Genomic DNA, 60,948 nt, shown 5'->3' with positions numbered 1-60,948 from the left:
CCCTCAACCAGTCGCCGACCTATAGTCGGTCGGCTCCTCCAAACGCCGTACGATTGCTGGAGGCTACCAGTCTTGATACCGGCATGCGGCACAGCCGCCCTGGGGCATTATCCCACCTAAGGCATGGGTCAACCCTAGTGATTTGACAGCCCCACGGTGATTTGACAACCTCACGGTGGCTCTGACAGTTCTCGACGATTTGACAATTCTTTCATTGTCTGCGCCATTAATGACGGCGCCATACCGCGCTCCACTATATATATCGGGGAAGGCAACAGTGCTGGGAGGTCCCTTCGAACCCCTTGAATCCCTCCTCCTCTCTCTCTCTCTCACCCTCTCTCGTTGAGTTTCATAATTCTAATCTACTGTTGCCTAGTCTCCTCTCTGACTTGACCGTCGGAGGGTCCTCGTCGGAGTCACCTCCGGTCAGTGCGGACTTTTTTTGCAGACGCTCATTCCCGACGATCAGACGACGAGGGGATTGGCCGCAACATAACCAATGTTTGAGACTCATGTCATCAGGTGCTGGTTATGAATATTGGCTAGACATGGTCAGAATTAGCTTGCCACCAAGAGGACTGAATTTGCCATTCTATTACCAAGGTCTCATGTAAGAAATCATATTTTTCTATCAAAAAAAAAAAAATCATCATATTACCAGGATCTCCCTCGTGGACCTACTTATATTAAGTCATGGTTGCTCAAAAATCATATATTATAATAGGCAAAAGATATTAAAGGAGTGTTTGGTTGGGGAGAGTAGGAATCTGAAATTGAAATCGAAATAGATGACTCTCATTCTAACCATTTGATTGGAAAGAGTTCTATTCCGATTCCGTTTTCAGGATGGAATAGGAATGGCTCAGTCTATATAGAACTCAATCCCTACTCTCTTCTATGGATTCAAATTTTCATTCTAATTCTGATTTCGATTTCGATTTCGGTCACGAACCAAACGCCTCAAGAAATTTGATCATTCTAATTCTGATTTCTATTCCTATTCTGATTCCAATAGCAAACCAAACACCCCTTAAATAGCATGCCATCATGCATCATACATCATGTGTATTATATATGTGTCATTAGAGCAGTTGTTGCATTTAACAAACATTAAAGATTAAATAAAAAAAAATATTGTATTCGAATAATTCTCATAGATTATGCACGTTAGTGCCACTGCTCCATATTTCACTTGTTATCAACTTAGCGCACGCATCTTATCACTTTCGTATCGCGTTTTATGCAGAGATGTTGGAGTATATGAATGGTAGATTAGAAATTGCGAGATAGTTTGGTAATTTCACATCTTTTAGCTCACCTATATTAATCAAGTACCTTCTTAAAAAAAAGAAAAAACCATAACACATATAGCAACCAAAGTCAGATCCCGTTGCATGGATGGAACATAATGACCAATATTACTAACATATAGATAAAACTAAACATACACTATATTTATTAAATATAATAAAAGTAATATCAATTAAATACTATTGTCAATAATTATCTATACACAATGTAACCCTTTCCAGCGTTAGCAATCACAATTAGATTCCATTAATCAAGTTACATATATTCTAAGAAAAAATTGATCATGACATCATGACCATCCACCTTATTTCTTGCTTGCACTGCACATATTCCAGAATACCAACAGAAAAAATAAACTTAATATATTTATTAAACGTGATACAAGTAATTCTGGTTGTTGGGATCGTAACAATCCATCAATTACTGCACAGGGTTCATATGCAAAGCAGAATGATTTATTATCAAAAATAAATTCCAGGTTTTAAAGAAAAAGAGAACACGTTTAATTCTTAAATAACAAGAACACGCCCACCGTGGGGCTCGAACCCACGACCACAAGGTTAAGAGCCTTGCGCTCTACCGACTGAGCTAGACGGGCAACGATAGACTTTCTTGCTCTTGAGAATCCTGACACTAAAATTCTAGATCTCCGGGTATACCGGAATCGCTGCCCTGGTTTGTTGCTCCTTGATCGTTAATGATAGATGAGGCAAGCAGTTGTCAGCGGAGTTGGTCTCCGAGTCCAATATTGTGGCGAGTCATCAAGTTGTTAAGTTACTCTAGGATCTCAACAGTGGTTGATCCTCTAATTATAGATTCCCATTACTTGTCTTCCGTACGGCGTAGTCTCTCATGTATATAGGGAAACCAATCAGGTGGCTGATTGGCTTTGAAAAGAGTTTCTTTTTACTCAGAAAATGTTCTTGGATACATATTTTTCTAGGCCTATGACTGATCTGGTTCAGATAGACACTAGTTCAGCTTCATATTATCCTCTTTTTGGCCTTCTCACAATGAAAGAATACAATTAAGTGTTACCGGAAAAAAAAAAAAGAATAACTATACAAGAATATGAGGCAGAGATGCTTTCATTCAATAAAGAATTGCTAATTCTTACATGCTAGGTGGCTTGCTGGGTATTATATTGTTTTCTTTAAAATCTGTTCTTTTGTGGATAAATATTATGAAAAAATTTATTAACTTTTTCATTGATCAACTTAATCATATTTTCATATTTTTCATGATGGGTAAGTTAATTTTCTATGGATAGCATTTATCTATAAAATGGAGAAAAATCTTACGCACCTAGGATGTGTCTAAATCATTTTTTCATCAATCAAAAAAATAACTTTTCTAATTCATTCTTAATATAACCTTAACCTTATAATATAATATAATATTTATATAATATAATATATTATTATAGTATAATATACTATATTATATTTTAATATAGTATATTATGAAATTTTTGAATGTAGTCAATCTGGGTCCAGCGTACTGTGTGACCGAGGGTTGGAAGCACCAGGCTACCACCTGACCCAAAGTTGGGCTCTGTGGGGCTAGAGTCTCTTGTACTGGCCACCGACGATCCAAATTCAGGGTTCAATCCTGGAAGTTCCTTGTGTTAGGTTTTTTCAGGCCAATGGGTTGCTCAGCAGGTGCTCAATGTTAGTCTGCCAAATAATCTACTTTAATTTGTATCACAACCAATGCCAATCCTATTGCTCCGGTTTTCTTCTTGTTTATGTACTTATTCAGCAGTGAAAAAACGGTGAGAGTTGAAGTTAACAGCTCCGGCCAAACTAGTTTGCATTTCCAATAAAAGAAAGCTTTGATAAGCCGCTAGAGAATTAAATGCCCCATCGATGCAATACATTTTTTTTGATGACCATATAACTTCATTCAGCAAGTAAGATCCATCATAGAGTACAAAATAATAAGTAACCAAAAACAGAGCCCAGGACATCAATAATAAAAACACATGAAGTGGAAGAGACACAGCTATGATATAATATACAACAGAACCTGCCAAAAATGCCATAGCTACAGTCTAATTTCTGGCAAAAGAGATGAGCATGCTCTCCAGGAGAGTCACAAAGGTTCGAAGGAAGGACTGTCTGTGATGTATGTGTTGTGTACACCAAAATCCATAATGAGGCTGCACATATAACAGAAGATGGAATGGATTGTAAACAGGATAATGTGAACTATATTTTACAGTTTCAGAAAGATTATTCATGATCAGCCAATTCAGATTCCAACGCCCAGGAAAATATCCACCAAACGGCTGCACATATGAAACTTTCTGCATTGGGCACCAGCAACGATCAGGTGAGAGATGATTCACAGAGCTTCAGAATGAAAATGCATCATCAGCCTGCTCAACCAACCTGGATCCCAACAGAGGCATCCATACAAATCCTGCACCCGCGGTCCTTTCTGCATGGAAATATAGAAATGATATCCAACCTTAGGCTCAAATGTACATGGGTCAAGAACTGACATTTCAGCTACTAAAATTACCAAAGTTTTAACATCTTGCAATAGGTAATATATAGGTGAAAGGTAATATAGAAGCTTTATCTTGCAAAAAGAGAGAGAGAACAACCTCCAGAACGGGCTGGTTAGAAGTATTTTAAATTTGGAGACAATGAGATATCACACGTGTTGGGATATACCGATCCCGACCGACTCCGACCGACCGACTCCGACGGACGACTCCGACTGGCCGACCGGCCGACCGACCGACTGGCCGACCGACCGACTGGCTGACCGACCGACTCCGACGGACGACTCCGACTGGCCGACCGACGACCGACTGGCCGATCGACCGACCGACCGACTGGCCGACCGACCGACTCCGACGGACGACTCCGACTGGCCGACCGACCGACCGGCCGACCGACCGACCGACCGACCTACCGACCGACCGACTGACCGACCGACCGACCGACCGACTGGCCGACCGACCAGGAAGTCGACTCTCGCAACATGCCCGGCTGACCATCGGAGGGGCCCGAATCTCCACCCGGCGCCACACAGCTGGCCACCGACCTAGGGTCGGTCGATTTCTCCGATCGCCGTACAGCCACCAGAGCTTGTCAGTTCTGACAGCCGCATGCGGCACTGCCGCCTAGGGGCATTATCTCACCTAGGGCATTGTCAACCCTAGCGATTGGACAGCCCCACGGCGACATGACACTTTCACGGCGACTCTGACAGTCTACAGTGAGTTGACAATTCCTCACTTGTCTGCGCCATTAATGACGGCGCCATACCGTGCTCCACTATATAAATCGGGGAAGGCAACAGTGCAAGGGATCCGCTCCCCCCCACTTCTCGACTCCTAAATCACAGGCTCGCTCCTCTCTCCCTCTCTCCCTCGATCGAGCTTTCTGTCTTCATTTCACTGTTGTCCAGTCACCTCTCTGACTTGACCGTCGGAGGGTCCCCGTCGGAGCCGCCTCCGGTCAGTGTGGACTTCTCATTTTTGTAGGTGCGTGTTCTCCGGCGATCGAACGACGAGGCGATTGGTCGCAACAGATTGGCGCGCCAGGAAGGGGGGACACGGCACCAAGCCTTCCCAAGCGGAAGATACTGATGACAAAGACAAGAGCCCAACGATCGAGGGTCACCGGGTCGGCGAGGCGCTCTTCCCGCCGGGAAGAGGCCTCCCCGCCACTCTCAACGGCGGAGCCCAGCTCTCCACACCCTGCGGTGACCACGGAGGCGCAGATCGCGACCATCGTACGGCAGATGACCATGCTGACGGATGCGGTCAAGAGCCTCCAGCAACAACCGGTGGCCCATCCGATGCCCTCAAGGAGCAGCCGCCAACGCCCGCGCCGATCCCCGTCACCTCCGCGCGAGCGTCCGCAACAGCGCTCCCGCGGAGAGGAGGAGGGGCGGCCACGGCGCGATGCCCGACAGTCCCAGCAGCTCTCTCCTTCCCTGCTGGAGCGGGCGAGGAAGGAGAAGCGACCGCGAACGCCATCCGCCTCTCTCTCGGACTCTTCTGGAGACTCCACTCCTGGGGTCTCCCAGCACCGACGGACAGACGACTACGAACGCAGGTTCGAGAAAATCGACCGTCGGCTCGCGCAGCTGCAGGTGGACGGGCAGAAGTCTTCAAACGACGTCGACTTCCATACCGCCCAACCTCTCTCCCGACTCATCCTCGACGAACCGATCCCCAGTCGGTTCAAGATGCCGCACGTGGAGTCTTACGACGGCTCCACCGACCCAATCGACCATCTGGAAAGCTACAAAGCTCTCATGACGATTCAAGGGGCAACCGACGCTCTCCTTTGCATCGGCTTCCCCGCCACGCTCCGCAAAGCTGCCAGGGCCTGGTACTCCGGTCTTCGATCGGGAAGTATCCACTCCTTCAGGCAGCTCGAGCATTCCTTCGTGGTCCATTTCAGCACCAGTCGGAAGCCGCCACGAACCTCGGACAGTCTTTTCTCCCTCAAGCAGAGAGAAAATGAGACTCTACGACACTTCGTGACGTGATTCAACGCGGCCACGCTTGAGGTCCGGGACTTCAATGGAGACATGGCCATCTCGGCCATGAAACGGGGGCTAAGGACATCCCGGTTCACCTACTCCCTGGACAAAACCCTCCCCCGAACATACGCCGAACTGCTGGAGCGTGCGTACAAGACATGCGCGCGGACGAAGGAGCTTCCGACCGGCGCCTGACTTAAGGCACGGGCCGAAAAGAAAAATGGAAGAAAGGTCGGGCCCATGCTGAACCCAGCAGGCCCTCCACCGATAGATGGGTCTTGCCCCGACAATGGAGTCCGAGACCGACGCATCGCATGTATGACTCCTACTCCCCTCTCCCCGCTCCTCGTGCGCAGATCCTGATAGAGATCGAAGGAGCGGAGAATCTACGACGGCCTCGGCCTCTGAAGGCAAAAGGCCCCGACCAACATGACTCGATCATCGATCGTCGAACCGACGGCCTCGGCCTCTGAAGGTAAAAGGCCCCGACCAACACGGCCGATCGTCGATCGCCGAATCAACGGCTCGATCACCGATCGCCGAACCGACGGCCTCGGCCTCTGAAGGCAAAAGGCCCCGACCAACATGACTCGATCATCGATCGTCGAACCGACGGTCTCGGCCTCTGAAGGCAAAAGGCCCCGACCAACATGACTCGATCATCGATCGTCGAACCGACGGCCTCGGCCTCTGAAGGCAAAAGGCCCCGACCAACATGGCTCGATTGCCGATCGCCGAATCAACGGCTCGATCATCGATCGCCGAATCAACGGCTCGATCACCGATCGCCGAAATCGACGGCCTCAGCCTTTGAAGGCAAAAGGCCCCGACCAACATGGCTCGATTGTCGATCGCCGAATCTATGACTCCGTCATCGGCCTGATCGACGAATCGCCGAACCAATTGCTCAATCTACGTCTCGATCGTCGAGGACATATCGGATTCTACGACGGAGATCGAAGGAGCGGAATATCTACGACGGCCCCCACCTCTGAAGGCAAAGGGCTTCGACTAATGCGGCTGGCTAACTTGCCGACTTAGCTTCGACTAAGAAAGGCAAAACGCCAAGACGACCGCAGTCGTATTCGCGACATACCGATCTGGTCACGACCGATCGAAGGATATTCGGCTTGCCACCGTTTATCATACATCCCGACGCATACGTCCGACCAAGGGCCGGACAATGGATATTCGACTTGCCATCGTTATCCTATCCGAATACGTCGGATGCTACTCGACTATCAGATTCTGCGGAATGATCGTGTCGACGAGCAACGTTCGGAGGTTGGCCGACCTCCGACCCGACGTGCATGCTCGACCTACAGTCGGGACGACCGATATTGGATCGTTCGTTGATGTGATCGCCAGAGTCGGGGCAAGAAAAGACGGAAAACCACTCCTTTCGTCCGAAGCCGTCGCCCACGTGTTCACGCGAGCCAACACGACATCGGGCTCAGGAGTGGGGGGGGGGGCAACTGTTGGGATATACCGACCCCGACCGACTCCGACCGACCGACTCCGACGGACGACTCCGACGGACGACTTCGATTGGCCGACCGACCGACCGACTGACTGGCCGACCGACCGACCGACTGGCCGACCGACCGACCGACCGACTGGCTGACCGACCGACTCCGACGGACGACTCCGACGGATGACTCCGACTGGCCGACCGACCGACCGACTGGCCGACCGACCGAACCGATCGACTGGCCGACCGACCGACTCCGACGGACGACTCCGACTAGCCGACCGACCGACCGACCGACCGACCGACTGACCGACCTACCGACCGACCGACCGACCGACTGACCGACCGACCAGGAAGTCTGATGGCCGACTCTCGCAACATGCCCGGCTGACCATCGGAGGGGCCCGAATCTCCACCCGGCGCCACACAGCTGGCCACCGACCTAGGGTCGGTCGACTCCTCCGATCGCTGTACAGCCACCAGAGCTTGTCAGTTCTGACAGCCGCATGCGGCATTGCCGCCTAGGGGCATTATCCCACCTAGGGCATTGTCAACCCTAGCGATTGGACAGCCCCACGGCGACATGACACTTTCACGGCGACTCTGACAGTCTACAGTGAGTTGACAATTCCTCACTTGTCTGCGCCATTAATGACGGCGCCGTACCGTGCTCCACTATATAAATCGGGGAAGGCAACAGTGCAAGGGATCCGCTCCCCCCCACTTCTCGACTCCTAAATCACAGGCTCGCTCCTCTCTCTCTCTCTCCCTCGATCGAGCTCTCTGTCTTCATTTCACTGTTGCCCAGTCACCTCTCTGACTTGACCGTCGGAGGGTCCTCGCCGGAGCTGCCTCCGGTCAGTATGGACTTCTCATTTTTGTAAGTGCGCATTTTCCGATGATCGGACGATGAGGCGATTGGCCGCAACAACACGAGACACAAAATTGGTCACCAAGCACAGCGTCTGCATGAAAGGATTCCTATAATTATTATCAAACTACAATCTGAAAATGATCATTTGGACGTCAAAAGCTTTATGACCAAAACAGTTCGAAGACTTGAGAACCCAATCTACCTGCAATGCGAAAGACGTGGCAGACCCAGAAAACAGAGTCGTAAGCAAAGACATCAGTTGAAGCAGCATCTGGATTTGTTGTCACTTGAATTAGAAGCATCGCCTACTAACTCTGTAACAGCGGATTTTTTTAAAAAATATATATTTTTTAAAATTTATTTTTCAATCTATCCCAAATCCACTTTATTTTTGTGTGGTGACGTAGCAGCGACGTGACGAAATGTCATGTTGAAGATGTGATTTTGGACTTAAAATCACATGTTGAGTATGCGATTTTAAGCTAAGCTGGCACCCCATAAGTAAAATAAAATAAAAAATAAAATTGCATGTGGGAGATGCGATTTCAGGTGAAATCGCATCTTCAACATGCGATTTCTCTTTGCTTTCTTTTTTCCGCTCCGCTCTACTGAAGAGTGTAAATGAAGGAGCACAGACGGTCGCCAATATTTGCGCGGAACCGTAAGGCTCGAGTTCGCTGGGGCCGGAGGAGGAAAGGGAAGAGGACAGTGGTGGCACAAGGCTGCAGATGGTGCGGGGTGCAGGAAGCGCTCCAGGCCGGAGATGGGAGGAAAGGAGATTTGGTGGTCATATGGCGGGGATGGTGGGTGCGGCGCGGATGACAGCGGGATGGGGTGGGGCAGGGCCACGACCTAGACCTCACGAGATGGCCGCGGATTGTCGGAGGCGCAGGAGGAGGGGTCGGCGGGAGGAAGGAAAAGAAGGGGAAAAAAAGAAAAAAATATATTTTAGAGATGAAAGAAAAAAGAAAAAAAATATATTATTATTTTATTATTAATAATAATTTGAATAATAATAAAATATTATTATTTTTGATTAATAGTAAAATATTATTGTTTAATTAATAATAAAATATTATTTTAGTAATAATATTAAAATATTATTATTTTATCAATAAAATATAATATTTTATTATTATTACTAAATAATATTTTATTATTAATCAAGAATAATAATATTTTTTATTAATAAAATAATAATAATTTATTATTATTCAAATTATTATTATTAATAAAATAATAATATTTTTTTCTTTCCCTTCGCCTCTCTCGACCCCAACAAATCCATGCCCTTCTGTCCTCCACCCGCGCCCCCTTCGTTCTCTATCTGTGCTTGTGTCAATTGTTAACACTCCCTCGCTCATTCGATTCCACTACCTGCTCTTTTGCTCACCCATGGTGCCCCCGCCACCATTCTTCGACCAAGGGAGATAGAAAAACCCATTAATTCTCTGCTTACACGTTATTTTTTTATATAATATTTTATTTTTAAAAAATAATATTTATTATTATTATTTTCATTTCTTCTCCCTACCCTATTTTTATTTTTTAAAGTATTATTTTTTCTATTTTTTTAAAATACTACTTTATTATTATTAAAATAATATTTTTATTATTATTTGAAAATAATATTTTTAAAATAATATTTTATTATTAATTTTTTGAAATAAACTTTTTAAAAATAATATGTTATTATACAAATAATATTTTTAAAATATTAATAAAAATATTATTTTCAAAAAAATATCTAAAAAAATCCAAGTTTCTTAAGCAAAAATAATCAAAAATAATAATAACATTTTATTATTACTTTATTAAAAATCAAAAAAATCAAAAATAATAATAACATTTTATTATTATTAATCAAAAATAATAATATTTTATTATTAATAAAATAATAATATTTTATTATTATTCAAATTATTAATAATAAAAAATAATAATATATTTTTTTCTTCATCAAAATATTTTTTTTTATATTTTTCTCTTCTTTTCCCTTCCTTTCTTTCTACCGCCCCTCATCCCCACCCCCCTTGTGCCCCAACGAATCGCGACCACCTCGTGAGGCTCAAACCACAGTCCTATCTCGTGAGGCTCAAACCACAACCCCACCCCACCATCATCCACGCCGCCTCCACCATATGACCACCAAACCTCCTCCCCCTACTTTGACGAACCCAAATCCCTCAGCTCCAACGCCACGAACTCTCCTCCCCGACCTTAGGCACTTCCCACACCCAACACAACCTCCCCCCACACCATTGTCGTCCCCCTCTCCCAACCCTAATGAACCCAAACCCCCACAGCTCCGCACAAACACCATCGACCACCAACGCCCCTCTATCCACACTCTTCGATGGAGCAAAAAAAAAAAAAAAAAAACATTGATGATACGATATAAAAAAAAAAAAAAAAAAAAAAACTACATATTGAAGATACAATTTCATCTAAAATTATATCTTCTACATATGATTTTATTTTTTCTTTTACTTCACCTATATGAAATACCATCTCTATTTGAAATGTTCAACATGTGATTTTAAATCTAAAATCGCACCATCAACATACGATTTCACTGTGCCATCACAACTATCATAGTTCAAAAAAAAAGTTAGATTCGTGGATGGATTGAAAAATAAGTTTAAAAAAATATATATTTTTTAAAAAAACCTGCCGGGGCAAATATTCGCATTAGAAAAGCTCCTACTCAACGCAGGTGGAGGAAGAGTGCATGATACAATTTGACTTCGTTAAATACTGCCAAGAGAAGGGAAAAAGTATAGACGGTGTGCTCTTGTAGGGATAGAACATAAGCCTAGAAAGTCATCCAAGCCTGCCATCTGAGGCTACCGTGCAACGCTGCAATCGAAGATCCAAATGACTTCTCAGAGTGCAGCATCATAGGTTTCAGCATTCTGAAAAGGGCCGTACCTGCCACAGAGAGAATGCATTCTGAAAACAGTCTGCAGAACTCAAATGCGGATGGGATTGTAAAATAATAATAATAATAATAATAACAATAATAATAATAATAATAATAAATCAAAGGCTTAGTTGAGACAAAACTGCAACCAGAGATTTTGACAATAAACTCAAAATCAAAAGCACCATTTGTTACACACACACATAACTGTATTCTCTGCCTGAAAGAAAGCAGGAATCTTAAAAAAAGAAAAAAGGGAAAGCAACGAGTTCGGCCTAAAATGTCTCCAGAAACAACACGCTTGCCTCTAGGCAAAACCAGTACTACAACCATAACCGCATGGTTAGATGTCTTGACTTCTGAGGCACCACAAGTGAAGCTTATCGACCAACAAAATGTCTTAGTGTAAGATCTTCCCACTTCCTGGGCTTAGTGATAGAGGATTGCGCAAAAGTTTAGACTGCTCTATTCATTTACAAGACTGATTTCACAAAACATAAAAGTGGAATATTTTCATTATGCTACATATAAACCAGTCTTTGGTCTCAAGAAAAATCAAACCAAGGGTAAAACACAAAAAAATACCTCGCAATTTCATATGCCACAAATCACATCTTGATATTGAAGTAGTCAGGGTCGAAGTGATGTAGCCTTACATAACCATCTTCACCACCACTCGCGAAACTATCAAGAATAATAGTGTAAAAGGGAATCAGCACAGAACCAGTGAGCAACTAAATGCATTGAACTTAGAGAATCTCTGGCACACTAACTACAGCAGACAAGCACAGCAAGCATAGCAAACATAGAAATCAAGCTAGTAAAGACAACAAATAATAAAGATTATCCATTAGAAAAGGCATCAAACAATTTTAAGTCCTTGTAAACACAAATATTATTTTATAACGCAACTGAGTGAGAAAATTATTAACTATCCTAAACAATAAGAATCGGAAATGTTTCAGAATTTTATGTTTGCATAGGTTCTAGGTCCTTAGTGGAACATCCATGAGTTGCATCTCTCATGACACGAAAACCTACCAATTTTTCACAAGGGAAAATGCAATCATTCCACATTTGCAAGATTTGGCACACTTGTCATTATCCTTCAGTTGAGAAAAGACAAGAGAACTAGTGTTTCTATATAGAATTCAATGGAGATAAAAGCAAACCCAGAACAGAAATATAGATAACTGGAGAAAACTGGTAATGCTGAATTCAGGATTCACAAGAAAATGGTCTGCACATCCTTCATCAGCATAAATTCTAATTAAGGGACAACTCATCCGATAAATCAGGGTGTCTAAGAGAAAGTAAAAGCAGTCGGAAGCTCTCATATATTCCAATGTCAGCCCTTCAGCTTTCTCAGAATAGCATATATTCCCAAAAAAAGTAACTGGCTGAAATCATGGAGCTGAAAGAACCGATGTAGGAAAGAAAATGGTTAGGGTCATAGAAACAAAAAACCAACGGAATAAATTATTTGGAAATCTGATCTGCTAGATCAACTATAAAATCCTCCATGCTATAATGATATACAGATAAAAGTAAAATGAGATCAGGGGGCCAATGAAAAAGCAGAATCAGCAGCTCTCATGTATTCCAATGTCAGCCCTTTAATTTCTCAGAATAGCGTATATTGCCAAAAATAATTGGCTGCGATCATCGAGCTGGATGAACCAACGATGGAAATGTACTCTGCTAGATCAACTATAAAAACTGCCATGACATTGTAACATGAAGACAAAACTAAAATGAGATCATGAAGTTATTTCAATGAAAAAGCAGAATCAGCAGCTCTCATATATTCCAATGTCAGCCCCTTAAACTTTCTCAGAATAGCGTATATTGCCAAAAGCAATTGGCTGCAATCATCGAGCTGAATAAATCGATGCAAGGAAGAAAATCATTAAAGATATAAAAAAAAGAAAAAGACAGAATAAATTGTATGGAAATCTAATCTGCTAGATCAACCGTAAAATCCTTCATGCCATAACAATAATGTCCGCCCTTTAATTTCCCAGAATAGCATATATTACCAAAAGTAGTTGGCTGTAATCACCAAGCGGGATGAACTGATGGTGGAAATCTAATCAGCTAGATCGACTAGAAAAACCCCCATGTCATTATATTATGAAGAAAAAAAACAAATGAGATCAGGAAGTTATTTCAATGAAAAAGAAGAATCAGCAGCTCTCCTATATTCCAATATCAGCCCTTTAACTTTCTCAGAATAGCGTTTTAATTTGCTGTAATCATTGAGCTGAATGAACCAATGTAAGAAAGAAAATGGTTAAAGTTATAAAACACAATAAATTGTATAGAGAAGCAGCAGGTCTCATACATTACAACATCTCTTTTCTCATAATAGCATATACTGCCAAAACAAATATTGGCTGTAATCATCAAGCTGAATGAAATGGCATAAGAAAGGAAAAGGCTAAGATTATCAAATAGAGGCAGAATAACTTGTATGAAAACCTGATCCACCATATCAACTAAAAGTATAAATATGAAACTAAAATGAGATCAGAAAATTGCATCAATGAGGAATTGAATGAAATGTGAAAATCATGTCAATGACAAAATCAAAGAGGAAAAGGAAGAAGAAGAACAGTAATGTTTGTAAGCCTCTCAGATGTCTTGATTTCAAAAACATTTGTTCCATGAAAACCAATAAAAAAACACTTAACCAGATTGAATTTCAAGCACGACTCTCCTGATATTTCCTGCAGCGAACCCTAAAAAATATTTACAAATTTTTCTCTGGCATCAGAAATTATTTAATCATAATATAAGAAAGCAAAAGCTGCACAAGAAGATCTCAGTATATTCCACTGTCAGCACTGAATGATATACTCTATCAGCATAATGTACACTGCCAAAATAACAATTGGCTGCTATAGCCAAGCAAACCAAAAAACAAAAAAGGAAGAAAGATAAAAAGGTAACCCCCCCAAAAAAAAAGCAAGATATAGAGTTCAGAGAGAATAAATTGCATGGATATCTGATCTGGTAGTTCAAATATGAAAGGCCACTTGCCATAACAAATAGGCAAAAGCAAGAAAACGGAGGAGGAGGTATAAGATCATAAAATTGTATCAAGGGGAAATTGAAAGATATCAGGTTTCTGACAAATAAGAAAACCATTGTGCATTTAGAAGCAGTAGAATTTTTTTTAAAAGAAAAAGAAAATATAATCTCCAATTCCTCACATATCTTGAGGTCAAAAAAACATTTCTATCTCATGACATAAATAAAAACACTTTCTAAGCATCTGGATCAAAACTTCACGCATATAATTCAACTGACCACTTTTATTTCCCAAAATACTAAATCTCAAAAATTTTCAAGACATATCAACCTAAACTGAACAAAAAGTAAAGAAATAAAGTGAAGAGAGCAAGTCAAAGCATCAGGCCATCAGCTCTAATGAACTCTGAAGACAGCACTTAATATGAACATTCTAGCATTAAGTGTACATTGCTCAAAAATAATTGGCCACTATCATTGAGCTAAAGGAACCCAGAAAAAAAGAATCAAAAGAGTGGAAAAATAATATGGAAACAAGACACGACCAGAATGCATTGCATAAAAATCTGATCTGCTAGATCAACTATAAGAATTGACAAGTCATAAGACAAACGGTAAATAGTATGAGATAAATCATGCAAAGGAGGAAACACAGTATATTCAGCAAGACATAAAAACCATCAATATAGTAGTCATACGAAAATAATAAAATAAAAAAATATGCATTTTAAACATCTCAATATCTTAATTTCAAGAGAGTTGTCCCATGAGAAAGAAAGAAAGCAAGCCCCTCTTAGTGATGGGATCAAAACTTTAAGAATAAATTTGACTACTATTATTTCCCAAAGCAAACTGATTGTTGTCGTAAGACACCCTTAATGGCCAACCAAAATTTTTAAGATGTGTCTAGAAACCACCTCTACAATATCACAAAATAGATGTGTAATGTTCAAAAAAAAAAAAATAGCAAAAGCAGTAGCAGCAGCTTTCATATACTCCAATATCCACACTGATAATTGAAATGGCTGCTATATCGAGCCACAGGAACCAGAAAAAGAATAGTAAAATTGAAAAGATAAGAAACGAGACAACGTAACAAGATATAAAAGTGAAGTTGCATGAAAATTCAATGCGCTAGACTAATTTCATGAGCTTCCATGTTTTAACAGCTAATTAATACAAAATTTGGATGAACAAGAAAAAAGAAAGAAAATTAGGCAGGAGATTAAACAAATAACCTACATAGGAAAAGGCAACCAAAAAACACTTAAAGTAGCCAAAATCGAACATAATTGACAAGATATGTTTTCTAGATTTATCCCAAATCTTAATTCTTATAAAAAAAAATTAATTTCCCAGACCCGTGTGTGAAAAGAGAAGCCACTCCATTTAACATACTATGCAAGGATAATAAGTCTAAAATGATCCTATGGCCATTTCCCACCATTTATAAACACTATCTCAAATCCCAGAATGCCTCATCAGAACCAGGATTAAAAAAAAGAGAAGAAAAAAAAGAGAGAATGAAAAGAAATAATTGAGCCACATTAATTGAAGAAAAAAGACAACAATTGAGGAGAGAGTGAAAAGTTATCTTAGCAAGTATTGGACAGAATAAAGTGCAAGGAAAACTATTTGGTGGACAGAAAATCATGCACGGCAAAAAAAAAAAAAAAAAAAGGAAGAAATTTAATCCAAACGAACAGGAAAAGATTCTCGCAAGAAGATAATCATATAGAACTGTTCAATGTGGAAAGCAAATATTATACTGCGTTTCTTCAATCTTCATAAATCAAAATATCATCAGAAACAAAGCTCTTTTAATGAATATATCTTCCTTGTTAACTTGGCAATACCAGCAAAAGGATGAAAACCTTGGGTAATTGCACCAATAGCTCCCAAATATAACTGGCTAGCCAGAAATTACCTTTTAGATTTGATTATGTCTCGCTCAAAAATTTTAACAAAATTTCAAATATGACTTCAGAAAAACTATTTGTCAAATAAGAGTGAAAAAAGTATGGAAACATATGATAAGAAAGTTGAATAAATAAGCCATAAAAAGCACTAGCAGCTCTCATATCATCCATTGTCAGCTCTCTAATTCTTTTTCTCAGAATAGCGTATATTGCCAACTCAATTGGCTGCAATCACAGAGCTGAACAACAATAGTGAAAAGCAAAACAAAAGAAAAAGGAAGAGTAAAAAACAACTTAACAAGATAAAAATAGTGAATTGGTTGAAAGTTTGATGTACTAAATCAATTCTGTGATTTTCTATGTTTAAAGAATGAGAAAATATAAAAAAAATGAACCTGTCCAGAAAAAGACAGATGGAACCAAAACCAAATATGAAGTACAGAAGCAGAACTGAAACAGATACCTAGAGTATGATTTGTTCTAAGTTTCCGGCATGCTGAAACAAAGTTTCTGGCAGGACTGGCATACATATGACCATGGAAAGCCCTAGTACCAAAATTTTCATAACAGCTAAGGATTCTAAAACATAAGTATCAGTCTATTGTCACTTCCTGCGAAAGTCTAATTACCCTGGGAACAAAAACCTTGATATTCATTACACCCAGCTCATCCTCTTCCCCAAACTTATCCGAAGTCATGAAACACAAACTCCATAGCACATCTATTTCCTTCTAACCAAATGCAGGCAACACGAAATCATGAAACTCCTTAAATTAATAAATGCTCGAATCTATTTTCTTGTTTCCACAGATATCAAATTAAGGAATAAATTCAAGTAGAGAACAGATCCATAATGTTATAAAGAAACAGATAATCAGAATTTATTTTATAGCCTTTAACTAGATCATGTCCTTCAAAAGAAAAAGGAGGAAAAAAGTTTTTGCCACTGACAAAAATATGGTCCATCCAATTTTCGCCAGTGCTTCAAGCATGACTAAGTCACTACACATGTAACAATTAAGCCTTGTCTCAATCATTTGGCATCAGCTTCACCATTCCTCATTCATCAGGCATTTTTCTTCAAATATTGAACTTAGATCCACTTAAAGTAACTTCACCCATCAGGGCAATTAATCCCACAAACTAAACCCTCAGTATCATTTCAACAGCACAACTGCACTCCTAAATGGCTTACATAATAGAGCTTGCTATACTTCCCAACAAACATCCTTACACAAAAACCCCTTCGAGTTTCAAAATACTATAAACATTCACTGGAAACCCTTAGATGAACTAATAACATCTCCCTCCTCATTTAATCAACCAATTTATCTACCTCACTTCTCAAGTTATAAACCTCTTCTCTTTTTAAACTTTCCGAGAACCTAGAGCCCATATATATATATATATATATATATATATATATATATATATATATATATATATATATATATAAACTCTAGTTCCAAAAATAGAACAAATTATCCAAAAGTGCATCTCTGGAGTCCAGTGACGACTATAATATCCAAAGTTCAGTACCACAACAAAGAAAGAAGCAATTTTAAAAAAAAAAAAATAAATTTCCCCAGAGATCCAATATCCTCTTTTCCGCAATGGTACCATCAGCAAAAAGATCCAGATGCAAAATCTAAATAGCTTAATCATATCACCCCAAAATTGCCACAGAAGGGAACTAGAAATAATAGAAAAAAATAAAACCCCAAATAATTCCATTACCAAAAAAAAAGGCATTAGTATATGATTAGGTGAACAAATCTTCAAGGGCTTCCAGGGGAAAACCAGTAAAAGATCACAAAAGAGTATAATATTCTGGGAAAAAAAAGATAATTCTTGACTCCATTAGTTTTCATGTCACACAAAATCCCTAGCCTTGCACATGCATATACGAATGTGCAGGCATACATGCAATACACAAAAGACATATATCAATGAAGACAAAATGAAAAATTAAGCAAGGACAAAATAAAAACCATCCAAAAGCAGCACATAATGAATAAGACACAAATTATGCAATCATGCGTGCAATGGCAAATGCAAAAGCATCGTAAATATGAAAATATATGCAAACACAAACAGTTGTATAATAAGCACATGAAGTCGATGTCATTCTCCTTGTTTTCAAAAATTATAGCTTCTAAAGGTAGTAAGAGAACCTTCTTCCATCAGGATTAAATGCTAGAGCATTTATTGGTCCAAAATGCCCTTTCACACCCCCAATCTCTTCTTGAAGAATCTGTTCAGGAAGTAGAAAATTTGAAGAATAAGCATATGAGTTATAATTTAAAATTCTATAGTTCTTATGGACATAAAATGACGAAGGGCCACCTTGTGAAAAAATTTAGCCTCAAACTTTCCAGCACGACGATCAGTTGTTGTGACGTGTGATGCTTCCTGGCCACCTCCCATCACCACCTATAGGAAAACAACACACATCTTAACTCAAAAAATAAGCTGAAACTCTGAGCCACCACATAAGCAAAAATCCAATAATAACCTTTTGTTAGTTCCACATGTACCTAGCACTAGCAGTAGGTACATACACATTGCATATCAAAAGACATGTTATGATATACAGCATCCCTCAATATTAAAATGCTATGACAAAAAACTCTCTAGTTCCTCTATTTCTTTCTCCCCCACAAAATCACAAGTTTTAATCTTGCACTCACATGCTTGAACTAATCCAAGGACCACTCCACATCACCAGCCCAACTGGGTCCAAACTTAAAAATCTTTAGAATACACTGTGTAACTAAGCAGAGATACTTCAAATATGGATGCCGTGTCTATATCTGACATTGTATCAGATACATTACTTGTTTGATACAGTAGGATATGTGCCAAATGCATATCCTTAAGGGTTAGGATATCCTATTATTTAAAATTAAAAGTGTTCCAAATGCTTCCTACCAACACCTCAGATACTTGGCTTCTTTAGCCAAAAGCAGCGGACATTTATTTGTCTTTTCTTTTTTTCCCGGAATGAATGTTGACTTTGATAGTTTAAAGTTTGTAATGTTGATGTTATTGCGAATGTGAATGATGACTAAATGATAGAATTTGTGGATGTCGAAGTTACTACATGAAGCATGAACTATAATATTGTGATAATCTACTATGTCTTATGTAAAAGATATATAATTATCTATTTTCGTATCTCCACCATATCATATCCTATTTTTTTCAAGATAATAATGTATTAGTGTATTGCATATCTGCATCTTACATCCATGTCCATGCTTTATAGCTGCGTAATTGTTGGGTAAAATGCAGTTCGTGTCTAATCTGCCACCAAACAAAGAGTATGTTAACTCAATGTTTAATAAGAACCCTCTGAAAATAGTCCAAAAAGAGTATGGATCACTTAACAAACTACTAAAAATGATACCAGACTTTTGTCCTTGCCAATACCATAAGCCCCCTAGTCCGACCATGACAATTCGACATTTTTTTGAATAAAGATTTGTGCATATATTTTGCCTGGAAGACCCTCAAGATGATGATGAAGATGATGAGTAGTTAGATATTTTGGTTGGAAGACTCTCAAGATAATAATAATGACAATATAGAATATAGCTATATCACAAAGCTCACAAGCACATGCAGATATGGATGAGTATTTAGATACATACATGGTCAAGAAGGGGGGATATCGCACAAGCATTGACGGGGCGTTCTGTCACGTATGTCTTGATAAGAGTCAATGTCCTTATGTCCCAGAGCTAAGCCAATATCATACAACAACGGGTTAAAGCACAATCATAATCCAACCAGACTCGGAATGTAAAGATAAAGCTTGTCACAAGCTATATGATCAAGACAGATTATCACCTTGGCAGACTTATCCAATGAACCTGTGAGGAAATGAGAACCATCTGCAGATTTTGATAGTGAAGTTATTGTTTTCTGATGACCAGTTTCTTTGTCTGACTCCTTCAGCAGCTGTCCAGTCTGCACATTTCAAAATAAAAGATCCAACACTGAACCAACAAGTAAACTGAGTCAAAAAATAAGGGTCACAAGGTACTGACCTATATGCATACCAGAAAATACTTTTCAGTTAGGAAAACTATATATCTTTTGCTTATTTCTTAATCTAGTCTCTTTTATGTTTATTTTGTATTACTGCAAAAGCATGCGATGCTCGAGTTTCCACCTTCCTCAGGACACCAAAATTTCCCTAGTAAAGACCTGATCAAGGGGAACAGATCACCTGGCAACTGAAGGTGTTTAAACAAAGAGAGTCGAAGGTAGTCAAAGACAAGATTCCATATAAGAAGCTATATTCACCTCTGTGGCACAAATTAATTCATGCAAATATTTTTGACCTAAATGATGGTTTTCATTAGCTAAAAGTCTATGCAAGCTAAAATTTTATCATTTTGAAGGAGAGACATGGATTTCTGCTTCCTATCATTTTATAGATTTATATTTCCTTGTGCATGGACTTGAATTTCGTGCCATTAGCATTCCATGCAATTCTAGGCATGACACCATATACATCAAGATAGTTAGATATTCTAAAATCATTGATTCTAAAATATGCAAGGTTAATAATCACTAAAATAGTAAACATGTAAATACATGTTCGTGCAACTCATGAGCCCCTAAAAACGGATGCACTTGGACAATGAAAACACATATGAGGATGCTAGTCCCACCTCAGCATCCCATATTCGGACTACTGCATCTTCACCACCACTTATTATAGTCTTGTTTAATGGTCCCCAAACAGCCCTATTGATTCTTCCTTGAGGCCCCTTGATTGTAAGCACTGATTCACTAGTCTCTGCAAGAAACAAGTTTCTGAATAAACAAACCTTACCACAATTTTGTAATTTATACAGTGCTATGATTTCAAATAATAAAATAGCCACACATAACTATGGATTCAAATCAATTTGGAGCAAATGTGGGTAAAAGTTCAGATTGATAATTGTATGTGTCAGCTAAATCTAATATTATCTATTGAACCTCAATGGAAGACCTTATTATTTCACCAACATAACAGAATATGATTAAAAAAGACACCGCGGTCACTCAGTGTAAGCCCATCCATTTGTTAATAGAGATCAAGAAATTGAACAATTAACAAAAGGTAGTTCATCTAAAAAACAAGAAAAGTGAAGATTCAATAAGTGCATGTGTATCAGTTACATCAGAAATGAACCAAAAATATGATAATCCATACGTTCACTAGGATCTCTGGCAATTCGTTTCACTTGAATAGTGGATGGAAGGCCCATAAATGGGTCAGTAGTGATTATAGCAAGCTTATCCCCAATAGAAAAATCCACTGCTTTCGCTGGAGAATCAAAGTTAAAAGAATAGAGTTGAGCTCCTGTTTGAACACTCCACAGCTTCACACTCTGGTCTGCACTGCCCGTAATGAGGAGTCCAGAATCACCTGCATCATTATTTTAAAAAATTGTTGCAGCATATTGAAAAAAATTATGGGCTAATCTAATGATGGCAAGTATAATATGGGATAAATTTACGTTTCAAGACTTGCCCTGTCAGACAGATTAGACATGATCATCTAGAAAATTTTAGATACTGCATCAAAAAGAAACACTAAAAAATTACATCAAAAAGTCAGAACATTAAGCAAAATACTTTTAATACATATTGGACAGGAAAAAGGGAGGGCCATAAATGATGTTCGCCCAATTGATGTTGTTCTCACTCTGCACAAGGGCTGCACCCCTCTGAGTGCCCTAGAGCTGAGTACGGGTCGGATTCAGTTGGATTGAGAGAAAAATTTCATCCGACCGAACTCAATCGAGTTGAAGAAAATTCAACCCGCTGCCGACCGTTTATCATGTATAAACCGTTTGAACGGTTTATAACGGATTTGGGTGGGTTGTGTTGGTTTGGGCTTCAATGTTGATCCAATGTTGATTTTCAGTCCAATATTAGCCCACTTAAGTTTATTTATTTTTTTTATTAATTTAATGCAAAAAAGGCCTAAACCTTATAAGTTACAAATTTTGAGCTTATTTTTGAATCTATACAAAATAAAATAGAAACAAAAAGATTTACTCATCTGAAACCAATTACATCTAAAAACTTTCACTTTAGAATTGTCTTAAATTGATGTGCTTCCATCAACAATTTAACATTAATATTCCCATGAATCCAAATAGATGATGGGATATTTTTTAGAATGAAGTATTGAAGTCTAAACGACGCCATCCCAAAAATGAAAGTGAGTTTATGAAATACTACATCAGTTAGATTCGATTTCATACAGGTTAAAAGTGTAGGAATCAAATCCGACCATAAATAACCGATTTTTTAAAATCCCAACTCGATTCCACCCAATTTATATCTTTCAACCGACCGAAAGCAATGTTTATTAGGTCGGATTGGGTGGGTTTCTTCAGGTTTCGGTTATTTTCTCAGCCCTAAAGTGTCCAAGCAACCCATTCTCACTCTTCTTCTAAACTGGGCTTCCCAAGCTTTCTTACACTACTCAGAGGTCACGTTTTTTTACGTAAATGAACCCCAATGTTTAAGCCGTTGCCTACGGGAAATTATGGTATCGGACAAATCAAATTAACCTTCTACATCACCACTAAATATACAGATTCTTCTCCAGAATCACATGAAATAACATTTGCTATGGGGCAGCTTCAAACACATATTTTTTAGTTACAGATGAAATAGTAAATAATGTTCTAAATCCTATTGGCAAATTGATGAAACTATGGATGAGATATAGAATCATCAAAGCAAAGTAGAGCATATGCACAGCGACCTATGTAGATAGAAGTGATAGAGATTAGTAATCTGAGATCTACTCAAACCAAAGACCAAACAAAAGCGAAAAAAAAAAAAAAAAACCGTCAGGAAAAAAAAAAAAAAAATCTTTAAAAACCGAGGGCCAAAAAAAACCGTACGAGTGAAACCAAACAGAGAGATAACATCGATATCGAAGAAATAAGAGAAAAATAACCCAAATAAATAGCTAAAAACAGAAAAACGATGCGTGAAAAATCGAAGAGACGTCGCAAACAATGATCAAAAAAGGGAATAGGTGATAAATTTACGGGAGACGTCGCAGCACCAGACAGCGCCGTTGTGGCCGCGGTAGGTGCCGAGGCGTTCGCCGTTGTCAGCGAACCAGACGGTGGGAGTATGGTCCTTGGCACACGAGAAGAGCAGGTCCCCCTCCCGGTTGTACTTCAAGAATGTCAGGGGCCGCTCGTGCCCCTTCATCAATATCGGCCGCATCTCCTGATTTTCCTACTGGCCCTTCTCGCTCGCTCTTCTTTCACCCAACAGAGAAGCGAAACCCTAGTTTTCTGGCCTAGGCTTTCCGTGATGATACATATATATTCAAAACATATATTCTTCCCTTCAATTTCGTCCGTTGGATTATACATATACTAGAGCCACCGACTTTAGTGCAGTTCGAGATCTTATGATGAGCACGTGCGATGCATGTGACTCATCCAATGGGTCGAGCATACTCTAGTGCGGTTCGAGATCTTAGGATGAGCACGTGCGATGCATTGACTTTAGTGCGGTTGGAGATCTTAGGATGAGCACGTGCGATGCATGTGACTCATCCAATGGGTCGAGCTTGACGAGTGACTTGGGTAAGATAACTGCTACCTGTCGCATGCGATGCAGATCGTGCGTACAGGGATTCCAGGGCGTACAGCGTATACGGATATGGCCGCAGCACAACACATGAAGAAATAGCAAATTTTTAAAATTAATTAATTAAATAATAAAATAAAAGATTATATTAAAATTGGTATAGATAAATTGTAAATGAAATATATTCGATAATATCACAAGCCCTTCTGTTACTACATGTATATTAAAATATACATGTAAATCCAAAAATATCATAAAGTTCGTAGAGGGATTGGGGGAAAAACAACAAGCCAATGACTAATTTAATGGATTTTGATAAAAAAAAGGGGAAAAAAAAGGCCCTCACACCAAACAGGGCATGATTGCGTTTGGTATTTCTATCATTATATCCCATATTTGGTTGAGCTCCAACCTAGATAATGTGAATAAAACTGTGGTATATGATGGTTGGAAGCATATCTTTGGGTGCTTATCTATGGATGCTCATGATGATTCCCTTGGCCAAAAGAATTTTTCAAGCAAGAATTAGGAGGAATAGAGGTTTTTTATGACAGCCGAAGAGGCCTTGGTTGGCTATGCTCTAAGACCATGAAAATTGATCAGATACTAGGCAAAGGAGGTTTGTTCAAATGTAAAATTTATATAACATATGTAAAAGAAGTTCAAAACTCCCCCATGTCAACATTCTAATCTATCAAGAAAGATGGGATTTTTTATGACGGTCCGACGGGCCCAAGTCAACTCTCCATCAGTCAAGGTTTAGCTTGGACCCCCTCCATTCCTGACCCTCTGATTAATACTACAATATTGAGAGCACAATATTGGAAGCTTGTCATATTTAACTTCTAAATATACATATTTCTCCTCATTACCTACCCAAAACCCTATCTTAATAAGTTGTTTGTTGTTAATTTCAACACAAATTCTGATATTTAATCACATCAATCTCCAATGGTGTTTCTATTCTTATAGGCTTGCCCATCATAGTTATAGCCAAAAACTCGAAGTTGCAGTGCTCCATTGGTTAGGTGCTTAGTTGGAGAGAATAGAGATTTGGAATGAGAATTGAAATGGATGACTCCCATTCCAACTGCTTGATTGGAGGGAGTTTCATTCCGATTTCGATTTTAGAGTGGAATGGAAATGGTCCAATCTATCTAAAATTCAATCTTCACTCTCTCCTATGGATTGAAATTTTATTCTGATTTTCATTCTGATTTCGATTTCGGTCATGAATCAAATACATTGAGGGATTTGACCATTTTGATTTCAATTCCAATCTATTTTGATTCTCATTCTGATTCTGACTCCGATCACGAATCAAGCATCTCTTGGAAGTAGCCGGATCCTGATTCAATCTGAATCTACCTTGAAAGCTTCTACTATTGGTTTAAATCATCCTACCGTCGAATTAAGTTGAGGACCTACCCATTAACTACATGCGGTCCCTCTATTAGCACCTTAACCATATCAGATTCTAAGCCAAATTTAAAAATATAAGAACCATCTTCTATATCCGAGGCCCTAAAATGACCCTCAAGGGATCAAAGCTTGCTAAGCTAAAGCCTAAGACAGTCAATTGATAGAGGCTAACCCAAAAATCTCCCAAATAGAGAGAATTGCCGCATGTTTGGACTGCTTTCGAGCACCTCTAGATTTGGGATGAAGCAATCAGTAGCATCTTCCTCCATAGGGCTTGGTTCCTTTGCTGTCAAGGCTTTCCCTTCACGATCATGAGTTCTGGCATGCTACTTACCCTCCTAATTCACCATCTTTGCTAGTGGTAAGTCAAACAAAAGATTCTTAATTTGGTATTTAACACTAAGGTCTAACACTATAGATAGAGCCATAGACTTTTGATAGGTCTTTTGGAGGAAAAAGGTTTCTTAATTATCTTTTAGTATCAAGAAAAAGGAGGTTTATTTGAATCGCGAATCCATGACAAGGAGTACAAATAAATTAAGGGGGTGTTTGATTCACAACTGGAATCAAAATGGGAATGAAAATTGAAATGGCTTGGAATCAAAATCGGAATAGCCAAATCCTCCAAAGTGTTTGGTTCGTGATCGAAATCGGAATCAAAATTAAAATTAGAATAAAAAATTAAATCCATAGAGGAGAGTAGGGATTGAGTTTCTATATAGATTGAGCTATTCCCATTCTATCTCGAAATCGAAATCGGAATGAGACTTCTCCCAACCAAATGGTCAGAATGGGAGTCATCCATTCCGATTCCGATTCCAGACCCCCACTTCCTCCAACCAAATATCCTCTAAAATTTATGATATATCATGTTCATTTGTTTTTAGAATTTTTTCTAATTTTAAAGGGGTAGAACTTTCTCTCTTCTATCTATTCAATAGATATAGAGATAGAGATGACTGATTTTGATTATATTTTTATGTAAATTTAAATTTTTTTTATGCAAATATGTCTTTTTGATTTTTTTATCAAAATTTAGTGAAAAGTATCAAACTACTCTGCTTTGACAAGTTTCTTCTATCACAAACTTCATTCCCTATTTCTCTCACTAATTTGCTCTTGCTGTCCTTCCTTATTTTACCTTCATTAGCTCCATTGCCACCCACGAACCCTAAGGATAATGATAGCATAGGGCAAGATAGTTCTTAGAAGAGATAGGGATACCATCGAGTAGAGTGCAAATGTTGTAAACCTTTTCGCTCAAGTTCTTCTTTCCATAAAGAAAAGGTTGGCTTAAATATTTGTTTGTACGGATCTTTATATACTCTTCTATTTTAAGTCCTAACATCTAAGAATTTAAATTCAATTCGTGGTTAATCCCAAAAAGACCAATACTACAGTATTCTCTAGTCTACGAGTCATGCACTAGATATACTCTGATACCACTTATAATGACCCAGACCCTCATCTAGGTTGGCTAAGAAGATATTGTTGGGATTTTTTTGGCTCTATATAAGTCATCAAGATTTTTTCGGTAAATAATTATTGTAAGACTAAATAGACACCTATATGGATCCTCAAATTTTTATGGACATTGTCTCCAAGGTTTCCCTTGACCATCATTTGTAACACTTTCCTCACCCACTTGCCACATCCCCTCTTTTGTCATTGAGCCAATGTTCTTTTGTCCATCTGATAGTACTGCCTACCTCGCCGACTTTAACTCCACCCTATGCACCTTTGCTACAAAGTTTAGCACCACAAAGTTGAGAGTCATCAATATCTTTCGTCCAATTCAACTTGGAGATTGTAGATAAGAATGTCCCATTTTTCAGATATATGTGATCGATGCCAACTTTAACCTCGATAAGCTACAATTTTTGAGCAGACAACAATATTATGGCTAGGAAAAGCCTAGAGTATATCTCGATATGAATATGAAGAGTCTGATCAAGGTGGAGAAGTAGAGAAGACCTAAAATTTTATTTAGCAAGTGTTTTGATGCATCCAGATGGCAGTTTCTTAGCGATGGCGATGACAGGGACGGGGAAGAGAATAGGGAGAGGCTGGAGCATCTATTGAACAGCACCATGGGAGACATCGATGCATGCTAAAATTTGAGCATAGTGGAGATGACAGCTAGCAGGGTAATGCTGACTGGAATCCCATCGCTACTAGTGTCGGAAGACAATTCTCGACCATTCAAGATTGCCTAAACAACAAGGGGTCGAGAGATATAAATAAAGATGGAGATAGAAAAAATTTAGGATGTTTGTAGGATTGTCTTGCTGCCATAAAGGGCCAAGTGGTGAAGGCTAGGAAACCAAGAGAATCAAGGATGAAGGGGCATCGGTTAATGGATTCATCGAGGAAAGGATAATGATTAGAGACAAAATTATCTAAAAGATATAAAATTAGCAATATTTTTGGTTTTACCTAGTTAAGTGAAACATATAAGCAATAAATCATAAAATTTCATCATTAAAATGTAAATAAGGAAAAGATAGAAACTAATATATAATTATAAAGATCCTGGGAACGAATCCATAGATAACCCTTCCATGAGCGAAGAAAGTTAAATTAAAAGATATAGACATAAAAGATGGGCTGCTTGTAGTTAAGCAAAATATAGATAGAGTTAGATCAAATTTAAGGATATCAATTAGCTAATATGGATATCTAAGTTCATATTGTTTAGAACAAATTATGTATTAAGATGGCTCAATTAAAAGTTGTGTATATGTTCTATCTAAATCAGGCTGATTGACACACCTATCCGTTCCTTTAATTTAAAAAGAGCGTGGTAGTTTTTCTCCCTCTCTTTTTGTTTGTTTAAAGTTTTTTTTGGATGGATAGGTGAAAGAATAGAGTGAAAAGAAGCATGGAGGCCCTACAGGATTGAAATGCTCTTTTGAAAATTTAGGCCACTTGTTTACAATCAAGGGTATGAAAAGGTCATCTTGCTTGTCAAATTTCATATTGTTATAGGCTGAGACATCATGTCAACATAAAGGTTATATTGATGTCTTGTCTAGATTGACTTATTGGCATCCCACTCATAACTTCTATTAGCTTATTTCTCTTGTGTCCTCGATATGGATACCAAATAAGAGGAGGGAGTATGTTTTTAAAAGGTTATAGTATGATCCTCCCCTGCTGCTCAAGGAGAATGCTGATGTAGGCTAAGTCCAAAAGAACCATGGATCTGGTTTGTTGAGCACAGATGGGCTCATGAAAATAAAAATGCAATGTTATTTGGATTGTGGAAGTATTAGGTCAATAATACTGATGAGTAGGAGAGCATAGGGTGCTTAATATTGCAGGATAAACACCACAAGATTTGAACAAAGCTTCTCCTCCCTTGGAAACTTTGGATTTGTAGAATTGTGTAAAACAAGAACAGAAGAGAGATACTTTTGATTTGTACAATTATTATTGAAGTAAGAAAATAAATAAGTTCAACTAGAAGGTTTGAATGCAAATTAAAATCAGAAAGCAAGAAATACTGAAAGAAGTTACGTTAAGCAAGGATAATTAGTTAGTTTCTTCCAAGCCGAAACTCTCGATTTGACCAAAACTGCATCAATCTTTGCTCTCACTTTCTATAAGTCCACCAACATTGCGTTAATTTTGTGTAGGCTCCTCTAGATTCATACCAGAAAAAGGGATCTTGAAATTTTATGAAGGATGCTATTGATTCATACTACAGTAAGATAGAGTTACACTGCCAATAATACTAATAAAAAAGTTTTGAAACTTTAATGAATTAACTATAATGCAAAATAGTTATTTGATAAGTATTACGAGAGAAATGAGAGAGATTAGAGAGAGATGTTTCAGGGATTCCGATGAGAGAGATTGCCCTCCGTTCATCTCCAACATTATTTCTCTCCCTACTCGCTTCTCTCGCCACCGTCTTGCAGCACATCGCCACCCCTCCTACCTTCACTCTCATTCGTATAGTGGAGGGTCGATTACCTGGTGTCGCGGGAGGGAAGAATCCGGTCATGGAGAAGATGGTTTTCCACATTCTTGATATACCTTCTGTGGGGCATCGTGTGGGAATATTGCTCCTTCTTAGATAATCTATGCACGCCATCCTAGGTTATCACAGCATCATCCTAAATAAGCATGGGAAGGACAAACCATAACTTCAAAGTCCAAGGAATCACCCTTCTGGCTGAGAAGGTTCGACGACGAGACCTTACAGTGGTGCGACAGGAGACGTGTGCCTGTACAGTATGAAGTGAAACGACTCCTAGTCCTCAACGAAATCGATCGTATCCAGCACCATTACTCTACCCTGACAGCGCCAATGCTGTCCCGCTAGGAAGTGGCTTTTCAGTCTGTGCTTACTTTATTAAACCCCCGCCTCCTACTTCGAACGGTCGCTAGACTACAGTCTTATCATGCAATTCATTATTTAGGAGATTTAAATCTATTAAATCTACTCCGAAGGTGTGCCACCCTCAGCACCGATCGTATACCGACGCCCTCTGATCTGCACCAACCGTCGCTTGCAGACCTACCCAACACCCCCTGAATATTAACTCCGTCGAACCACCTTTCATCTACTCTTTGAACATTAACTCCACCAAACCACCAGTACGTAAAACCCTCTTCCCCCAGTTTAAACCTGGAGTCTGCTTCCACTGTAGAGATCGGGGTCACTTCAAGTTGTCTTGCAGAAACTCCTTAAAATGCTTCCGCTGTCTATGTTTCGGACATGCCTATAAATCATGTAGAGCTCCCCTCCCAGCCTTCGTTCAGCCAAATATCCCAAAACCAATACCTAAGTCAAACTCTATGCCCTCCCAACCTTCTCGATCAGATTGCTAGATCGCCACACCAAACTCAGTAACCTCATTTTCCACCCTCTCCTAACCCATGGAGTCTGAGCCACCATGCCTCTGTGTTAGCAAGGCATTTCTTTCGATGACCTCGAAAATGATCGAGATTTTTAGCTATTTAGGAAGTGTAGCTTTCGTAGAGTTCTTGGGCAGGCAGGTCAAGGTGGATGACGTAGCCACTACCCTAGCGCATGCTACTAAGGTTGTTGGATCATGGACAATTAAACATTTAGCTGATACAAACCATTTCTTCATCTCCTGTCCTTCCAGAGAAGCCATCCAAAGTCTCATGGCTATGGGACACATCCGTGGGGAAGGTTTTACTCTTATCATCAACTACTAGGATCAGAGTAGAAATGCATCCCTCCATAACCTTCATTACAAGGAATGCACAAGTCTTTTAGATCCACTCTAATGTGTTGGAATGCAGATGCCATCGCCACCATTATCTCCTACTGTGGAATGCCGTTTCGAGCCAGTTGATCCAATCTTAGGTGGGATGATATCATGAGCTTCGACATCCAATTTTACTGTGAAGATCTTGCAGACATTTTAGAGATCATTCAAGTCATGATTGGGCCATGCACTCATGCAGTCCGACTGGTTGTTAAGTTCTCCTGGCTAGAACTCCCACCATTTGAAGACTCAGCCTCCAACGATGATGACCCTGACGATCTAGATGACAATGAATGCAATTTTTGGTTTGGCTCTCCTGCCAACAACCAATCCCCGAGTTCCTGAAAGCACCATCCTCATCAATCTAGCTCGACATTGTCTGAGAAAGGTGCTTCCAGCACTGACAACTGCCAGCGTCACAATAACCCTGACTCTCTCTCCCCTATCCTCAATGCAAACCTAGAACCACCTATTCTCCTAGACTCCTTGATGACTCTAAGTCATCTCCTGCAGACCTGCATCCTATTCACCCTAAACCCTAAGCTAGCCTTAGACAAACTTCACAACCCTCTTCTCTTGCCCAATGGTTACCTTAACGACCTCGAGCTGCCCTTATTTTCAAATTCAAATGTGCCGTTTCTGAGCAGCCTCGCCTACACTACTTCCTCCCTAGCTATAAATGAATCCTGTCTTCTAGACCTACCACTCAACTTGATTGAAGGACCTACCAACCCTACTGATCCTAAGGCAGCAGTCACCGTCAACCACCTAAACCCCATCTCCACTACCAAAGTTTTCTCATCTCTACTATCGGTGCTTAACAAGCCCATCTCAAAAGGTGCTCTCAGCTCTACCCCTTGCATCTCATGCAGTAAGAGAAGCCCGAGGCTAAGGGCCAAAAATCTCAAGGCACTAGGCTTGACGGACTCCAACCTAAACAATCAGGACATTCTTTTCATCAACTTGCTCACATTCGACGACATCATCCGGCTCACCAAGAAGTGTAGCATTAGTGTATCATCGGAAGGCACCATCCTCAAGCTCCAACAGATGAAAATTCTCAGATGCAGAAATCTTGCTGCCTGTCAGATCCCCTCGAATGTTGCCCAAACCCAGAAAATGATGCACCGACCTCTACCCCAGATGGTCATTCAGAAAGTAGTTGAACCTTTTTTGCTTATGGTGGCTGTCATGTATTTAGTTCCACTTGATCCCTGTGATATAAGCTTAAGGCCACCCTTTTGTAATTATTTTTGCCTTTGACTGTTTGAATCATCTAATAATAGAGACTATTATCTTCAGTTAAATTTTTATCATTCTGATACCATCTCTCCTCGCCTTCGACGGTTGTTATTGCCCAACCATTGCGAATGGCTATTCTTTTTTGGAATGTAAGGAGAATGGGTAGGGCTAAAAAGAGAGCTGACATCAGGAATTAATGTCGTTCGATGCTCCAACTGTAGAATCACATGCCTATAAGAAACAAAGCTAGAAAATATTTCTCTAAGCCATGTCAGGTTATTCTGCGGACAAGCATTCTCTACCTGGCATTGTAAAGAAGCTCAAGGTTCGTTGGATGGGCTCCTTACTTGTTGGGATCCATCCTTCATTACTGGTATTCCTACCAACACTGGTGTCTATTCAATCACAACCCACTTCTCTTCACAAGAATCCAACTTTCATTGGGCCCTAACAAATGTGTACGGACCTCACCTCCATCAAGATCATTCTCTTTTCTTTGATGAGCTTCTTCACATCAAGATGGCTCATGATCAGGACCTTGGGTGATTGTTAGAGACTACAATGTAACCCGATTCTTTTTCAAGAGAAGAGGAGCTTAAAGCAGTAGAGCTGCTTGCAGAGAATTTAATGCCTTTATTGGCCAACTTGGATTGATAGAAATCAGCACACTAAATAGAAAGTTCATCTGGATAAATTTCAGAGAAGATGCGAGTCTAGCGAAGCTTGACAGATGTTTCATATCGCTTGAATGGTACAATCACTACCCTCTGACATCGCTCTCTCCTCATGTGAGATCCACTTCTAATCACAATCCCTTACTACTTTCCTTTATTGCTAAATCCATAATAAAATCAAAGAGCTTCAAGCCTTTCCGGTTTGAAAATGCTTGGTATCCCTAGCAAGACTTTGAGAGCTTCTTAATCGGTGGTGGCAAAATGCTCCATCCTCCCCAGAAGTCGTCTCTAATCTTGTGCTGAAACTATATTTCATGCGCTCTCGCTTGGGAGCATGGAGCAAGACAAATGCAAGAAATTTACATCATCGAAAAATAAATTTATAATAAAAAATCTAAGTCCTAAACAGGTAGAAGAGAACAGAAGTCTATCGACTGAAGAGAGAAAGGCAAGAATCAATCACAAATCTCAGCTTCAGGTATTACTCCAACAGCAAAAAGTCTACTAAAGACAAAGATCCAAACAGCTATGGTTGACTAAGGGGGACAGGAATACCAAATATTTTTACATCAGTGCTTCCAACAGATATAGAAGGAAGCTTATCATTGAAGTTCACAAGGATGGCAACATATGCTGTAACCCATAAAAAATCCATGAGGCTTTTCACGACTTCTACTCTGAGCTCTTGGGTTCGACAGAGGATCCCTCATTGGAAGCGGACTGAGAGTCATTATTTTCTAGAAATAATTTAGATCTCAATCATCTCAAGAACCTTTTTACAGAAAAAGAAATCAAAGATGTAATGTTTAATCTCCCTGGAGATAAAGCATCGGGACCTGATGGATTATCAATTTCATTCTTTCAAAAATACTGGCAGCTGATTAAATTAGACATCATAGCTTTCTTTGACGCTCTCCGTAGATCGTCATTAGACTTATCAAAATTTAACCATACAAACATCATCCTAATCTCCAAGAAAAAAGAGTGCATCGACGTGAGGGACTACCGGCCCATCAGTCTGAAAAACAGCATAATAAAGATACTCTCGAAAGTCCTAGCTACAAAGCTTGAACATGTCATCGACTCTCTGATTTAGAATCTTTATCAACATTCATCAGCAACTGAATGATTCATGAAAGTTACATTACAGTGGCTGAGATCATTTCTTACTGTAAGAGGAATAAAGAAGAAGGAATTCTCTGTAAAATAGAGTTCGAAAAAGCATTCAATCGGGTCTCTTGACACTTTCTTAGTCAACTGCTAGAAAAATGAGGCTTTGGACAAAAATGGCAAGCTTGGGTTCTCTCAGTACTTCAAAATAATACTTTCTCACTTCACATCAACGGTGAACAGGGAAGGCCGTTCAACAGAAGAAGAGGTCTGAAACAAAACAACCCCCTCTCACCACAGTTATTCATCCTCATTGCTATTGTCTTAAATCGAATGTTGGTCAAGGTAGCTGAGAACAATCTTATACATGGTCTCGAGCCTTCTTTATTAGGCATCAAAATCAAGTGTTTACAATATGTGGATGACACAATTCTATTCTATAGAGCAGACAAAATAGGCGTCAACATTCTCAAAATCTTCTTTTACATGTTTGAGCTTCTTACCAGGTTGAAAATAAATTTTAGCAAAATCAGTGTTATCGATTTAGGCCTGTCAATGGAGACAACAGAAGCATTTGCCAAGATGTTGGGATGTTCGGCTGCTCAGTTGCCGATCAACTACTTAGGCATCCCTCTTCACCATACACCTCTGAAGGCATGCGACTGAAATTTCATTCTTGAAAAATTGGAGAAGAAGCTCACCAACTGGAAGCATAGAGTTCTCTCATTAGCCGAGCATATAACTCTCACAAACCATATCCTTAGTGCCATCTGGATATACTGGATGTGTGTCTTCCTGTTACCTGACTTGGTTATCCAAAAAATCAATAATATTTACAGAAACTTTCCATGGAGAAGAGAAAAAAAATCAAGCACCTAAAACTGGGCTATGGTTTGCCACCCCAAACTCATGGGTGGGCTGAAAATCAGAAACATCAAAGTGATGAATCGCTCCCTTCTTCTAAAATGGTAGTGGAACTTCTATACACAACCAGAGAGACCTTGGGCAAAGACAATTCAAAACATATATTACAAATCCCACTTGCCGCTGCCCACTAAGAGGTCAATTATAAGAGGGGCTTCACCATTCTGGAGGGGAGTTCTTAAGCTTTTTCAATTTTTTCAAAAATTCACATCTTCAAGAGTCGGCAATGAAAAAAGCACATCCTTCTGGTGCGACGTCTGGGCTACAGACACTCCTTTGAGCAAAGTCCTCCCTGATCTTCAATGTTTTGCCATCAACCCTCTGATGAGCACTACTGGGTTCTTTAGCTAGAATGATTGACAATCTAACTTCAATGCCCCACTAAGCTGTGCAGCCACAGAAGACTCTTTAAAACTCATCAATTATCTCTCAAGCGTAAGATTAATGGAGGATGAAGATATCAAAATTTGGAGGTGGTATAAGATAGCTAAATTCAGTGTCAAAAATTGTTACATCTTTCTTATGGATGGAGGTATGTACCAAGCCATTCATAAATCATTATGGATTCTTCTACTCCCGAAGGAAGTCAAGATTTTCGGCTGGTTGGCATCCCACAACAAAATGTTAACAAAGAAAATTCTAAACAAAAAAGGCATGCAGATCGATCAGCTATGTGGCTTATGCCGTGATGCAGATGAGATTGTGGACCATCTCCTGATGAATTGCACATATTTTAAAACCTTATGGTCATTTATAATGCAAGGGATATATCACCTATAGCTGCGACTAGCATTACCCAACTTTGGGAGGTATGGATTTACAACTTCCAGTCAAAGGATCCCAGTCAAAGGATCAAGGCCTTGCTATCATCTCTTTCCTCCTCACAATACATCGGATGATTCGGAAAGAACATAACAATAGAATATTCTACTTCGAAGCCTTCTCGATGTTTGAAACTGTAAAGCATCAACCCATGTTTTTATGGAATGGACGTCATTAGCCTCGCAAATGGAAGGACCAAAGAAATCACGTCTGGGAGACATGCTCAAAAGACTGCACTTCCAGATTGCAGAGCTAAGAAAATCATGGGCACTCCGACTTTCTATTGTTCATCATGCCCCCTAGTTTCAGCTCTCTTTAGAATACTGCAAAGAGTTTTCTACCATGTATAAACCAAACACTGAAGACTCCGACGGAAGAAAAATATTAGTGCTCACGAGCACTTCACAGGTTGCTGGAGAGCTTCATTATTAGTCTTGGTTTCTCACCAAACCCTCTTAACATAAACTCCACAATAGAAGAAAATAGCACTTGCTTTTGTCAACTGGTCATACTGTGAAAGCGCTTCTCTACTACCTGGAGAACTTCATTGCTACATTTGCTTTCCCACCTCCTCCTCTTAACCCACAGTGGTCTATCACATCCCTCTCTTAACTCACCTGTATATTTTTAAGGTCTCATTATATAATTTATGTAGTCACTTCAGACGCCAATTATTGCCGACCCCTCATGAAACTCTATACTTTTTAACATTTCAATGAACATACCTTGGAGGAATCATCCATTCCTCCTGGATTTTCAAAAAAAAAAAACTACAATGCAAAATAGAAGGTTACATCTAAAGCTTTTTATATTTACTGAAACTTAAGAGTCTCTCTAGATTTTAAACAAGACTCGAAGAACAACTCAATTAAGATTCTAAAAATGAACCTCATCTTAAAGTGCTTTTGAATGCTGAAAACATCCAATAAGACCTTCAATTTAGTTCTTGTCTGATACCTCAAAATTTAATTAACCAACTAATAACAACTTTTGGCTGTCCAAATTATTTTGATGGCCATTTAGACGTGTAGTTTGCCTATCATTCATAACCTCAAACTGCACCTACACATCTTCTTATTTTGCCTATAGCTTCTTGGCTAACCTTCGATAGACATAGTTTAGGATGGATTAGAAATCTTATTCAGCACTGGTCCAATTAAAGTATTCCATACCAAAATTCTACCTATGCTATTTTTTGTTATTTTTTTAAAAATTGTTACTACCTACAGTATATCCAAACACTACAAAAACTTGAGTTCATAGGTTATCTATGAATTAATTACCTCCATGCTTTATAATTAACTATCAGTTTAGGCTCTCAGACATCCATGCTGCTTTGTCGATGCTGCTTTTTTTGCTTTGCATGAATCTTAAAATATTTTTTCAATCTATAATGGGTACTTGTAAGTGTTTTACTTGTATTATCAGTGAATGCATCGTAAGGGTTCCACCCATCAACTATTTGAAGCACACTTGAAGCATTACTGGGGTATTTCTAGTGCAACTTTCAATTTGCAAATTTGGCTACCATTAAGCAATGAGCCATTGATCAAATCTATAGTATGTATGTTAACATGGAGGCATCAGTCTCCATCCGCCATGTGTTTATTTTTTTCTAAGGCACTGTACGCCATGTGTCCATAAGGCAGTGGCATCATTTTTCTTTTGCTTCGAACTTTTCGCCTCCCGCCTCCCATTGTTTCCCCATTCTATTCATAGCTTCTGGACCTGTGCTGCATCGTCATCGCCGACCTTAGGCATCATTTGTCAAAAATAGTCAAAAATGGAGAGGAGGGTTGCGTGGGCGAGATGGAAGGCATGGTCAAGGTCGGTGGGGCATGTACCTCGGGAGTGGGGTGGATAGCGCAGGCAATTTGGAGGAGAACTCTTTGGTCTCAAGAGCTTTAGTGAAGGGGTCGGCTAGATTTTTTTTTCATCAATCTTCAACAGCTTGACGTCACCTTGATCGATGATCTCACGGATCAGATGATAGCAATGCAGAATATGTTTGATCTTCTGATGAGACTTGAATTCTTTGGCTTGAGCGATGGCACCAATGCTGTCATAATACAGTAAAACTGAACCTTCAACTGAGGAAACCACTCCAAGTTCATAGATAAACTTCTTCAACCAAACAGCTTCCTTTGCAATATCAGATATCATAATATATTCTGTTTCGTATATCAAATCAGTTACTGTGTGCTGCTTGAAACTCTTCCAGCAGATCGCTCCACCAAATAAAATGAAAATATAGCTAGATACACTTTTACTGTTATCATGACCAGATTGAAAACTAAAATCAGTATATCCTACAAATTTAAAGTCTGTATCTTCATAGATTAATCATTGATTCTTGATATTTCTCAAATACTTAAGGATTATCTTCACAATCTTTTAATGGTTCTCTTTCGAATCAGACTGATATCTGCTCACTAGTCCTAGTGAGAAGGACATATCCGATCTTGTATATATCATAGCGTATATGATATATCTCACTATCGAGGCATATAGGATTCTACTTATACACTCTCTCTCTTGAGGAGTTGTCGAATAATCCTTCTTAGAGAGAGTAATTCATTGACCTATTGGTAGTAGCCCTTTTTGAATTTTTTCATACTGAATCATTTCAGTACGGCATCGATGTACATAATTTGGGATAATCCAAACAATTTTTTAGATCTATCCTTATAAATCTTCATCCTTAGGATGTAGAATGCTTCTTCTAAATTCTTCATGAAGAACTGTGATGATAGCTACAGCTTTAAACTTTGTAAAGTAGGGATGTCATTTTCTATTAAGAGTATGTCATCTACATACAATACAAGGAAGATCACTGCAAACCATTAGCTCATTTATAGATGTAAGGCTCCTCTCCATTCTTAATGAAGCTATACATTTTGATCATCTTATCAAAATGTATATTCCAACTCTAAGAAGCTTACTTCAGTTCATAAATAGACCTGTTTAGCTTGCACACTTCAGATTCGTCTGTGGATGTGAATCCTTCAGGTTATATCATATACACCTCTTTCAACTCTTCATTAAGAAAAGCAATTTTGACATTCATTTATCAGATGTCATAATTTAGGTGTGCTTATAGCAAGTATAATCCGAATGGACTTGAGCATTATCATAGGAGAGAATATCTCGTTATTGTCAATTCTATAACATTGACGATATCTCTTTTCAACTAGATGGATTTTATAGATCTCTACCTTTTCATCCACTCATCTTTTCCTTTGAAGATCTATTTACACACTATGGGTTTAATTTCTTTGGATGGATCAATAAGTGTCCATACATTGTTGATCTCTATGGACTTTATTTTGGATTTCATGGCTTTTAGCTATTTCTCAGGATCGGACCTCTGCATGGCATCCATATAGGTGATCAGATTTTCATCATTCTCATCTAGTTCAACAGGATCACCATTTCAGATTAAGAAATTGTAGTATTTGTCCGATTGATGCGGTACTTTATTAGATCTTCTCAATGGTACCTACTGAATAGATAAACCTCTAGGTACAGTTGCCGTGTGACTGGTTCTTCTATCATGAGTCCCGACAAGACTAAGGGTATGGATAACTCGTCAACTTGATCTTATCATATGTAAGATTCAATCAATTTGAGTTTTTAGTGATATCTCATGAAAACTCCTTTCCATCATTCATACTTATCATGGCCATAGAATTTTGAACTCAGTTTCATAATCCTCATAAGACTTCTCCTTTACTACCAGGATCGATAGATTCTATATAGGTGTACATCCTACTCCTACAATAAACTTACTGCAGCCAATATATATCTTAAGATTTTGTATGGCTAGGAGATCGAGTTATGATGTAGTTAAATTACAGCAATTTCATTGTAAATAGTCGAGGCATCACTGGTTCGAGAACTATTCACACTACTACGACATCGAGTATAAGGGCGAGAACGGCGCAGAGTTTGCCAACTTTCTCAATTTTTCTCCATGAAAGCCTAGCGATCGTGAGACCGGCAGACGTGACTGATAAGCTCAATCACATCCGTGATACCTACTTTCCCAAGGATCTAGCAGAGAAGATCTCGAGGCTTCAAGCCTTAGATGTGACTGATCTAGTTGAAGAAGATTTATGTTGTTGTCGTGCAAGTATTTGATAACATGTGACTGATCCGGTTGATGAAGGTTTATATTGTTGTAGTGAAGTATTTGATAATATGTGTGACTAATCCAGTTGAGGACATGCTAACTCCGGTTAATATGAAAAGAAGCTAGCTTTGGCATCCCACATATTACATGGGGTTATAAGTTAGTTTATAGCTATTGTGAGGATTTATGCAAGTATTCCATATTGATTATTTGCTGGAAAGATTTTGGATATTTATATAAGATCAAGAAATCTAAATAATATATCTAATTAGTCTTTTTGGATGAGTTGTTACAAATGGTATCAAAGTTGATCCTGCTCATAATCCATATGGATTAGTACATAGTATAGCACAGATTCACTAGGATTGAATTTTGATTCTTAGTCTAGCGAGGATACCAGGACTTCAATAGAAAAAGTATATGAAGAGGTGTGCGGATGTATATTTAATTACACATCGATTATTCTTGAACATTGATATAAAAACAAAAAATTTAAATAATATCCTTTGTCTAGCTGGCGGCAACTATAGATGAACCTTATTTAAAGATGAACAAGAGAGAGTATGGTGCCTGCAGGTTCAACTATTTTGCGAAAAATAGTTACCTCGGCATAGTTACCATTTGATCATATTGACCATGTATCATTCCTAGGAATCATAGCCATATAGAAAGGTAATTTTCTTTTTTAATTTTATTTTTACAAGTTTTACGATTATGCCCTGATGTTAGGGCGGGCGGTCACTAGATGTATGATTAGGATCCCTTGAATGGCCCCATCTTCAGCTGTTGTCATCATTGCGGAAATATGGTGACATGGTTGCGATGGAGGAAGGCATGATGTTCGAAGGGCAGAGGTGGGTTTGGGAACAGGCCTGTGCTAAAGCCCCTCTAAACCCAGTGCTGCTGGCCTATGCTATTGTCTTTAGCTGGTGTATCTCTTGCCGAAGGCATCCACCTTTCCATGGCTAGGACGACCCTTTTTTATCCCTCTTGATTCCTATCGTTGAATTTGATGTTCCAGGATCCTTCTGTCTATGCTACCCAAAAATAAGATCCTTCTGTCTGGAGTCCAAGTCTAGATTAAAAGCAATCTGTGAATTTTTTTAATAATAAGAAAAGAAATTTGTTTTTAAATCTGTTTGTTAAAAAAGAAAAAAATAAATTTGTCAAACAATCAATCTCATGTCAGAAGTTTCCTATTTATGGGCTGCCCCTAATTGGATGTTAGGCTGGTAAAATCCAATATATAGTTCGGTGTGATTTATATAGCTCTTGGATCTCCATTTGTTTTGGTAATTATCTTTGGTGTGATATGAAAGTTGTAGAATCTGTTTTAAAGATTGGCCTATTTGATAGGAGGATCTAAAATAAAACAAACCCTAGGGCTAGGTCTCCTCTGCATCCAGAATATCACAGCTTTATGGTGGTTTGCACCATACAGAAATTAGAGAGAAAGAAGGATTTTTAGCCCTATGCTACATCATGTTCGTTCTAACTATTGTTCAACTAGCATATAACTCACGCAATATATGGGATACATCTTTTATTTAAAAAATAAATTATATTTAAAAATTATTTTATTAATTATATAATTATTTAAATAATTAATATATATTTTATTAATATATAAAATATTTTAATTTATTAGTAAATAATTTTATTAATTTTATTAAAATATTATTTTATTAATGTATTAATATATTACTGAACATTATTAATCTTTAAAAATATTATAATTAAAAAATTATTATTTTTGAAAAATATATTATTTTTATTAAAATACTATTAATACTATTTGTATTATTGATATTTTTAATTTTTTATTTTTGCTAAAATTTTATACTTTTAATTAAAGATTAAAATATAAAAATAAAAAAATCCTTCATAAAGCGAAGAGATCGTCATGAAACCTTGATCAATCGAAGTTCTCTTCCTCTGCATCGATGCCATCTTCGGTGATTCGATCCATTAGGATCATCTTGCCACTTCCTGCCTATTAGAAAGTTCAGCACTCCCATCCAGATATATCTCCGACAATTGTAGATTTTCAGACACCAGCCGCTGTCTCTCCTTAGGTCCACGCTAGACAATCTCCTCCTCCAAACCCTGAAAAAGGTCAGATCCTCGCTCTGCCTATTGCTTGCTGTTTCGAGCAGCCATTGACGTTTGGTGGCAAAGAGGAGTGGGAGGAGATTCCCTAGGAATTGGGATTCGGTGGCTTCACTACTGCCTACTGCTTCCAAGCAGCCATCGATGTTTGGTGGCAAAGAGGAGTGGGCGGAGATTGGGAGAAAGAATCAAATAAACCTTATACAGGGTTAATGATTTCGAACGGAACCAAAATAATAATAATAAAAATATGTGGCATAATATTATGAATACACATGTCAAATGGAGCTCTACCAATACAGATGACTATATATATATTAGATTTCTTGTCTATGGTTACAGGTTATCTTCAAGATTTCATTAATGATGGCGATAAATAATAATATGATTGTATGATTTTTGGTATTATATTTCTCCACATTGCTATTATAAATTTTTCTACATCTCATGCTACCTACAATTCTGACATAAACTATTAAACCGGTGATCTACCAGGATACAACAAAAAAGAAAAAAAGAAATTATAGATGTGTAGGAAGGGTGACAAAAAATGATTTCATTAAGAATAAATTATTCTTATCCCCTGATCGAAAATCAATGAAACATGACGGCATCAGGCCTTTGATGTTTCATGATAAATGACCAAATAAAACTTTAATTTTTGTAATTTTATTTAACTGAATGACCACTTTAGTTTTGGTCAATTGTACATTGACGTCGGTATATTGATCAGTAGGTCAGACTTCGTTCTCAAGGCTGCTTTTCAAAGCTAAACAATCCCTCTTTCATTCTATTCTTTTTATTGTACACTAAAAAGCTTAATCGTTTGGCCTTTATTTACAGGATAAAATAGATGGAACTTGTCTACATCTCTCTTTTCTCAAAAAAAAAAAAAAAAAAGAAAAAAAAAAATCATCCTAGACCTAGTCCAAATTGTAGATTGAGGTGGTGAATTGTGAGCCTATGAATCAAGTTTCCTACCAATAAATTTGGGTCTTTACAATGCTTACCATCTGATAGTTATCTCGATGATTAAAATGCTTAAGGCCGACACAGCACTCGAGGTCTAGACTAAACAAGTCGATTCTTTTGAAGAGGTTTGGACCAGTAACCTAGTCAAAATCTATATTATTATCTATTCTTATATTAAACTCAAACTCTAGATGGTCATCCATGAGGGCTTCATGTCATGGGATCATTGATCCCCACATTAAGAAAAACCTTTCTAATTTTAAATTAATATGTCTATTAGTAAGAAAAGACATAGGAGAAGTGCATATGCTAGAACTCGATGTCCATATATCAAATTAAAATTTTTCTCAAAATATGTCAAACTAAAAATTCTAGGATCATAATCATCTATATGATCGCCTCTGACATGCATTACGTATGTCAAACTCTAATATGAAGAAATTCTTCATGACCGAATATAAAATATTTTCACCAAAAATACAAAGCCCATCAGATATCCTCCATGTAAATTCAATGCTATCATGAAACATGGTGCAATAGATCAGAAAAGGCTCTAAATTAAAAGTAAACTTCCATATATATGGTAAGTCTGGATTGCATTCAAAAATCTCAATCTTGATGACAATGGAAACGAGTACTAACGCAATATTTTTTTTGTTACAAAAAAAAAAAAAACCATTTTCCACCACCTAGAAGATCTCTTAAATTTTGTCTTCTGCCCTTCCATTCCCGTATACAGATAAACGCATTTCTTTATTTGAAAGAAATTCACCCTTTTATTCAGATATTTTAACTGGAGTTTGTGTATGTTTATCAATTTGCATAATTTTTTTTTTTTTTGCCTCAAAAAGAAACGCATAAAGTTCTTTAACTAGAAATAGTGACACATCTTTGATTTTATGGGCTGAGAAATGTCATTTTTCCGTTATCTATCATATAATTAAATTTGTAATCATGGACGTGAGTTCCCTTTTTTCTTACCCCCGAGATGAATATAACCTTTTTCCTAGCGAAGATGTGCTCCAAATTCACTCCCAAATGAGTAACCACCAAAGGGCATTTATATAATTTAGAATCAACTGATTGCAATTTATGAATCATAGCTTTCCACTAAATGCACCCTGCTATTGAAAAAATCGCGTGCATTGTGTCTACCAAGATCTGTAATATATAAACAAGCATGGATAAACCTTCAATCTGGGCGTTGGCAGTTCTAGTGACATTAATTTTATTAAGCAGCCTCTTGCTTCATAGGTCCTTAATGGTTTAAAGGAAATCCTAACAAAAATATGAAACAACAATGGGTTGGAATCCGATGTAGACGTCTTAGCTGGTACATATATTGATTTGATGAATCAGATATGAAGAGACAAGATATCAAGTTGATTGCATCAAATCGGTTTTGACCCTGTCGTGCTAAAATAGACATAAATCTCTCATTCGGAGTCAGAATCGTCTATAAGATCCCAATTTGAAAAGTTTTTTTCAGACTCCATGTGTATTATGGACTAATTTTGGGGCCAGATTCATTCATTTGATAGGTCAGGAGAGTCCGAAAGATCTTAGACAAGTTAAATTTTAATTTTTTACTTGTTTTGTATTTGGAATAAACCTAAATATTTTAGGTAGCTTAGGCGTCAAGTTAGGATTTTTCTTTTTATAAATAAAGACTTTGGCCAATATTGTATTCGTCTATTTTTGATATTAAATTAAAATTCTAGAGGAGTTTTCTTCTTATGTTTGTTGTTCTCTTTATTTCATACGTTTTCTTTCTTTAGTTTCATTAAAACATAGCCCAGGCTGCATTAGTTGGTATCAGAGTTCAATCGATTTTTGAGTGAAGTTTTCTTCTATGCAGTCGAGATAGCGGATGGTGCTGATGGCTGCAAGCGGAACCAAACTACAGCCTAGGCTACGACAGCTCCTGAAAAAATCATGAAGAAGGAGCAGGATCTAATGATAGAATTCAAAGATTTGAGGAGACAAATAACAGAACTGACTACACATCTTATGCAGTTGGAAAATCATGAGATAGAAGACCGCAGATCTGACAAAGAAGCTTCAGATTTTGAGAACCTTTTTATGGGGGTACTTCCATCTATCGGTGTGAAGGTCGAGGTGATTCGTTCAAGCGACCAACCTGTTGGTATTGTTGCTACAAGGCTTTAGTTGACAAGGCTTTAGTTGACGGTCAGCAAGGTTGGTGGTGAACCGAACTGGGTTGCTTTTTAGTTGAATCTAATAGAGTCTGCGACAATTCCTGCAAAGAAAGTCTCAAAATCGATGGAGTACCCTTCAGTTTAAGATCCTCCGATGGTTAAGTCAGATAAAGCCTTGATAAGAAGGATGAGAAGAGAGATTATAGGCAAAATAGAGAGAGGACTCTTGCACTCTTTAATGGGGGAGCTGAGAATGATTCAGCAGAATTTTAGCTCTATCGACTCAGACTTACCTTGCGAAGAATACCTTATCTCTTTTATATAGGGATGGTAAAGAGGCCTACTCAGGTTATTAGGTTGTTAGAAGAGTTTGTTGGCTATTAGGTTACTATAACAAAATGATCAGTTATACAGAGATAGTGAGGCATTTGTCTATATGGTAATTGGCTGTAGTATAGCTGAAAGATATCTGATGCTGAGTTAGATGACAGCTGTCGAATAACTGTCCATACTTTGGCAGCACGTCGGTAATATACTAATGTGACACAGCTGAGTTCAGTAACTTACTAAACTAAGTATTATATCTCTTCGGTATTAATAACACATCGGCTAAAGACCAACATAACTCACCGTAGATTGGCTAATAGCCAAGATGAGCATCATACTTTAAGAACAACTCTAGACAAAATAAGTCAATCGAATGCCAGACTGAAGAGGTAGATCAGTAAATAGCCGATATGATCCAAAAAAATATTCATGATCTAGATAATAATCTATTGCCACATATCCAGATAGTGAGGTCAAATAACATATATCAACACATGCCCCCACTTTTTAGATAAAGATGAAATTCTTCACATCAATCGTGGAAAGTCTCTTCAGAAGATCTTATCTCATGACTTGTATTGTCGTCATAAATATTTCATACCACTGACGATCGAAAGTATTAATTTTTTTAATCATCCGAAGTGACACGTCATTTCTCAAAGTGATTCGTTGGACTCAATAATGATGAGCATTTAAAAAATTGAGAGTTTATATTTATTTGAGTGGCTAGTCTTTGATGTGTATGCACCAAATGTCATATCGTGGTTGACTGCTTTAGCTATCACACGGATCCCGCTTGCATAGCTCGATCAGGGAGAGATGCGTCGAAATGGCTCTCTACAGAATCATTAGATGACTGACAAGTGGCATCAATCCAATGGTGCATCAAATCAATCCAAGCCATCGATAAGCTTTATAAATAGATCTATGCTCTATTCAAAAATCACTTTACTATTTTTTTTGTGCGAAAGTCTTGCCGAAACTTTTCTAGAACTCCTACATCACCGGCATCGGAGAAAAGACTCCTCCAAAAGTCCCTAGAGCCGGAGAAGAAAGAAGTAGAGAAGTTCTTTAAAAGCTTCCTCAGATCTCTCTTTTCCCATCAGATATTTGTTTTCAGCTTCCATTCCATGAAAACTTGAGATTTTGGATTTTTGCAATCCCTATTTTCCTTTTATGGATAGTTTTCCCTTTTTTCTTTTTTCTTTTTTCTTTTCCATCCACATTTGTCCTTTTCTTTTCTTTCAAAGATATCTTCCGATAGTGGCAATGAGATAAGTCAGGGCAATCAGGTACCTTGGTCAATCCAACCGTCGCTCGAGTTCGAGGTAGAAAGTTTATCTCGGACAACAATTCCAAGGTCATACCTCAGGTCGAGATAATCTAGAATCTCCTATAAGGGATCTTTTGAAATATTTTGGCCGAGTATTAAACAATCTGTCCTGACCGATCTCGATCTTCAAGAATTTAGGAAAAAATATTTGATTCTTGAAGAATTTCAACTCATAGCTTCATGTCGAGATGGTAGGATTATCAAACCTCCAAAAGATTGTGTTGTATTTTATGATGAGGCACATCGATCTACACTTTGATTTTCTTTACATCACTTCTTCAGTAATGTATTAGACTTCTATAGACTCCATCCAGCTCAAGTCACTCCAAATGTTATTAGGATGATCATAGTATTCATCATTTGCTGCAAATTTTCTACCATAGAACTTAAGATTTTTCTCTTTAAAATATTATTCACCTTAAAGAAATTAACACCCTTATGAGAAAGACTGATGGTACTTTTTACTTTGATCTAAGTACAGATTTGGCCTTGCTCTTCCTTCCTCAATATATAATTGAAAAAATTATTGTCTTTGTTTCTTCCAATATTCTATGGGGTTTTAGCTGCAAATGGCATATTCCTGAAACGAAATGAAACTCAAACAATAAAATATTATTTGGAGATGAGAAGGCTTTTACAGAGCTTCTCGGTATGAAAGTATCCAAGTTGAGCCTATTGGTGTCTGACCAATCTTTGTTCGATGTCGGCATCAGTCAGATCTCTTTCCAAGATAAGTCTGATGTTAATTCTCTTTTTTTATTGCTTTATTATTTTTCATCATTTTTTTCTCTAACAGTTTCTATCTTTGTCACAACGGTAATAATAAAATTCGACCCACAAAGGTTGGTTGCATCAAAGAAGAGAAAGCAGGAACAATCCGACCAGCCTGCCACCAAGAAGAGCAAGGAGACTGCTCCTCCGAGATCGATTGTCCCTCGATCATTATTGGGGATTATAATAATTGACATAAATGCCGCATCGATCTCTACTGTCCCACTGATGAAATCAACTTGCCAAACTATTGAGGTGGTTTGTCCGCCTTTAAATGAATTAGTTCGTCTTAAGTAGGCAACTTCTCCAGCACCTCCTCTGATATTGGCCATGTCAGCTCGATCAACTGATCAACGTCAAAAGTTCCAAATTCCAGATGCCAACCCCCATCTTTCTCATCAGATAAGATCAATCTGATGAAGGCATCGCTTCTGAAAATACTAGGACTGGGCAGAGACTTGTTCAACAAGTTGATGCTGTAGAAGGACTTGGATGCTCGAAGGAGGGATCTTTCTTTGAAGCAACTGATAAACTATAGATTCAACAATATCATGGATGTGAGTTTTTATTCTCTTCTATTATCTTTCTTTTTCTCTCTTCTCTCTTTTTTTTCTTTTTACATCGGCTATTTGTCGATCTGAATACGTCCTTCCTTTTTATAATCAGTTATGTATTTCAAGTTGCTCCATGAACATATGACCTGATTTTTTGAAAATAAGAAGTCCTTGGAAGAGGGGCTCAAGGTCAAGAAGGAAGCCAAAAAAGTGAACGAGGAGGCCAAGAAGGCAATAGAAAAGAAGGCTGTCAAAGAAAGTGAAATGATAGAGGGGCTGAAAAAATAGCTCCAAAAAAAGATGGTATTTATCAAAGAGAAGAATAAGTAGCTTCTGGACAATCAAAGCCAGATGAATGATAAAGACGACAAGCTGCAAAAATAAACTAAAAAGATCTTGGAGTTGGAGACCAAGCTGAAGGAGGCTGAGGCAATAATTGAAAAGTGGGAAGAAGCTCTTGTCTCATATTAGAGATAGCTTAATAAGGATAAGGAGCGGATGTCCAGGGTCATTAAAGACTATAAAAATTCTGACACTTTTCAAGTTGAAGTTACTGAAGCCTCAAAATGAGCCTTTGACTATGACTTTTTGAGTTGCAGAAATTTAATTATTCAACTCTTTCCCGACCTTGACCTCAGCAAGGTCACAATGAAAGCAACCCTAGAAGCAGCAGCCGAAGTGACTTTTGAGACCATTACTGAGATACTTCCTCCCATTCTTACCATCGAAGTTCCTCTGACCGAAGTTTCGGCCAGTCCGATCGAGGTCGCCATCGTCAAAGCTACTCCGAAGGAAAAAGCTAACAAGGATTCCACCTCAGCTCCTCTGGTAAATAACTCTCAGGCTTAGGTCTAAATTATCCTTTCTTTTTTTTTTTTAACTTATGTATTAGCCCGATGTGGGGCTTCTGTAAATACTTTTCATATTAATGAAATGAATTTTTCAATGTTAACATATTTTTTCTTCTTTGGTGACCTGATCTAGGTTTTGATGTCTTAGAAGATATCATTCATGACAGAGTTATTTTCTAAGTTCAGTTGAATGATCATGAATATATGAGATCCAAGCTTGATTAATTAAGCAACCAAATATTAATCATCTTTAAACCAAGCAGATAATGAAGTCAATGTAATTTACTTAATAAGTAAGCTTGTCATCAAATTGAATTGAATTAGATCAACTAACTATAGATAAATCAATCTCTAATAATTCACTGTAAATGTTTTGAAAGTATCTTTAGTGGCAGGTTGGATTCTTTCATCTATAAGTTTGTAACCGTTGCTATCTTTTCGCACTCTTTGTTATTAATCACTTTAAGCTGATATAGCAAAACCCAGCTTATAAATCTGAGTGCTTTTTCCATAGGATCGAGTCCATTCTGCTATCTGCAAAACATGATCTGGAGATCAAGTGTTACAAGTTTTTCACCTAAAGCCCAATTCAAAAATTAGACATCGCAGGTCATCTTATGAGTTTCTATCCAGAGATCGAATGTTTCACATTTCTTGTGAGGTCTAATATGAAGATCGGGTATCCCACATCATCCTGTGAGGTCTAATTTGGAAATCGGATATCTCACTTCATCTTATGAGGTCTGATCCGAAGATCGGACATCTCACTTCATATTGTGAGGTCCAATCCAGAGATCAGATATTTTACTTCATCTTGTGAGGTTCGATCCGGAGATCGAATGTCTCATGTTAGGTTGTCCTGATTTGGTTGTAATTTTCATAGCCTTATTTCAGCTTTTTCCAACCTCGTTTGAAAATCTGGATCTTTTTCTTCACATACTATCATCCCACTTGATCAGGTTTTATTGATCTAATTTGGATGAGGAGAAATTCTTTAGTGAAATTTTTGATCAGGATTTTATATCCATTGGGACAGAAATCAAATACTTTATTAAAAAATTTTATTGATAGTACATTCTGAGATTTTTAGTGTTCCATGTTCTCAGAATGATTGTGCTATTTAGATTTTCAATGTGATAAGCTCCTAGATGGATCACCTCGATAATTTGATAAGATTCTTTCCAATTTGGAGTGAGTTTTTTTTGCTCCATTGATTTCGAGACTTCAGCTCGTCGAAGAACCAAATCATCCTCATGAAAAATTTTGGGCTTTACTGGAGAGTTGTAGTATTTGGTCACTTTTGGTTTATCAACCATCATGCAGATCTGAACTCTTTTTCGAGTTTCGTCAAGTAAATTGAGATCGATTCTCAACTGATCTGCATTACTTTTTTCATAAAAATTTTTGATTTTGATTATAGGTAGATCGATCTCAATTGGTATTACAGCCTCTGTTCCAAAAGTAAGTTTAAAAGATATTTCTCTAGTGGTCTTCAAGGTGTAGTTTTATATATCCAGAGAATATCATAAAGTTCTTCTATCTAGAGTCTTTAGTCTCAGTGAGCCTTATCTTTAGATCTTGAAAGATAGTTTTATTAGTAACTTCGGCTTCTCTATTTGATTGTGGATGACCAACTGAAGTAAATCTGTGATTTATATGAAGTTCAGAATAAAATTCTTTAAATCTTTGATTATCAAATTACCATCCATTATCAATGATTATGACTTGAGATAAATCAAAACGGCAAATAATTGATTTTTGCATAAAATTTTATATCTTTTTTTTATTAATTTGTGTCAGAAGTTCAGTTTCTATCCATTTAGTAAAATAATCAATAGCCACAACTAAAAATTTTTTTTTGTCCAGCAGCATTTGGAAGGATCTGAGAATATCCATTCTCCACATAGCAAAATGCCATGATGCTGTAATAGAAATAAATTTACTGCAAGCTGGTGTTGGATATTAACATACCTTTGACACTGATCCCACTTGTTAACGAGATCGACTGAATCTTTTTGAATGGTAAGCTAATAATAACTTTATTGAATTATTTTATAAGCTAGAGATCTATCCCTCAGATGATTGCCACAAATTCTTTCATGAACTTCTCGAAAGGTGTAATCAACTTCCGACAGTCTTAGGCATCGAAGCAGCATAAATGAATACGACCTCCTATATAATTAATTGCCTTGAATGACGTACCATGGGGCCTACTTTTTAATTTTTCTTGCTTCAACTGGATCAGCCGACAAAATTTCTTTGGTAATATGCTTCATTAATGGGTCAATCTAGCTTGGTTCATATTTTATTTAGACAATTGACAAAATCTCAATACTGAACTTTTCAAGAACATCAATGAGAACACTTTGATTAAGCTCAAAAAATCTGACATGGCCAATTGAGATAATGCATCAACTCAGACATTTTTCAACCTTGATATTTGCATGATTTCTAAATCTTCAAAGTTTTTAATAATTTTCTCACATTATGCAGATACTGAGACATTATAGAATCTTTAGCTTCAAATTGATCTCGTACTTGACCGACAATAAGTTGAAAATCAGTAAAAACTTTAAATTTCTTAACATTGAGCTTTTTAGCCATTTCAAGTCTCATAACTAGTGCTTTATATTCTGCTCTATTGTTTGATGCGTCAAAATTAAATCTCAAAGCACACTTAATAACAATACCTTCTGGGCTTGCCAAAATTAAACCAGCTCCGCTTCCTTTAGAATTTGAGGCTCCATCAACATGCAGTACCCAATAAAAATCTTTCTTGATATTCTTCAAGCTTTTCAGATTGGTTCTTCATCAGGAATAGAGCATTCGACAACAAAACCAGCTAACACTTGAGCTTTCAATGAAGACCAAGATCGATAATGAATATCAAATTTACTTAATTCAATGGCCTAGTTGGTTATCCAATTTAAAGTATCAAACCATTGCAAGACTGATTTTAAAGGTTGATTCATCAGAATTATTACATAATGAGCTTAAAAATAAGGTCGGAGTCATTTTGCCGATGTAACGAGAGCATAAATCATCTTCTCAATTTTAGAATATCAAATTTCAACATCTTTAAGTAATTTACTTATATAATAGATTGATCTCTGTATCCCTACATCATTTCAGACTAAAATTAAACTAACAGCATTAGCTGAAATAGATAAATATATGAATAATTCCTCACATTCCATCGATTTTAATAGCAATAGAGCTGTTCCTAGATATTCTTGAGGTCATCGAAGGCAACTCGATATTCATCTGACTAGTTGAAGTCCTTAATTTACCTTAGTATTTTAAAGAAAGAAAGATATTTTTCAGCTGATTTGAAAATAAATCGATTGAGTGATACTATTCATCTAGTAAGTTGCTATACTTCTTTGATGGAGCTTGAATGTTTCATTTCAAGTAGAGCTCGAATTTTTTCAAGATTAGCTTCAACTTTTTTTTGAATTATAAAAAAATTTAATTTCTTTTTGAAGTTACCCCAAAGGCATATTTGTTGGGATTGAGCTTCATTTGATATTTTCATAATTTTTTAAAGACTTCCTTCATATCAGTAATATGCCGATCTGACTCAGTACTTTTTACCAACATATCATCAATATAAACTTTTATATTGTGATCAATTTATTACTTAAAGATCTTAATTACCAAGCGTTGGTATATGGCACCTATATTTTTAAGATCAAAAGGCATTATTTTATAACAATACAAACCTCTTTCAGTGACAAAAGCTATATTTTCTTCATCTTTAGGTATCATTCTGATATAATTATAGCCGAAAAAAGCATTCATGAAGCTTAGTAATTTATGTTCTGAAGTAGCATCAACAAGCTAGTCAATCCTTGAAAGAAAAAAATATTTTTTGAATAAGCTTTGTTGAAATCGATATAATCAATATAGATCCATCATTTTTATTGGTCTTTTAACTATGACAACATTTGCAATCTACTTCGGATATTGTGCTTTTTTGATGAATTTTGCTTTCATGAGTTTGTCGACTTCCTCATTTATTATTTTTTATCTTTTCAAGATAAAGTTTCTTTTCTTCTGCTGCATCAATTTATGCTTTGGATCAACATTTAGCTTGTAGATAATGACATCAGTTGAAATCTCAGCATATCAGAGGCTGACTAAGTAAAGACATCGGTGTTCATTCAAAGAAAAGATATTAGCTTTTTCCTCAAGTCTGGCCTCAATAGAGATCCAATTTGGACAGTTTTTTCTGGATCATCATCCAAAAGAATAGTAATAAGTTTCTCAGCTAGTTTTTTTTAATTTTTGTTGATATTAACTTTACTTTTTTGATCAGGTGTTTAAATTGGTAGAGATTCTATAGGTTTTTTCATTTTTGTGGCTATCAAAAAGTACTGCTTAGCAAGCATCTGATCTCTCCATATTTTTTTGACCCCATAGTTGGGAATCGGACTAATAAATGATAAGTGGAGACTACAGTCTTAACGACGTTGAGCCCAGATCAGCCAAGAATAGTATTATAAGCAGATGGTATTTTGAAAATAAAAAAATAAGTATTACAGTTGACTGACAAGGCTCTATCTCTGCAGTGACGGGTAGAGTGACCTCTCCTTCCACAGGCAGAGAATTTTTGGAGAACCCAGTTAGGAGGGTGTCAACTTGTTTTAATCGATCTGCCATAATTATGTTTGAAATGCATCATAGAACAACACGTCAACAGAGCTTCTATTATTGGTTGGGAAGCTCTTAGTTACCTCCTTAGTTCTACCAAGATTTGAGATCATGTTGTTAACTCCAGCGGTAGGTTTATTAAGATCATTTTCGTTATCGGGCTTCTATCGCTGGTCAGTAACTTGATTTACCCAATCTCGAATATATTTGCTGAGATGATCCTGATGGATCAGTGCTCAATTTCATCTTTTAACTATCGGCACTCCTCAGTATCGTGGTCATGGTCTCAATGGAAATGATAATATTTTCTCTTATCTCTCTTTGCTGGTGGACCTTCATGGGATTAGGTCGATGGAAATATCCTTGATCCTCAATTTTCTTCAGTATCTGAGCTCGAGGAGCAAATAATGAAGTATAGATATCAAATTATCGAAGTGGGCTTCAGACCTCGGATTCTTCTGAGGTCGCTCTGAATTGTTCTATCGATTTTGTGGTCTTCTTCTTGGGACCATTTTTTTTTATCTCTTTCTTTCTTTGTCTGATGAAGTATGCTTTCTTTTTCTTTGGCTTGAACATACTTTTGAACTTGGATCAATATTTGCTCATAATTGTCTGGGTAGTTTTTATTGAGAGAGAAGATCAGGTGATTGATCTTGAGTCCTTCCTTCAAGGCTGCCATTGCAATGGACTCATTGAAGTTCTTTACTTCTAGTATGGCTACATTAAAGCATATCGCATATTCTTGAAGAGATTCACATTCTGCTGTTTGACAGTAAAAAGACTATTAGTATTCTTTAGATGAATCGATTATTATCAAAATATGTAACGAACAGTTTGGCCAATTGCTCAAAAGATGAAATAAATCCTGACTGGAGGCCGGTGAACCAAATTCTTGTAGATTTTTTGAGAGTGATTGGAAAAGTAATGCAAAGTAGGGCATCAGATGCCCCTTGCATGATGATCCTGAAGCCTTCAAGATGGTTTAAAGGATCAGTGGAGCCATCAAATGATTCCACCATAGGTATCTTGAATCGAAAAAGAATCGATTCATTAAGAATTTCTTGAGAAAAAGAGGATCGTAAGTTGAAATTTCTTGCACTATAAGAATGGCTTCCAATCTATATCTCCATCAATTTTTTTTCAAGATCTTGGATCTTTTGTCCAAGACCTTCTTCCATACTCAGCTTCTTATGGGGAGTAGTAGATTCTGCCTCCAAGACTGATCAGTAAGATCAAGAAGATGATCATGGTGAGGATCTTAAGGAGCTGATTGTTGAGAATGATGTGATTGAATTATTTGAGGGGCTGCTTCTTACTGTTGTTTTGTAGTACACTGGAGTTACTATACTGCAGCGATGAGACCTTGGATCTGTTGAACTAGGAGATTGAATTGTTGTGGATCAACAGTAATTGATGGTTAGGTATTTTTTTTGAATATCTCCGTAAAAGATTACATAGGTAAAGAATGATTCGGTGCCTTTTTGTTCATCATTTCTAGTAAAATTTTTATCCTTTCTTTTAGCGCCAATCTGTTGCTGTAAGACTTCAGTTGACAATTGGCGAGATCGATGGTGAACTGAACTTGGTTGCTTCTTAGTTGAATCTGATGGAGTCTGTGACAATTCCTGCAAAGAAAACCTCAAAACCCGTGGGGTACCCTCCGACTCCGATGGTTAAGTCAGATAAAGTCTTGAGGCAGAGAGTGAAAATAGAAGAGTAAAAGGATGAGAAGAGAGGTTGTAGGCAAAACAGAGATAGGACTCTTATTCGCTTCAGTGGGGGAGCAAGAATGATTCAGCAGAATCTAAGCTCTATCGATTCAGACTTATCTTTTGGAGGATATCCTGTCTCTCTTTATATAGAGGGGTTGAAGAAGCCTGCTCAGGTTGTTAGACTGTTAGGAGAGTTTGTTAGGCCGTTAAGTTGTTATAACAGAATAGCCAATTGTATAGAGATCATGGGACATTTGTCTATGTGGCAATTGGTTGTAGTATAGTTGGAAAATAGCGGATGCTGAGCTGGATGACAGCTATCAGATAATTGTCCACACTTTGGCAGCACATCAGTAATATACCGATATGACATGACTGAGTCGATAACTTATACTGAATTGAGTATCATATCCCTTCGGTATTAATAACCACATCAGCTAAAGACCGATATAACTCACCGCAGATTGGCCAATAGCCGAGATGAGCACCATACTTTAAGAACAGCTCTGGGCAAAATAGGTCAATCGAATGCCAGACTGAAGAGATAGATCGGTAAATGGCCGATATGACCCGAAAGAATATTCATGATCCAGATAATAATCTATTGCCACATGTCTGGATATTGAGATCGGATAACATATATCAACAGGTATGATACCATCAGGGTTGATCTATTTGAATATTCGAGTAGTCTACAAATGAAGGTGTTTCTCATTGGTTGGATCAGATCGAGCGCATCTTCGAATATAAGGAGGTGATTACAGTAAAAGAAGAGGACAGCAGATCTGAAATCAACAATGAGAAAGCGAAGCTTGTTTCTTTCGAGTTGACGGGTCGGGCTTCTATCTGATGACAACAGCTAAAAAAAACTAGAAAGCGCAAAGGCAAATCAAAGATCTAGGACTAAAAAAAAATAAAGAAGACTTTGAGGGACCAATTCTTATCCTTCAGCTATACCCAGTCCTTGTATCAGCACCTGCGCAAACCTCCATGACACCCATCGTGGGTAATGGAGATTTCTAACTTGAGGGTGAGTTCTTTCCAATCTGGAGAGTATGACGTAGATGCCTTAGTTGGTAAATATATTGATTTGATGTACCAAATTCGATAGGACAAGAAATCGGGCTGATTGCATCCAACCATGCCATTTTGATGCTATCATGCTAAAACAGGCATAAATTTCTTATTTGGAGTTAGAATCGCCTGTAAAACCCCAATTCGGAAAACTCTTTTCATGCTCTATGTGCTTGAACTAGTTTCGGAGCCAGATTCATTCATTTGACAGATCAATGGGAGCTCAAAAAATCCTGAATGAGTTAGATTTTAATTTTTTATCTATTTTGTATTCAAAATAAATCTGAAATATTCCAGATAGCTTAAGCATCAAGTTAGAATTTTTCTTCTTATAAATAAAGACTTTCGGCTAATATTATATTTAGTATATTTTTGATATTGAATTAAAACTCTAAAGGAGATGTTTTCTTCTTTTATATATATATATATATATATATATATATATATATATATATATATATATATATATATATATATATATATATATATATATTTTTTTTTTTTTTTTATTTCGTATATCTTCTTCATCTAGTTTTATTAAAATGTGACCTAGGTTACGTCAGAAGTCAAAGCATTCATGGATAGAATACTATATGCAAATTTGACGTATGAACGGAACACATCAAACTATTCGTGAAATTAACTATACAAAAACCATGCAGGAGGTGGACGTAAATGCACTTAGGAGCGGATTGCATGTCCAAGATCTTTTTGTACGAGCAGAGAGTAAAAGCCATGATTGCTCTTTTCAAAAGAAAAAAAAAAAAAAAAAATGATAACATTGACCCGGTACTGATGAATACATAATTAGATCTGTTTTATTGTGATCTTGTTAATGTATAACTAAATTATCAGGCATTTGCAATTTTGAGGTGTTCCATGATGGAGCCATTTGCAAGACATTATGCTGCTATAATTGGCGACTATTTTGCTAGCAAATTCCACAAGAACATCTCTATTGCGTATTATGAAACATCAGGTAAGATTAACAAAATAAACTCCACACTGAAATATATTGGTCCAATTTCCCATTTAGTGTCTAGGTGGCTTGCTTAACTTAATTACCTCAACTGGTATGAGTGAAAGATATCATAGTGGCGAGTGAGCCAGTTTTACTTTATCCACTTTCACAACAAGAGCAAATTAAGGAAGAGCCAATGAGATCGCATATTAATTTGTTTGGTGGATGACCTATATGTCATTCTTTTCTTTGATGCTACAAGGTAGAATTAAGAATAAAAAAATTAACAGTAGTGTTCTACATGAAGCATAACATTGATGTACTCTATATTGCTTAATTTTAAAACATAGTTGCAAAGTTTTTTTTTTTTTTGGATAAAGGAGAGGGAAACCCACCCATGTTAGTCAGAAATAGAAAGCTTATAACAAAAGGAACAGGGCATGAAATTAACTCTAGTATTATGCATCTATGCATGAAAGCAATAGTTCATAGGATTCAAATACTATATATAACTCTCTGGAATTATTAAATGAAATTCCTTTTTTTCAATTGCTGGATGTGTTCTTCCTATATTTGAATTTTTTTCAGAATGTGTTTTCTTTTTTCTTAATAAAATGCTCTAATTAGGATATATATGGAGCTTCTCCATGGGGGCTTGGTTTTGCAGGTTAGCACTTCTCCCCCAAGTGCTTGCACTGGATACAAGTTCCAAGTTTGACTAAAAAATGTAGCAATCTCATCATAAAAAATAAAATTACTAGTTCTAAAAACAACAAGAAATTTTACTATTATTATTTCTGCCAAACTACTTCTTAATTATCATGTTAATTTTGCTATAAGTATCAATTCTTTGAGGAAATTGTCATTAGTCTTGATATTCTTATTTTTATTATTAATGCTGCTATGATTACTGCTATTACTTATATCACAACTAAATTACTATTTTACGATCCTATTAACCATATGCTTTAGATGAATGTTTTGACACAGTTCATAGCCATATGTTTATGAGTTCTGGTTTAGGATCATGTATAGAAGTTGTCATGGCAGCTAATACATCATTCTCAACATTCTGAGACCGAAAGCTTGATGTCTCTTGAAGACTGCCCAAAATTGTAGGTCCTCATTTTTGTGGAGGGAGAGGGGAGAAGAGGTTTGGATGAGCACCCCAACCAATCCACTCCTCGAAGCACCACAAGGTTGTCTCCTTCACATGACCCTCAAATGGGAGGGAATGCCATCATTACGATTGAACAAATGATTCCTTCTGGCATGGGCCACCATGATTTCAATGTCACAAGCCACACCTAAAAGGCCCCTCCAGTCCTTCTCCATAGCTATTCATCACTACTTTTGCGGTAGCAACCAAATTTATGAAGAGGCAATGACATAATAATTCAGACTTTCTCATTGGCCGATCCAAGTAATATGCCAAAATCCCCATGGCTAGGCATGAAGGCATCTCCCTTGCCTAGAGCACTCGGTTAAAACCAAGCGATCCCCCTCTTCTAAGATTGGAGGAGGTGATGAGATGATTAATTTGTGGCTTTTAGAGAGGGAAAAGAAAGGAAACAGAAACTATCTCCCCCAAACCTACCTCTCCCTTTCCATATCATATATTTGTACGTAAGTATGCATGTTTTTATGTGTATATATCTGCTTATATATGTGAAATTCATGCATTTGCCCTCAATATTAATGAGATCAATCAATAATCTGAGCAATAAGGAAATCTAATTCATAACCTTAAGTACAAGAATATACTTGTGCAAAGGCCTTCAAAAATTACACATCGATCATACAAACATCACACTTTGTGAGTAACAAAGTTAAACTGATCATTTCTCTGATGAATAGATAACCAATCATTCACAACCATAGACCAGAAATGTACATATGCTAGCTGTGGAACCTAGAAGATTGGGGTACATGTGTAAATGTACAAGCAAATCTCCAGACTTATTTTTGACAATTCGGGTATCTCATGTCATAAATGGATCAGGAGATATACAGCGTTAATATATATTCCCAGGGAAATCTCGTGCTTCAGTTAGCAACCTTAGAAAAGCTTCAAAGTAAGAGCACATCAGAAGCTTCTGCTATTTATCATTTATTACTTTGGTGGCTAACCAACCCCAAATCTCTCCACCAATCACTCCTAACCACACAAGTCAAAAGCACGAACAGACATGCTACTACATATCTTGAAGCATAAGCACTGATAGAAAAGGAAACGCATAGTTATAAACCCCACTACATCCCAAAGTCTCTACCATTGCAACACCAAACTGTTGTTTGGATACAGTAAACAGGAGTCCCTTCGCTGTCTGCTCGTAGCTCTGTGGCCAATGCCTCGGGAGATCAATCTTGCAAGAAGCCAACGAAGGATTTGGACAAGCTTAGTTTGATAAAGACATAAGAAACCAAGATAAAAATTATCAAAAGCCTGTCCTTTTAGGTGTATAGTGATTAAAAGAAAAGCACAGGAGAATTCACATACACATACTAATAGACAGTGTGATGCGTACAGCTACTAGTCTCATAGCGTAACAGAAGCAAAGATCAACTTCTCCACAGACACCTCCTTTCCCTTCCATCGATCCCTTCGAATTTGCCTCCAATACAGATCTTCTAATCAGAAGAAAGAATCCATGAATCCACTCTACCTTCACCCCTAGCCGCTGTCATGCTCTCAGACTCCTTCTCTGCATGGCTACTACTAACCAGCTGCAAATTGCCATAATTTCCCATGACCGACCTTAGCTGGGATCGATCCCTGCCCTCCGATGCCGAGCCCCCAGCCCAGCCCGGGAATCCATCATCTCGACTGCTCAGTTTCGTGCCCTCCATGGCGATGAGGCTCCCTAGACCCCCGGTGGCGAAGTCTGAAGCACCTCCAAAGGCAGCCATAGTGGATGAATTATGATCGGCAGTAGTCAGAGGTTGGAGGGGGGATTGGAAGGTGAAGTTTGGGCTTTGCATATTTAGTAGATTTGGGTGTCGGAGACCAATAGAAGGCAATTGATAGTTACTAGATGAAGTGGTACTACTCGAACCTGAGTTAGAACAAGCTGCGGATGGAGCACCAGCGTTTGCATTAGCAACACTAGTACTTCTAGCAATAGAAGCAGCAACACTGGAGGAGGAGGAGAAGTAGGAAGAAGAAGAGAGAGGAGAAAAGAGGGGAGCTTGGCCCTTTTGAGCAAAGGGCCTTAGTAGGTAAGGCGGAGCAGCAGCGGCGGTCGCAGGGAAGAGGTCGAGGCGAGGGCGGGAGAACGGGGAGGAGATGAAGGGTGCTGCAGGGAAGCCGGTGAACTCCTGCACCATGGCGCGGAAGTTGGATGTGTCGGTCGTGAGGACGGTGGTCGGTGCGCGCCGCGACGCCCGTGACCGCTTCTTGGAGCCTCGGGGAGTGGCGGCCGCCGGTTGCGTGGGTTGGGTCGGTAGTTGCACCGACGAGGGGTTGAGGCTGGCGCCGCCTGAATGTGGACCGTGACTGGGTGCACCGATCGCCATAGTTTTCGATGATGATGATGTTGATGATGATGATGATGAGGTGGTGGTGGTGGTTAAGCCACCGAGGATGGTGCAACCGGGATCTGATGGTGATGATGATGAGGGGAGAGATTTAGCCCATGGCATGTCGAGGCTGAGCGGGTAGGGGTCGGGGGGAGTGGAAGGGAAGGCGCTGAGGTAAGGTGATAGAGAGATAAAGGAGGAAGGAGACGGGTGCTGGTGGAGGTGGTGAGAAGAGGAAGGAGGAGGTGGTGGTGGTTGCGGTGGTGGGAGGTTTAAGAAGGAGGAGATGGCCTCGGTCCGGGACTCGTAGTCATCGTCGCCACCGCTGCTTGAGGATTGGATGCTCCCACTGTTGCTAGAATCCATGGATGAGGAGGAAGGGAAAGAAAAAGGAGAGGAGAGAGAGAGAGAGAGAGATGGAGAAAAGAAGATGGATATATATTTGGTGGTATAAGAGGGATCAAAAGGTTGTTTTGAAGAAATCCGCGAAAGAAGATGGGTAATGATGCAAGGAAAGAGTTTTTAGCAAGTGTCCAAGCTTACATGGGTGTGGATCAGAGAATATAGGCGGAGAAAAAAAAGGGGGCCAGGATATAGAGAGAGAGAGAGAGAGAGAGAGAGAGAGGCGTTTGCCTTCTTTGATGCTTACCTTTCTCTTCTAAGAAAGCAGCCCACAGATCTCTGACGGGTTGGAAAAAGTAAAAATGATTTT

The 60,948-nt window shown here is 38.2% G+C and overlaps 2 protein-coding genes and 6 non-coding genes across 10 annotated transcripts in view; all 8 read right to left on the bottom strand.

Annotated features, from left to right (window-relative positions):
* Positions 1 to 1,836: 1,836 nt before the first annotated feature.
* TRNAK-CUU (transfer RNA lysine (anticodon CUU)) lies at positions 1,837 to 1,909 on the bottom strand. Its single transcript has one exon. It is a non-coding gene; the product is annotated as a tRNA-Lys (tRNA).
* An 8,884-nt stretch (positions 1,910 to 10,793) lies between these two features.
* LOC105048617 (eukaryotic translation initiation factor 3 subunit I) lies at positions 10,794 to 23,376 on the bottom strand. 3 transcript variants are annotated; one of them, XM_029265649.2, is made up of 9 exons: positions 23,114 to 23,376; positions 21,253 to 21,468; positions 20,723 to 20,850; positions 19,893 to 20,012; positions 19,694 to 19,783; positions 18,387 to 18,473; positions 18,215 to 18,294; positions 11,674 to 11,772; positions 10,794 to 11,128 (listed from the first exon to the last, which is right to left on the bottom strand). In XM_029265649.2, exons 1-8 carry the CDS (start codon positions 23,295 to 23,297, stop codon positions 11,697 to 11,699), a joined length of 981 nt encoding a protein of 326 aa, XP_029121482.1. In that variant the 5' UTR covers positions 23,298 to 23,376; the 3' UTR covers positions 10,794 to 11,128; positions 11,674 to 11,696. The 3 variants fall into 3 exon arrangements, with proteins under 3 accessions (XP_029121482.1, XP_010926275.1, XP_010926276.1); XM_010927973.4 differs by having other exon boundaries at positions 10,794 to 11,096; XM_010927974.3 differs by lacking the exon at positions 10,794 to 11,128 and adding an exon at positions 11,220 to 11,569.
* LOC114914412 (small nucleolar RNA U54) lies at positions 12,417 to 12,504 on the bottom strand. Its single transcript, XR_003801461.1, has one exon. It is a non-coding gene; the product is annotated as a small nucleolar RNA U54 (small nucleolar RNA).
* Positions 12,677 to 12,760, bottom strand: LOC114914410 (small nucleolar RNA U54). The gene has a single exon (XR_003801458.1). It is a non-coding gene; the product is annotated as a small nucleolar RNA U54 (small nucleolar RNA).
* On the bottom strand, positions 12,884 to 12,969 carry LOC114914411 (small nucleolar RNA U54). Its single transcript, XR_003801460.1, has one exon. It is a non-coding gene; the product is annotated as a small nucleolar RNA U54 (small nucleolar RNA).
* Positions 13,280 to 13,353, bottom strand: LOC114914413 (small nucleolar RNA U54). Its single transcript, XR_003801462.1, has one exon. It is a non-coding gene; the product is annotated as a small nucleolar RNA U54 (small nucleolar RNA).
* LOC114914409 (small nucleolar RNA U54) lies at positions 16,194 to 16,281 on the bottom strand. Its single transcript, XR_003801457.1, has one exon. It is a non-coding gene; the product is annotated as a small nucleolar RNA U54 (small nucleolar RNA).
* A 35,154-nt stretch (positions 23,377 to 58,530) lies between the features above and the next one.
* LOC105048616 (uncharacterized) overlaps positions 58,531 to 60,948 on the bottom strand; it is a 2,463-nt gene continuing 45 nt past the window's right edge. Inside the window, exons 1-2 of the mRNA XM_073261315.1 lie at positions 59,218 to 60,948; positions 58,531 to 59,115 (exon numbers count right to left, since the gene is read on the bottom strand). The exon at positions 59,218 to 60,948 is cut by the window's right edge and continues 45 nt beyond it. Of these exons, the coding sequence (XP_073117416.1) occupies positions 59,349 to 60,602 (1,254 nt within the window). The 5' untranslated portion in view covers positions 60,603 to 60,948 and the 3' untranslated portion in view covers positions 58,531 to 59,115; positions 59,218 to 59,348. The remainder of the gene's footprint in view (positions 59,116 to 59,217) is intronic.

The sequence above is a fragment of the Elaeis guineensis genome, chromosome 7 (genome assembly GCF_000442705.2).
Source record: "Elaeis guineensis isolate ETL-2024a chromosome 7, EG11, whole genome shotgun sequence".
NCBI classification, from domain to species: domain Eukaryota; kingdom Viridiplantae; phylum Streptophyta; class Magnoliopsida; order Arecales; family Arecaceae; genus Elaeis; species Elaeis guineensis.
The sequence above is the reverse complement of the archived record's forward strand: the minus strand, read 5'-3'. Positions and strand labels throughout refer to the sequence as shown.

Coding starts and splice junctions, on each gene's coding strand:
- LOC105048617 (XM_029265649.2), bottom strand. CDS start 23,297: ATGCGGCCGATATTGATGAAGGGGCACGAGCGGCCCCTGACATTCTTG. Junction 21,469..23,113: donor CTGGTGCTGCGACGTCTCCC/GTAAATTTATCA, acceptor ATAATGATGCAG/GTGATTCTGGACTCCTCATT. Junction 11,773..18,214: donor TTTAATCCTGATGGAAGAAG/GTTCTCTTACTA, acceptor TATTCTTGATAG/TTTCGCGAGTGGTGGTGAAG.